We start from the raw sequence: 72,089 nt of genomic DNA on the forward strand, positions 1-72,089 counted from the left end.
CTATGTTTCTATGTTTATTCCATTTCTCCAGAGATTCTGGCTGACCCGCTGAGTTACTGCAGCATTTTGTGTTTATCTTCAGTTCAAACCAGCATCTGCAGTTGCTGCCTATGCATTCATAACGACCAAAGAGCCTGTTTGTGTGCTGCGTGATCTGAAACTCATGCTTTTTGTCATGTATTTAAACAGCAGTCAGGGCAAGTGCCACGTCTGCTTGTTCCTCTTCCTTGTGATACAAAGAGCAAGATTTTAGTCTGCGCGATACCTGTGTCCTACACACTTCTTAACAGGCTAAACGTATGGTTGAAACTCGAGGTGAAATGATAAATCATATCACATCATGCAAGTGCTTCTCACCCATGTTGCTGAATGAACATTGTCATGTTAATCAGCTCCAATGACGGCAAGTTTCCTTTGTTTATGATGATCTTACGGGTACACCTCCCCTTCAGACAGTCCTCTTGTTGGTCCAGCTGGAATCAGAAACAAAATCACCAAGGAATCAAATCAATCAAATCCGGGTGGAATAGAACTTTTCCATGGATTCTGATTGTCTTTTATTGAAAAACAGAGACAGAGGACACAGGTTTAAGGTGAAGGGGAAAAGATTTAATAGGAACCTGAGGGGTAACGTTTTCACACAAAGGGTGGTGGGTGTATGGAACAAGCTGCCAGAGGAGGTAGTTGAGGCTGGGACTGTCCCAACGTTTAAGAAACAGTTAGACAGGTACATGGATAGGACAGGTGTGGAGGGATATGGACCAAATGTAGGCAAGTGGGACTAGTGTAGCTGGGACATTGTTGGGCGGTGTGGGCAAGTTGGGCTGAAGGGCCTGTTTCCACGCTGTGTCACTCTATGATTCTAACTGAAGCCAGCAGGAAAGTATGCATTTGGTGCATACCAAGTTCCACTTGGGTAGAGAAGAAATATCACAGACACCAAGAAATCAAACATGGAATTCAAAAAGAACGTGGAATTTGTGCACAGAGTCTCTTGCCCAGAGTTGGTGAATCGAGAACCAGAGAACATAGCTTTAATGGTCTCTGGAGGAGTATTTTTTTTTACCCAGAGGGTAGTGGGTTCCTGGAATGATAGGAATCTGATGGGTAACGTTTGTACACAAAGGGTGGTGGGTATATGCAATGAGCTGTCAGTGGAGGTAGTTGAGGCAGGGACTTTCATAACATTTTAAGAGACATTTAGACAGGTGCATGGATAGGATAGGTTTAAAAGGTTATGGGACAAGCATGGGCAGATGAGACTAGTGTAGATGGGGCATGTTGGTTGGCGTGAACAAGTTGGGCCGAAGGGCCTGTTGCCATTTTCTATAACTATTTGCTAAAACAGTGAAACAGTGAAATATGCGTCTAAGCAGAAGCTAGAAAAGCTGGATGATTGGTCTACGAGTTTATATTTTTGCATTTCCATGTAGAATCAGGCTGATTATTTACACACTGAAAATGCTTTGAGAAGGTTGTGGTATCAGAATGATGAAGCCATCAGATTCAACTATACTGGGCTTTGGTCTACTGGCAAACTGCTGGTGTAATACAGCAGGTCACGGGCACCTGTGGACCAAAGGTGTGATTGACATTTCAGGTCAAGGCCCTGTATCAGTCCAGGAAGAACACCAACGTTCAGGGAGTATGGAATGTGGGAAGGAACTGCAGATATTGATATAAGCCGCAGATCGACACAAAAAGCTGGAGTAACTCAGCGGGTCAGGCTAAATCTCTGGAGAAAAAAATAGGTGAACGTTTCGGTAAACCAGAGATAGAGATGGTGAAACTCCACCCCATCTAAGATAGACACAAAAAAAGATGGAGTAACTCAGCAGGTCAGGCAGCCTCTCTAGAGAAAAGGAATAGGTGACATTTTGGGTCGAAACTCTTCTTCCGACTGAGAATCAGGGGAAAGGGAAACAAGAGGCACAGACGGTGATGTAGAGAGATATAGAACAAATGAAGTAAATTGCGTTTCACTGTACCTTAATTGGTACACGTGACACTACAAGATCTTTGAAACATTTAAAAACATTTGAATGAAAGATATGCAAAAAAGTGAGGCCAAACACAAATTGGAGAATCAACATCTCATATTTTGCTTGGGCAGCTTACACCCAGAGTATCAATATTGATATCTCTATCTTCAAGTAATCCTGGCATCCCCTCTCTCCATCCCAACCCCAACCAAGTTGTACCAACTTCAAAGTCGTCTCATGGCTGTAACTCATTTTCACCTAGCCCTCAATTAACAATGTTTTCGTTATCATCGTCACTGTTTTGCATATCTTTCATTCATTAGTTCTACATCTCTCTATATCACCGTCTATATCTCTCGTCTCCCTTTCCCCTGACTCTCAGTCTGGTCTCGTCCCGAATACCTCAGTAAATTAGGAGGACAAGAAGATGTCCTCGACAAGATAGATACAAAGTGCTGGAGTAACTCAGCGGGTCAGGCAGCATCTCTGGAGAGAAGGAATGGGTGACGTTTCACAGTGTGCTGGAGTAACTCAGCGGGTCAGGCAGCATCTCTGGAGAGAAGGAATGGGTGACGTTTCACAGTGTGCTGGAGTAACTCAGCGGGACAGGCAGCATCTCTGGAGAGAAGGAATGGGTGACGTTTTAGGTCGAGACCCTTCATGTTGTTTACACAGAAAGCGATTTATATCTGAAGCATGCTGCCAGAGGAGGTGGTGGAGCCACACACAATCACTACATTTAAGGGCCATTTTGACAGACCCTTGAATAGATCAGTTGCAGAAGGAGATAGACTTGTCACAGAGTCACAGAGTCATAAAGACAGAGTCAAGCCCACTGGCCCAACTCTACCATCGCAGCTTGTCCCATCTGTCCATATTTGGCCCATATTCCACCAATATCCTCTTTCCATTCCATGCACCTGTCCAAGTGCCTTTTAAATGTTATAGTACCCTGCTCAACTACCTCTTCTGACAGCTCATTCCATTTACCCACCACCAACTGAGTTAAAAAAGGCTGCCCCTCAGGTTTCCATTAAATCTTTCCCCACTCGCCTTCAACCTATTTTCTCTGTTTATTGATTCCCCTATTCTTGTTAAAAGACTGTCGATTTCCCCCATGATTTTATACACCTCCATAATATTACCCCTTAGCCTCCTGTGTTCATAGGAATAAAGTCCCAACTTGCCTAATCTCTCCCTGTGGCTAAGTGACTCTAGTACTAGCAACATCCTCCTAAATCTTCTCTGCACTCTTACCAGATTAATAACATCCTTCCTGTAACAGTGTGACCAAAACTGAACACAGTACTCCAAATGTGGCCTCACCCACATCTTGTGCAACTGTAACATCATATCCCAACTTCCACACAATAGAAGATAGACACAAAATGCTGGAGTAACTCAGCGGGACAGGCAGCATCTCTGGAGAGAAGGAACGGCTGACGTTTTTGGTCAAGACCCTTCTTCAGACCCGAAACGTCACCTATTCCTTTTCTCCGAAGATGCTCTCTGACCCACTGAGTTACTTCAGTTTTTTGTGTCTATCTCACATTTCTGAAAACATTGGATTGGAGTAAACCCTTGCTTTCCCTCTCTCTAAGTCCCTCCCCCACCCTAGTTCCCCGACTAGTTTCACTGCCCTCCTGGTTGCATTTTGCTGATTGTCTGCCTCGTTGTCACCTTCCCCTCAGCTAACAATGAACCGTTTTACATTTTCCTTGACTAACGTCCCCTTTGATCATGCTTTCACACCTTACCCTTCCATATCTCTATATCGCACACTCCCCTGACTGTCAGTTGGAAGAAGTGTTTCGACCTGAAAGGTCACCCATTCCTTTTCTTCAGAGATGCTGCCTGTCCAGCTGAGTTACTCCAACATTTTGTGCCAATCTTCAATGCTCAATATCCTGACCGATGAAGGCCAATGTACCAAAAAGCCTTCTTTACCAACCTGTCTACCCATGGCCAAATGGATTAGTGCAGATCCCGCAATTAGTAGGTTAACCTCTGATAAGCTTTTGTCGGCACTGGGCCTGTACTCGCTAGAGTTTAGAAGAATGAGGGGGGACCTCAGTGAAACATACAGAATAGTGAAAGGCCTGGTTAGAGTGGATGTGGAGAGGATGTTTCCACTGGTGGGAGAGTCTAGGACCAGAGGTCACAACCTCAGAATCAAAAGACGTTCCTTTAGGAAGGAGATGAGGAGAAATTTCTTTAGTCAGAGGGTGGTGAATCTGTGGAATTCATTGCCACAGAAGGCTGTGGAGGCCAAGTCAGTGGATATTTTTAAGGCAGAGATAGATAGATTCTTGATTAGTACAGATGTCAGGGGTTATGGGGAGAAGGCAGGAGAATGGGGTTAGGAGGGAGAGATAGATTAGCCACGATTGAATGGCGGAGTAGACTTGATGGGCCGAATGGCCTAATTCTACTCCTTTTCCTTATGACCTTGTGAACTTCTGATTTACTTACCATAATGCTGAAGGGGGAAGCATCTTTTAAATCAGACAGCAGCATGTACATGCAATGTCCACGGAACTCAAACTGACTGTCATTGAAAGTGGTGATATACGTGTTCCCGAGGCCAGTTACTAAACAGTGAGCCATGTTTTCACCTGTGGAATGCAGAATTGTTAGATGCGACTGGTGCTGATACCATGATAGTTCTCAATGAGCGACCACGTGTTTCTAGATCAACTCCACCAAGTTCCCCCACTTCACCAAACCACGCACACAACCCCACCAATATGTTTCCTCCCCCCCAGCATACAGCAACAATGGGCGGTGACGCCATTGACTCCCTGCACAAACGGAGCAGAATGTGGAACCTAGCTTTTCCAGAACCAGGGGCCAAAGTCAAAGAATAAAGGGGAGGCCATTTAAAACTGAAATGAGAAAAACGTTTTTCACCTGGAGAGTTGTGAATTTGTGGAATTCTCTGCCACAGAGGGCAGTGGAGGCCAATTCACTGGATGAATTTAAAAGAGAGTTAGATAGAGCTAGTGGAATCAAGGGATATTGGGAGAAGGCAGGCACGGGTTACTGATTGTGGACGATCAGCCATGATCACAATGAATGGCGGTGCTGGCTCGAAGGGCCAAATGGCCTCCTCCTGCACCTATTTTCTATGTTTCTATGTTTCTATGTTTTTTAAACCATTTTTCCCAATTTAGGCTGGTGGCTAATTATGCAGCCACATCATTGAAAATTCAACAAATAGACGTCTTAGCAGACTGCTCTTGGGTATCTGCGATTTGCTGTCTAACTATTTTGCCCCTAGCCACCTAATAAACCTGTTAATAAAAATGAACAAATTTGGGATTCAAAAAACGTGATAACAATTATCGAAGAGGTTAAGAATCAGTAATGGGCAGAGGTGATTCATCATTCCCTCCACAAATATTGCCTGACCTGATGAGTTCCTCCAGCACTTTGTGCTTTGATCAAGAACCAGCATCTGCAGTTTCTTGTGGCGTTAATGGATAACTGCAAGTGGATAATTTGATTTCCCATTGAAGTGACTGCATTATTAGATATATTGAAACAGATTTGATCGTTCAAACATTATTTCTCACTTTGCAAAGGCACCTCTGTGAGGATAATATATACTATGGGTGAATTATTGTCACATATAGACCAGTTAGCCTGGCATCGGTGGTGGGGAAAATGCTGGAGACAATTATTAAAGAGGAAATAACTGTGCATTTGGATAGCAGTAAAAGGATTGGTCCAAGTCAGCATGGATTGCAGATGATACAAAGGTGGGTGGTAGTGTGAACTGTGAGGAAGATGCTATGAGGTTGCAGGGTGACTTGGACAGGTTGTGTGAGTGGGCGGATGCATGGCAGATGCAGTTTAATGTGGATAAGTGTGAGGTTATCCACTTTGGTGGTAAGAATAGGAAGGCAGAGTATTATCTGAATGGTGTCAAGTTAGGAACAGGGGACGTACAACGAGATCTGGGTGTCCTAGTGCATCAGTCACTGAAAGGAAGCATGCAGGTACAGCAGGCAGTGAAGAAAGCCAATGGAATGTTGGCCTTCATAACAAGAGGAGTTGAGTATAGGAGCAAAGAGGTCCTTCTGCAGTTGTACAGGGCCCTAGTGAGACCGCACCTGGAGTACTGTGTGCAGTTTTGGTCTCCAAATTTGAGGAAGGCTATTCTTGCTATTGAGGGCGTGCAGCGTAGGTTTACTAGGTTAATTCCCGGAATGGCAGGACTATCATACGTTGAAAGACTGGAGCGACTAGGCTTGGAGACACTGGAATTTAGAAGGATGAGAGGAGATCTTATCGAAATGTATAAGATTATTAAGGGGTTGGACACGTTAGAGACAGGAAACATGTTCCCAATGTTGGGGGAGTCCAGAACAAGGGGCCACAGTTTAAGAATAAGGGGTAGGCCATTTAGAACTGAGATGAGGAAACACTTTTTCAAGTCAGAGAGTTGTGAATCTGTGGAATTCTCTACCTCAGAAGGCAGTGGAGGCCAATTCTCTGAATGCATTCAAGAGAGAGCTGGATAGAGCTCTTAAGGATAGCGGAGTCAGGGGGTATGTGGAGAAGGCAGGAACGGGGTACTGATTGAGAATGATCAGCCATGATCACATTGAATGGCGGTGCTGGCTCGAAGGGCCGAATGGCCTCCTCCTGCACCTATTGTCGATTGTCTATTGATTTATGAAAGGGAAATCATGCTTGACTAATCTTTGGGAATTTTTTGAGGATGTGACAAGTAAAATGGATGAAGGGGAGCCAGTGGATGTAGTGTATCTAGACTTTCAGAAAGCCTTTGATAAGGTCCCACACGGGAGATTGGTGAGCAAAATTAGAGCACATGGTATTGGGGGTAGAGTGTTGACATGGATAGGGAATTGGGTGGCAGACAGGAAGCAAAGAGTAGGAGTAAACGGGTCCTTTTCAGAATGGCAGGCAGTGGCGAGTGGAGTGCCGCAAGGCTTGGTGTTGGGGACGCAACTATTTACCATATATATTAATGATTTGGATGATGGAGTAACACTAGCAAGTTTGCGGATGATACAATGCTGGGTGGCAGTGTGAATTGCGAAGAGGATGTTAGGAGGTTGCAGGGTGACCTGGACAGGTTGAGTGAGTGGGCAGATGCATGGCAGATGCAGTATAATATAGATAAATGTGAGGTTATCCACTTTGGCGGCAAAAATAAGGAGGCAGATTATTATCTCAATGGTGTCAGATTAGGTAAAGGGGAAGTGCAACGCGACCTTGGTGACCTTGTACACCAGTCACTGATAGTAAGCGTGCAGGTACACTAGGCAATGGCATGTTGGCCTTCATAACGAGAGGATTTGAGTACAGGAACAAAAAAGTCCTTCGGCAGTTGTATAGGGCCCTGGTGAGACCACATCTGGAGTATTGTGTGAAATTTTGGTCTCCTAATTTGAGGAAGGACGTCATTGCTATTGAGGCAGTGCAGCGTAGGTTCACGAGGGTAATCCCCGGGATGGCGGGACTGTCATATGAGGAAAGATTGGAAAGACTGGGCTTGTATTCACTGGAGTTGAGAAGGATGAGAGGGGATCTTATAGAGACGTATAAAATTATACAAGCTAGAAACAGGAAAAATGTTCCCAATGTTGGGGGAGTCCAGAACCAGGGTCCACAGTCAAAGAATAAAAGGGAGGCCATTTGAAACTGAGGTGAGAAAAAACTTTTTCACCCAGAGAGTTGTGAATTTGTGGAACTCTCTGCCACAGAGGGAAGGAGGCCAATTCACTGGATGGATTTAAAAGAGAGTTAGGTAGAGCTCTAGGGGCTAGTGGAATCAAGGGATATGGGGAGAAGGCAGGCACAGGTTACTGATTGTGGATGATCAGCCATGATCACAATAAATGGTGGTGCTGGCTCGAAGGGCCGAATGGCCTCCTCCTGCACCTATTTTCTATGTTTATGTTTCCTCCCACACTCCAAAGATGTACAGGTTTGCAGGTTAATTGTCTTGGTATAAATGTTAAATTGTCCCTAGTGTGTGTAGGATGGCGTTAATGTGCGGGGATCGCTGGTCGGTGCAAACTCGGTGGGCCGAAGGGTCTGTTTCCACACTATATCTCTAAAAACGAAAGTGCAGGTTTAAAAAGGAAGTGCAAGGGCCTCAATAAAGTAGATTGGGAGTTCAGGAGATGTGCAATAGAGCAGGGACCACTGAAATGGTAAATACATGGCAGATTACATTTATTTTAAAGAAATGTGAACTGTTTCATTCTGCAATGTAAAGTTGCAATCTACACCAAATGGCTCTAACCTAAAAGGAAAGATAGGTTCTGAGAGTACAGTCCAAACCTGCAACCTCTACCAACAAGATGGCAGAACTGTACATAGTACTTTTCCCTTCTTTAGTGTTAGTTTTTTTAGTTCTTAGTTTATAGTTTTAGAGATACAGCGCAGAGACAATACCTTCAACGCACAAAGTCCGTGCCGCCCAGCGATCCCCGAACACTGTCCTATACACACCGGGGACAATTTACAACTTTACCAAAGCCAATTCATGGGAGGAAACCGAGGCAACCAGAGAGAACCCACGCGGCCATGGGGAGAACGTACAAACTCGATGCAGACAGCACCCGTAGTCAGCATCGAACCTGGATCCCTGGCGCTGTGAGGCAGCGACTCTGCCACTGTGCCACCGTGCTACCCAAAATGGTTTCTCCATCTCAGGGAATAATCAGAGATTACCTGTGCATGGACTTCCACAGGTAACTTGGATACACTTTCTCTCACACTGTACCCTGTAAGGACTGCGTTAATCCTACCAGTTAATTCGGCTGCATCACCTATCTGCTGCCAGCACTATTTACCACACCATCTTTCCAATATCTCTACAATTTATCTGAGGTCCTCTCTTCGCACACAGAACAGAGGTAGGTCATTTTGATAGACACTTAGTTTATCAGGAAGAAGGGTCTCGACCCAAAACGTCACCCATTCCTTCTCTCCAGAGATGCTGCCTGTCCCGCTGAGTTACTCCAGCATTTTGTGTCTGTCTTTGGTGTAAACCACCATCTGCAGTTCCTTCCTGCACAAGGTTTTAAGGGAGTTGCTGCCTTACAGCGCCAGAGACCCAGCTTTGATCCTGATTACAGGTGCTGTCTGTGTGGAGTCTGCACCTTCTCGCTGTGACCGCATGGGGTGTTCCGGCTTCCTCACACATTCCAAAGAGGTGCAGGTTTGTAGGTTGATTGGCCCTCTCTAAATTGTCCCCAGTGTGTGTAGGATAGTGTTAATGTGCGGGGATCGCTGGGCGGCACGGACTCGGTGGGCCAAAAGGCCTGTTCCCGTGCTGAATCATTAAACTAAGCTAAACTAAACTGTGATCAGAAGTACATTTATGATGGAACATCATCCCAACACCCTTCTTTTGTATGTTCTGCTGATTTAGGGTTGCCAACTATCTCACTCCCAAATAAGGGACAAGGTGATGTGCCCCACATGACCTCACTCAGCCAGCGGCCACGTGCTCCCGCTCCACCAATGGCAGCTGCCCAGGCCGGTAGGCGGGTTGCTACGCAACCTCCATTAGGCGGCGCCCGGGCCTCCGGGCCTACACTGTCCAGGCCTACAGCATCCAGGCCTACACTGTCCGGGCCTACAGCATCCGGGCCTACAGCATCCGGGCCTACAGAATCCGGGCCTACACTGTACGGGCCAGCAGTGTTCGGACCTACACTGTCCGGGCCTGCAGTGTCCGGGCCTGCAGTGTCCGGGCCTGCAGTGTCCGGGCCTGCAGTGTCCGGGCCTGCAGTGTCCGGGCCTGCAGTGTCCGGGCCTGCAGTGTCCGGGCCTGCAGTGTCCGGGCCTGCAGTGTCCGGGCCTGCAGTGTCCGGGCCTGCACTGTCCGGGCCTACACTGTCCGGGCCTACACTGTCCGGGCCTACACTGTCCGGGCCTACACTGTCCGGGCCTACACTGTCCGGGCCTACACTGTCCGGGCCTCCAGCGTCCGGGCCTACACTGTCCGGGCCTACAGCGTCCGGGCCTACAGCGTCCGGGCCTACAGCGTCCGGGCCTACAGCGTCCGGGCCTACAGCGTCCGGGCCTACAGCGTCCGGGCCTACAGCGTCCGGGCCTACAGCGTCCGGGCCTACAGCGTCCGGGCCTACAGCGTCCGGGCCTACAGCGTCCGGGCCTACAGCGTCCGGGCCTAAAGCTAGATAGAGCTCTTAAGGATAGCGGAGTCAGGGGGTATGGGGAGAACGCAGGAACGGGGTACTGATTGTGCATGATCAGCCATGATCACATTGAATGGCGGTGCTGGCTCGAAGGGCCGAATGGCCTCCTCCTGCACCTATTGTCTATTGTCTATTGTCCAAAGCACCCTCCGGGCCTAATAAGGGTAAAAGGCGGTCCCGTATGGGACAAACCAATTTAGCCCAAAATGCAGGATGTCCCGGCCAGTATGGGACAGTTGGCAACCCTCTGCTGATCCTTACGTAACAAAACCACACTTACCTTCAATCTTATTAACTGCTTCACCTGTTGAGTTTGTTTTCTTTATCAGATCCACTTTTTCCATTGTATCCTGTGAACACAATGACACAAAATGTTGGCGATTTATGAGGTTTCACTTTATTTCCCCTCCCAACCTGGTTTGCTCTCCCAGCCCTGCACTACATTGCAAACAGGCTCAGCAACACAGTGCTCACCTGTCCCCAGCCTCCAAGCTGTAGAAGGTGGGTCTCGACCCGAAACACCACCCATTCTTTCCCTCCAGAGATGCTGACCGAGCCACTGAGTTACTCCAGCATTTTGTGTCTATCTTCGAAGTGGGACCTCGCATTTAGCTATTTAATGAGCACAGGGGGCTCCTCAATTTTCAGTTTGCGATGGGTTTCTCGCAACGTAATACCATCACAAACCGAAAATATCGTAAGTCGAAATGCATTAATAATAATAATTATTATGATATATTCCTTTATTTGTCTCTGGTCACGTGGCCGGAAGCGAGTGGCGGCCATTTGTACCATCGCTAAGTCGAAGCATCATAAGTTGAATCATCGTAAGTGGGGAGCATCTGTGTAACATTTGGTCGTGACCTGTGAATCTTTCTCTGACAGTGCGTACCAATACTGTATACTGTATACCAATCCCTCAAAAAAAAACTCGCAATTGGATTGTCAACTTAACACATACTAATTTTATCCTTTTTGGTTATTAGTTTATTAAATTGAAATTAATTGGTCACAAACTTATGATTGATAGAAAAATATTGTTGATGAATACAGCTTCATTTTTAATTGTTACTGGACAAAGTGGACCCATTGGGCCCAAACCTCTCCTGCATTGGTGCAGCACCCTCCCCTCCTCCCCCCCTCCCCCTCTCCCTCCCCCTTCCCCTCCTCTGTCCTTTCCCTTCCCCCTCCCCCTCCACCCCTCCCTCCACCCTCACTCCCCCCCCCTCCCCCCCCCCTCCCCCTCCACCCCCCCTCCACCCTCACTCCCCCCCCTCCCCCTCCACCCCTCCCTCCACCCTCACTCCCCCCTCCCCCTTCTCCTCCCCTCACTCCATCCTCCTCAACCTCCCTTCTCCTCCCCTCTCCCTCCACCTCCCTTCCTCCCTAGGAGATAGATTTAAACTTTAAAATGTGAATATAACCATAAAAATATAAAACACTGATTTCAATGAAACTTCTTCCATTAGCATCAAAGGGACGACGGTGAGTAAGGTGGGCCTAAAATTGTCGCGCTATCGTGTACCGTTTTGGCTGTAGTTCAGGAACAAACAAACGAGTTTTAGTATATAGATGCCGATCAGTCCTCTGAAGAAGGGTCTTGATCCGATATGTCACCCATTTCTTTTACCCAGAGACGCTGGGTTACTCCAGCTTTTTGTGTCTATCTTTGGTTTAAACCAGCATCTGCAGTTCCTTCCAGCATATCAGGATCTTTTTGTTTACATAGAAATCTGTTGTAGTGACCATCCTATAATTCTGAGAATCATAGAATTGGCAAGTGCCTTGATGCCTCTCTGCACAATTCCTGTCTGCCCACATTATGCCCGTATCCCTCTACCCCTTGCCTTTGCCAAATGACAAGCTTGTGTTGATTGCTATCCAGTTAGCAGAAAGGCAGTACATGATTACCATCGAGGCATTTACAGTGTACACATATGTAAGAAAATAACTGCAGATGCTGGTACAAATCGAAGGTATTTATTCACAAAATGCTGGAGTAACTGGGTGACGTTTCGGGTCCCGCCCCCCTGACATCAGTCTCGACCCGAAACATTACCTATTCCTTCTCTCCTGAGATGCTGCCTGACCTGCTGAGTTACTCCAGCATTTTGTGTTACTCCAGCATTTTGTGTACAAAATGTGTACAAATTTTTTTGAAGGGGTGACCAAGGAGGTAGATGGGGGTAGTGCAGTGGATGTGGTATACATGGATTTCAGTAAGGCTTTTGACAAGGTCCCACACAGGAGACTAGTCAAGAAGGTAAGAGCCCATGGGATCCAGGGCACCTTGGCAAAATGGATAAAAAACTGGCTTAGTGACAGAAGGCAGAGGGTGATGGTAGAAGGTTGCTTCTGTGTCTGGAGGCCGGTGTCCAGTGGGGTGCCGCAGGGATCGGTGTTGGGTCCCTTACTGTTTGTAATCTACATAAATGATCTGGATGTCAACGTACAGGGCATGATCAGCAAGTTTGCAGATGACACAAAGGTAGGGGGGTTGGTGAATAGTGAGGAAGGGATCTGCAAGCTGCAGGAAGATATACATGAGATGGTCAGATGGGCGGAGCAGTGGCAGATGGAATTTAATCCTGAAAAGTGCGAGGTGATGCACTTTGGCAGGAATAACTTGGAGAGGGAGTACACCATGAATGGAAGGACCCTAGGGAAGACAGGGGTACAGAGGGACCTTGGAGTACAGGTACACAAGTCCTTGAAGGCAGCAGGACAGGGTGGTCAAAAAGGCATATGGGTTACTGGCCTTCATTAGCAGGGGCATCGAATATAAAAGTAGGGGGGTAATGATGGAATTGTACAGAACACTGGTGAGGCCACAGCTGGAGTATTGTGTACAGTTCTGGTCACCACATTGTAGAAAGATGTGATAGCTTTGGAGAGGGTGCAGAGGAGATTCACCAGGATGCTGCCAGGGATGAAGGGCCTCGGCTATGAGGAGAGACTGAGCAGACTGGGGTTGTTTTCCCTGGAGCAGAGAAGGCTGAGAGGGGACATGATCGAGGTGTACAAGATCATGAGGGGCATAGATAAGGTAGATGGCGGGGAACTTCTTCCACTGGTGGAAGGTTCAACAACGAGGGGACATAGATACAGGGTAAGGGGAGGGAGGTTTCGGGGGGATGTGAGAAAGAACTTTTTCACCCAGAGGGTGGTTGGAGTCTGGAACTCACTGCCTGGGGTGGTAGTGGAGGCGGGAACACTCACAATGTTTAAGAGGCATTTGGATGGGCACTTGAAATGCTACAACATTCACGGCTACGGTCCAAATGCTGGAAAATGGGATTAAAATTAGACTGTGTTTGGTAACGGGCGGAGCGGACACGATGGGCCGAAGGGCCTCTTTCTGTGCTGTAGGACTCTATGACTCTATGACTCTTTGTGATAAGGGAATAACGTCGAGTGCAAGGTAAACCCAGCAGAATCCAATCAAGAATTATCCGAGGGTCACCAATGAGGTAGATAGTAGTTCAGGGCTGCTCTCTGATTGTGGTGGGATGGTTCAGTTGCCTGATAACAGCCGGGAAGAAACTGTCCCTGAATCTGGAGCTGTGCGTTTTCTCACTTCTATACCTTTTGCCTTCTGGGAGAGGGGAGAAGAGGGAGTGGCCAGGGTGAGACTGGTCCTTGATGATGCTGCTGGCCTTGCCGAGGCAGCGTGAGGTGTAGACGGAGTCAAAGGAAGGGAGGTTGGTTTGTGTGATGGTCTGGGCTGTGTCCACAATTCTCTGTAATTTCTTGCTGTGTTGGACAGAGTTGTTCCCAAACCGTGCTGTGATGCATCCCGATACAATGATTTCTACGGCACATCTGTAGAAGTTGGTGAGAGTTGTAGGGGACATGCCAAACTTCCTAATCCTTCTAAGGAAGTAGAGGCGTTGTTGTGCTTTCTTGGTCGTTGCTTCAATATGGGTGGTCCAGGAGAAGTTGCTACTGATATTGACTCCTAGGAATTTGAAGTTTTCAACCATCTCTCCTTCGGCACCATCAGTGCAGACTGGGGTATGTGCACCGTCAGTGCAGACTGGGGTATGTGCACCGTCAGTGCAGACTGGGGTATGTGCACCGTCAGTGCAGACTGGGGTATGTGCAGACTGGGGTATGTGCAGACTGGGGTATTTGCAGACTGGGGTATGTGCAGACTGGGGTATGTGCAGACTGGGGTATGTGCAGACTGGGGTATGTGCAGAGTGGGGTATGTGCACCATCAGTGCAGACTGGGGTATGTGCAGACTGGGGTATGTGCACCATCAGTGCACACTGGGGTATGTGCACCATCAGTGCACACTGGGGTATGTGCAGACTGGGGTATGTGCAGAGTGGGGTATGTGCACCATCAGTGCAGACTGGGGTATGTGCTCCATCAGTGCACACTGGGGTATGTGCACCATCAGTGCAGACTGGGGTATGTGCACTGACCATGCAGACTGGGGTATGTGCAGACTGGGATATGTGCACCATCAGTGCACACTGGGGTATGTGCAGAATGGGGTATGTGCAGACTGGGGTATGTGCAGACTGGGGTATGTGCAGACTGGGGTATGTGCACCATCAGTGCAGACTAGGGTATGTGCAGACTGGGGTATGTGCACTGACCTTGCAGACTGGGGTATGTGCAGACTGGGGTATGTGCAGACTGGGGTATGTGCAGACTGGAGTATGTGCAGACTGGGGTATGTGCACTGACCATGCAGACTGGGGTATGTGCAGACTGGGGTATGTGCACCATCAGTGCAGACTGGGGTATGTGCAGACTGGGGTATGTGCAGACTGGGGTATGTGCAGACTGGGGTATGTGCACGATCAGTGCAGACTGGGGTATGTGCAGACTGGGGTATGTGCAGACTGGGGTATGTGCAGACTGGGGTATGTGCAGACTGGGGTATGTGCAGACTGGGGTATGTGCAAACTGGGGTATGTGCAGACTGGGGTATGTGCAGACTGGGGTATGTGCAGACTGGGGTATGTGCACTGACCATGCAGACTGGGGTATGTGCACTGACCGTGCAGACTGGGGTATGTGCAGACTGGGGTATGTGCAGACTGGGGTATGTGCAGAGTGGGGTATGTGCAGAGTGGGGTATGTGCAGAGTGGGGTATGTGCAGACTGGGGTATGTGCAGACTGGGGTATGTGCAGAGTGGGGTATGTGCAGACTGGGGTATGTGCAGACTGGGGTATGTGCAGACTGGGGTATGTGCAGACTGGGGTATGTGCAGACTGGGGTATGTGCAGAGTGGGGTATGTGCACTGACCGTGCAGAGTGGGGTATGTGCAGAGTGGGGTATGTGCAGAGTGGGGTATGTGCAGACTGGGGTATGTGCAGAGTGGGGTATGTGCAGAGTGGGGTATGTGCAGAGTGGGGTATGTGCAGAGTAGGGTATGTGCAGACTGGGGTATGTGCAGACTGGGGTATGTGCAGAGTGGGGTATGTGCAGACTGGGGTATGTGCAGAGTGGGGTATGTGCACTGACCGTGCAGACTGGGGTATGTGCAGACTGGGGTATGTGCACTGACTGCTTCACTTCCTTTACTCAGATGGGCAAGGGCGGCAGGCACATGGGATTACCTGCACCTGCAGGTTCCCTTTCAAATCACACACCATCAATAGTGTTAGATATAAATCCAGGGACTCCCCAGCCAACAGTGTTGTGAGTGAATCTTCACAAGGACCTTATGTGTCGGCATTATCAACCACTCCCCATCATTAAATGCATAGAAAGTTGAGAGATGAGGAGCCCTGGCTAAAAATGTGAATCGGAAACGTCGAGCATTGACTTCACTAGCCATAAGTAAACTATCATTCCAGACTACTTTATGAGGTAAGAGAACCAGCTGAAGGTAACTCAACAAATTGTTGACAACGAAGACAGAAATGTGTATGACTGAAGAGTGGCACGGTGGCGCAGCGGTAGAGTCGCTGTGTTACTGCGCTTGCTGCGCCAGAGACCTGGGTTCAATCCCGACCACGGGTGCTGTCTGTACGGAGTTTGTACGTTCTCCCCGTGACCTGCGTTATATTTTTCCGAGATCTTCGGTTTCCTCCCACACCCCAAAGACGCACGGGTTTGTAGATTAATTGGTTTGGTATAAACATAAATTGTCCCTAGTGGGTGCAGGGTGTAGTTAATGTGTGGGGATCGCAGGTCAGTGCGTATTCAATGGGCCGAAGGGCCTGTTTCCATGCTGTGTCTCTAAACTAAACAAAACTAAAGTAAAAGAGATTGATTTTATGATTGACAGAGTTAAGGAACCTGCATCTCTCCCTCGATGTTCGTCCTCAATTGTAAACACGTTACCATTCCTCAATCACACTGGGACCAAATCATGGGGACTTCCTCTCCCACCTCCCACAACACATTTGAGGTACACTGAGGTGATCTACAGTGCCTCAAGAAAGGGGCTCGTCACCATCTGCTCAAGGGCAATGAAAACGTCCACCATGCCTGCATCCTAAAAATGATTCTTTTAAAGTAACACAGAAACATAGAAAATAGGTGCGGGAGTAGGCCATTCGGCCCTTCAAGCCAGCACCACCATTCAATGTGATCATCCAAAATCAGTACCCCGTTCCTACTTTTGCCCCATATCCCTTGATTCCGTTAGCCCTAAAAGCTCTATCTAATTCTCTTTTGAAAACATCCAGTGAATTGGCCTCCACTGCCTTCCGTGGCAGAGAATACCACAGATTCACAAATCTCAGAGTGAAAAGGTTTTTTCTCATGTCAGTCCTAAATGGCCTACCCCTTTTTTTTTAAAACGGGCGGCACGGTGGCGCAGCAGTAGAGTTGCTACCTTACAGCGAATGCAGCGCCAGAGAATCAGGTTCGATCCTGACTACGGGCACCGTCTGTACGGAGTTTGTGCGTTCTCCCCGTGACCTGCGTGGGTTTTCTGAGATCTTCGGTTTCCTCCCACACTCCAAAGACGTACAGGTTTGTAGGTTAATTGGCTGGGTAAAATGTAAAAATTGTCCCTAGTGTGTGTAGGTTAGTGTTAATGTGCGGGGATCGCTGGGCGGCACGGACTCAGTGGGCTGAAGGGCTTGTTTCCGCACTGTATCTCTAAATCTAAAAAAATTTGAAACTGTGACCCCTGGTTCTGGACTCCCCCAACATCGGGACCATTTTTTCTGCATCTAGCCTATCCAATCCATTGCAAATTTTATATGTTTCGATCAGATCCGCTCTCATCCTTAACTCCAGTGAATACAAGTCCAGTCAACCCATTCTTTCATCATATGTCAGTCCCACCCTCCCGGGAATTACCCTGGTGAATCTACGCTGCACTCCCTCAATAGCAAAATGTCCTTCCTCAAATTAGGAGACCAAAACTGCACACAATACTCCAGGTGCAGTTTCACAAGGGCCCTGTACAACTGCAGTAGGACATGCTTGCTCCGAAACTCAATTCCTCTTGCAATGAAGGCCAACATTCCATTGGTTTTCTTCACTGCCTGCTGTACCTGCATGCTTCCTTTCAGTGACTGAACAAGGACACCCAGGTCTCATTGCACCTCCACTTTTCATAATCTGGCACCATTCAGATAATAATCTGCCTTCTTGTTCTTGCCACCAAAGTGGATAACCTCACATTAATCCACATTATACTGCATCTGCCATGTATCTGCCTTTACATCACTGTAAAATCTAGATTCCAGAGCACAAAAGGAAGGCACGGGCTTAAAGTCATAGTCATGGAGTCTGATACAGTGTGGAAACAGGCCCTTTAGCCCAACTTGACAACACCGGCCAACATGTCCCAGCTATACTAGTCCTACCTGCCTGCGTTTGGCCCATATCCCTCGAAACCTGTCCTATCCATGTACCTGTCCAACTGTTTCTTAAATGATGGGATAATCCCAGCCTCATCTGGCAGCTTGTTCCATACACCCACCACCCTTTGTGCGAAAAAGTAACACCTTAAATTCCTATTAAATCTTTTCCCATGTCCTATGGTCCTCAATTCCACTACTCTGGGCAAGAGACTCTGTGTATCTACCCGATCTATTCCTCTCAAAATTTTGTACACCTTAATAAGATCTTGTACACCGACGCTCCAAGGAATAGCCCCAGGCTACTCAACCCTCTGCCTATAGCTCAGACCCTTGAGTCCTGGCAACATCCTCGTTAATCTTCTCTGTACCCTTTCCAACTTGACAACATCTTTCCTATAACATGGTGCCAAAACTGAACACAATATTCTAAATGCGGTCTCACTAATGTCTTATACAACTGCAACATGACCTCCCAACTTCTATACTCAATACTTTGACTGAAGAAGGCCAATGTGCCAAAGCCTTTTTGACCACCTTATCTACCCACAGCATTCAAGGAACTATGTACCTGCACTGCTAGATCCCTCTGCTCTACAACACTCCCCAGAGACCTACCTTTTGCTGTGTAGGTCCTGTCCATGTTTGACTTCAAAAAATGTAACACCTCACATTTCTCTGTATTGAATTCCATCAACCATTGCTCCGCCCACCTGAGACAGATCCTGCTGCGATGTTTCACAACTATCTTCACTATCTGCAATACCACCCACTTTTGTATCATCTGCAAACTTGCTAATCTTGCCCTGTACGTTCTCATCCAAATCATTGATGTAGATGACAAACGGTAATGGGCCCAGCACCCAACCCTGAGGTCCACCACTGGTCACAGGCATCCAGTCCAAGAAGCAAAATTCCACCATCACCCTCTGCTTCCTTCCATGGAGCCAATTTTCTATCCAATTGTTCATTTTAGAAAAGGACTTCCAAAGTGGGAAAGTAAAGAAGAATTGGGATTCAGAGGAGACCTATCTCAACCAGACAATCGTGACTATTGGGAATGCACTGCCAGGGACAATGGTAGCAGCAGAGTGGCTGACAGCATTGAAGAAGTGTATGGATGTGCACCTGGATTGCAGAGGCATAAAGGCTACAGGCCAATAATGAAAGATGGGATTAATATGGATGGCCAATGGACGATATGTAGACATGGTCCGAATGGCCTGTTTCCATGTTCTTTGACTCTATGACTTCAATGAAATGTGACAGCATACCTTAATCAAATACCAGAATGGTGTTCAACATGAAGGTAGACACAAAAAGCTGGAGTAACTCGGCGGGTCAGGCAGCATCTCTGGAGAAAAGGCATTGGTGACATTTCGGGTCGAGACCCTTCTTCAGACTGAGAGTCAGAGGAACGGGAAACGAGAGATACAGACGGTGATGTAGAGAGATATAGAACCAATGAAGGAAAGTAACAAAAAAGTAACGACGATAAAGAAACAGGCCATTGTTAGCCGTTTGCTAGGTGAGAACGAGAAGCTGGTGCAACTTGGGTGGGGGTGGGGAGGGATGGCGAGAGAGGGAATGTAAGAGTTACTTAAAGTGAGATAAATCAATATTCATACCACTGGGCTGTAAGCTGCCCATGCTAAATATGAGATGCTGTTCCTCCAATTTGCATTTAGCCTCTCACTGGCAATGGAGGAGGCCTAGGACAGAAAGGTCAGTGTGGGAATGGGAAGGGGAATTAAAGTGCTTGGCAACCGGGAGATCAGGTAGGTCCAGGCAGGCTGAGCACATCATGGTTGACGGCCAGATTGAAAGCAGCACACAGATAAATATCTTAATTTGCATATGTTCTTATATCACACCAAAGGAAATTTCTGATTGAAACCTTTTTACAACGTTAAAAGTTAACAAATAAAATTCTTAATTATTAATTATTAATTTACCTCTTCTGCTTGTTCCTGTAATTTGAGGCTACTCCTAAAAAAAATCAAACAGTTAATTAATCAGGCTGCAACAATTAAGTCACTGAACTATCTTCTTGAAATGTATAGGAAGGAACTGCAGGTGCCGGTTTAAACTAACCACCAATAGAGGAGTGGTGGACCCTCTGACATTTCCACCACTTCCAACGGGATCCTACCACTAGTCACATCTTCCCATCTCCACCCATTTCCGCCTTCCGCAGAGACCATTCCCTCCGCATCTCCCTGGTCAACTCGTCCCTTCCTACCCAAACCACCCCCTCCTCAGGTACCTTCTCCTGCAACCGCAGGAGATGCAACACCTGTCCCTATACCTCTGTCTAGGGACCCCGACAGTTCATTCAGGTTAGGCAGAGGTTCACTTGCACCTCCTCCAACCTCATCTACTGTATCCGTTGTTCAAGATGTGGATTGATACTTATGCATTGGCGAGACCAAACGTAGACTCGGCCATCGTTTTGTTGAACACCTTCGCTCAGTCCGCCTGGTCCTACCTGATCTCCCGGTTGGCAAACATTTTAATTCCCCCTCCCATTCCCACACTGACCTTTCTGTCCTGGGCCTCCTCCATTGTCAGAGTGAGGCCAAATGCAAATTGGAGAAACAGCACCTCATATTTTGCTTGGGCAACATTACAACCCAAGGGTATGAATATTGATATCTCTAACTTCAGGTAACCCTTGCATCCTCTCTCTCCATTCCCTCCCCCACCCAAGTCGCACCAGCTTCAAAGTCGTCTTGTTGAGTCTCATTGTCTGTAACCCGTTTTCACCTAGCCCACAGCTAACAACGGCCTGTTGCCTTTATCATCGTTACTTTTTTGCATATCGTTCATTCATTTGTTCTATATCTCTCTGCGTCACCGTCTATATCTCTCGTTTCTCTTTCCCCTGACTCTCAGTCTGAAGAAGGGTCTCGTCCCGAAACATCACCTATTCCTTTTCTCCAGAGATGCTGTCTGACCCGCCGATTTACTCCAGCTTTTTGTGTCTATCTTCATGCTGAAAACTGTTTTGGTTCCATCTTCTTGAAGTAGTGTGTGGGCTGAAACCTCCCCACTGATCACTGGCATAGTTTAGGGAAGGAATTCTCAGATGCTCGCATTTACTTTCAACCGCATACTTGTATAGGTTCCCAAAACAGAATTATAGGTAGACACAAAATGCTGGAGTAACTCAGTGGATCAGGCAGCATCTCGGGAGGGATGGAATGGGTGACATTTCGGGTCAAGACCCTTCCTCAGAGTGATTAGTCTGAAGAAGGGACTCGACCCGAAACGTCACCCATTCCTTCTCTCCCGAGATGCTGCCTGACCCGCTGAGTTACTCCAGCATTTTGTGTCTACCTTCGATTTAAACCAGCATCTGCAGTTTTTTTTCCTACGAAACAAAATGATCTTACCCACTAGTCATGTTTGTATTCAGATCTTCGGTGTCATTTTTTGGGAAACCTTGAAAATATAAGCAATTTATCAAATAAATTATATAATTTTTTTAAATAAAATGTCTCATTGCAGCAAGTCAGTTCGTTGATTCAGTTGATCATAACGAAGTATCAATGCCTTTAGTTGATCATAACGAAGTATCAATGCCTTTGTTATGTTGGATGAAAACAATGATCCCTTTCGTTCTCCCACACCATCAGCTACACACATGGTCCCTTCATTTTCCACAGTGGGTTTTGGATACTGATGGACCATGTTGTATAGAAACATAAAAACATAGAAAATAGGTGCAGGAGGAGGCCATTTGGCCCTTTGAACCAGCACCGCCATTCATTGTGATCATGGCTGATCATCCACAATCAGTAACCCGTGCCTGCCTTCTCCCCATATCCCATGATTCCACTAGGGAATCTCTGTTTATTCTGCTAACAGAGAGAAAGGGGAAACTCCAAGGTTACTAACAAAGTGCACCAGTGACACAGCAATGAGGTTACTGGATGGCCATCTCAATGTTCAAATGATGGATTTAATAAAATGTTATCAATAATAATGATAAAATGAGTCTGCAGCCTTCTATTGCCCTGGTTTTTTATTTCATTCTTCACATGTTTAAACTATAATGTTTTATTCTTAATGTTTTAATGTTTAATGTTTTATTCTTAACTGTTTACTGTATGTCGTGTTGTTACTTGCGAGCAAAGCACCAAGGCAAATTCCTTGTATGTGTAAATACTTGGCAAATAAAATTTATTCAATTCAATTCAATTAAAAAATGTTCCACAAGGTAGAAAATCTACCATCACTAATCTATTTGTGGTGTGTGTGTGACATCTCTCTGGATGAAAGAGTTCCTTCTCACCTCAGTTTTAAATGGCCTCCCCTTTATTCTAAGACTGTGGCCCCTGGTTCTGGACTCCCCCAACATTGGGAACATTTTTCCTGCCTCTAGCTTGTCCAGTCCTTTTATAATTTTATATGTCTCTATAAGATCCCCTCTCATTCTTCTAAACTCCAGTGATACAAGCCTGGTCTTTTCAAACTTTCCTCATATGACAGTCCCGCCATCCCAGGGATCAATATCGTGAACCTACGCTGCACTGCCTCAATTACAAGGATGTCCTTCCTCAAATTAGAAGACCAAAACTGTACACAATACTCCAGATGTGGTCTTACCAGGGCCCCATACAACTGCAGAAGAACCTCTTTACTCCTGTACTGAAATCCTCTCGTTATGAAGATACTGTAGAAAGTTCCCTGACTGGAGGCATCAAGGCCTGTTACGGCAATTCCAACGCACAGGAACACCAGAGGGTGGTGGTCTCAGCCCGGTCCATCACGGGCACAGCCCTCCCCACCATCAGCAGCATTTACATCGGGCGCTACTGCAAGAAGGCGGCATCTCTCATCGAGGATCCCCACCATCCGGGCCGTGCCCTTGTCTCACTGTTACCGTCAGGCAGGAGGTGCTGAAACCTGAAGCCCCACACCACCTGGCTCAGGAACAGCTACTTTCGTACAACCATCAACCACACTTCACCCGTCTCCCAATCATCCCCCTCCCCCTCCACCTATCACTCGCCAGCTTTGTACCACCCCATCTCCCTTTTTCCATTTTCTCCCCCTGCTGTATCAGTCTGAAAAATGATTCTGACTTGAAATGTCGCCTCTCCACCCTCCTCCGCAGATGCTGCCTGACCCGCTGAGTTCCTCCAGCACTTTGTGATTTGTTCAAGATTCCAGCATCTGCAGTCTCTTGTGTCAACATTCCATCACTTCCTGTGCAGGAAGAAACCGCAGATATTGGTTCAAACCGAATACAGACACAAAAAGCTGGAGTTAACTCAGCGGGTCAGGCAGCATCTCTGGAGACCTGAAACATCCCCTTTCCTATTCCTAAACAAACCTATTCCTTCTCTCCAGAGATGCTGTCTGACCCGTTGAGTTACTCCAGCTTTTTGTGACATTGTTTCACAGATCTGCACAGACATATTCCTGCCTGGATAATAATAATAATAATAATGCATTACATTTATATAGCGCTTTTCAAACACTCAAAGACGCCTTACAGGGATTACTAGAACATAGAGAGGAAAATAAATAGATAAATAAGTAAACGAACAGAAAAGGAGACAGAAGGTGAGGTGACGGTCAGTGGTTGAAGGCAGTGCTGAACAGGTGAGACTTCAGTGATGTTTTGAATGTGGTGAGTGAGGAGGAGTCTCTGACGGTTTGGGGTAGTGAGTTCCATAGGGTGGGAGCAGCGATGGAGAAAGCCCTGTCCCCCCCAGGATCTGAGTTTGATCCGGATGGGGGGGGGGACAGGAGGTTGGCAGCAGCAGAGCGGAGGGTGCAGGTGGGAGTGTGTCTGTGGAGGAGGTCAGTCAGGTAGGATGGGGCCAGGTTATGGAGGGCTTTGTAGGTCATGGAGGATTTTGTACTGGATTCTCTGGGGGATGGGGAGCCAGTGGAGCTTGTAAACGACGGGGGTGATATGGTCACGGATCGGGGAGTGGGTGAGTAGACGGGCAGCGGAGTTTTGAATGTATTGAAGTTTACTGATGATTTTTGAGGGTGAGCCATAGAGGAGGCTGTTGCAGTAGTCCAGACAGGAGGTGATGAAGGCGTGGATGAGGGTTTCTGCTGCTGTGGAGGAGAGGGATGGACGGAGACGGGCGATGTTTTTGAGGTGGAAGAAGGCTGTCTTGGTGATGTGTTTGATGTGCTTGTCGAAGGAGAGGGTTTGATCAAAGATGATTCCAAGATTCCGGATGTGAGGGGAGGTGGATACTGGGAGACCATCAATATTGAGGATGAAGCTTTGGGTGGATTTGGTGAGCGTTTTTGGACCAATGATGATGATTTCGGATTTGTTGCAGTTGAGTTTGCGGAAATTTGATTGAAGCCAAGATAATGGAACATCACCATCCACTTCTTGAACTATCATGCAATTGGCCTTTTTGAATTATGTTTTCGAATTAATATCTCACCCTCTTGCAGTCTCAGACACAGAGAAACATAGAAACATAGAAAATACATGCAGGAGGAGGCCATTTGGCCCTTCGAGCCAGCACCGCCATTCATTGTGACCATGGCTGATCATCCACAATCAGTAACCCGTGCCTGCCTTCTCCCCATATCCCTTGATTCCACCAGCCCGTAGAGCTCTATCTAACTTTCTTTTAAATTCATCCAGTGGTTGGCCTCCACTGCCCTCTGTGGCAGAGAATTCCACAAATTCACAACTCTCTGGGTGAAAAAGTTCCTTCTCACCTCAGTTTTAAATGGCCTCCCCTTTATTCTTAGACTGTGTGGCCCCTGGTTCTGGACTCCCCCAACATTGGGAACATTTTTCCTGCATCTAGCTTGTCCAGCCCTTTTATAATTTTATACGTCTCTATAAGATCCCCTCTCATCCTTCTAAACTCCAGTGAATACAAGCCTAGTCTTTCCAATCTTTCCTCATATGACAGTCCCGCCATCCCGGGGATTAACCTCATGAACCTACGCTGAACTGCCTCAATAGTAAGAACGTCCTTCCTCAAATTAGGAAACCAAAACTGCACACAATACACAATACTCCAGATGTGGTCTTACCAGGGCCCTATACAACTGCAGAAGAACCTCTTTGTTCCTATACTGAAATCCTCTCGTTATGAAGGGCAACATTCCATTAGCTTTCTTCACTGCCTGCTGTACCTGCATGCTTACTTTCAGTGACTTGCCATTAATAAGTTTACAATTTAGTTTACAGTTTAGTTTATTGCCAAGTTAATTTAATTTTGTTTAGTTTAGAGATACAGCATGGAAACACAGCCTTTGGCCCACCGGGTCTGCACCGACAACCGATCCCCACATATTAACACCATCCTACACAGACCGGGGACCAGTTTTACATTTAACAAGCCAATTAACATACATACCTGAAAGTCTTTGGAGTGTGGGAGGAAACGGAAGATCTCGGAGAAAACCTACGCAGGTCACGGGGAGAGCGTACAAACTCCTTACAGACAGCACCCGTAGTCAGGATCGAACCCGGGTCTTGAGCGCTGCATTCGCTGTAAGGCAGCAATTCTACCGCTGCGCCACCAAAAACAAAGGCTTTTGCTGCGTGCTAACCATTCAGCAGAAAGAATAGGAATAGGAATACTTTATTGTCACATGTGACTGGGCACAGTGAGATTCCTTGCTTGCAAACACAATAGAAACATATAAAATAGGTACAGGAGGAGGCCATTCGGCCCTTTGAGCCAACACCGCCATTCATTGTGATCATGGCTGATCGTCCCCAATCAATAACCCGTGCCTGCCTTCTCCTCATATCCCTCAATTCCACTAGCCCCTAGAGCTCTATCTAACTCTCTCTTAAATCCATCTGGTGATTTGGCTTCCACTGCCCTCTGTGGCAGAGAATTCCACAAATTCACAACTCTCTGGGTGAAAAAGTTTTTTCTCACCTCAGTTTTAAATGGCCTCCTCTTTATTCTAAGACTGTGGCCCCTGGTTCTGGACTCCCCCAACATTGGGAACATTTTTCCTGCATATCATATCATATCATATCATATCATATATAAACAGCGCGGAAACAGGCCCTTTCGGCCCACCAAGTCCGCGCCGCCCAGCAATCCCCGCACATCAACACTATCCTACACCCACTAGGGACAACCCTCCACATTTACCCAGTCAATTAACCCACAAACACTTTGGAGTGTGGGAGGAAACCGAAGATCTCGGAGAAAACCCACGCAGGTCACGGGGAGAACGCACAAACTCCCTACAGTGCAGCACCCGCAGTCAGGATCGAACCTGAGTCTCCGGCGCTGCATTCGCTGTAAAGCAGCAACTCTACCGCTGCGCTACCGTGCCGCCCATTTCAGAGAATGTTAGCTCATTAGTAAACAAAGTATTTAGACAAATGGTGCAAGAAAACAACTTGGCGAATTTAATAAAGAGCTCATTCCTTACACCTGCAAGATCAGAAAATATTGTCCCTTGTTGAACGCCAAGAGCTGCCCCCTCAGAAAAGGAAGCACAGAAACATAGAGCAGAATTTTCATTGAGTGAGTGAATTTGTGACTGGTACTTTACAATGCTTGTTGGAGATCCTGGGAGAGGAATTAAAAAACAGACAATGGACTGACACGGTCCCATTGAAACCCAGACAAATTAGTGCAGGGAGGATGTTTTGCACCTAAGCAATTGAAAATTCTCATTTCAGCGAGTTACTCAACCAAACCAGGTTCCTTACATGAGTGAGAGGATCGCAGAATTTCCATTCAGTGAATGGTAAACACCACAATGCATCTAGCTTGTCCAGTCCTTTTATAATTTTATATGTGTTGTGATGTCTTGAGAGGCCGGGAGCTTTTCTCTTGAAGGTTGGGAGGTGTGGGTGCCGGAAATGAAGACAGAAACGTTCTTGTTTTCAAACTTAAATTCCATATATTTAGTCTTTTCCAAAAACAGGTAAACTTAATTGTTTGCAGACAGGTACACAAAACCAAAACAGGTAGTTACATCAAAACTGTAGCTTGCTGCCTTCTTACACAAGTATAACTCAAACACTGCTTCTCTGCTCCAGTCGTTGTCTCTCTCTTTAAATATACTGCCTCCCTTCCCTTTTAGCTCTCTCACTGAGGCAATCAGCTCATCTGGTTCAGCTGGGCAGCAATCAGTGTCAGCAGCAATCAGTATCAGCAGCAATCAGTGTCAGCAGGGCAGGCAGCCCTGCTGACTATGGGTTTTGTAGTCTTTTGCTGGCAGCCATGATGGTTTGTAGTCCTTGTTGCATCCACCGGGAGGAAATGTATCTCCCCTCTATGACTCTACCTCTCATGATATCACAGTGTGTATAAGATGCCCTCTCATCCTTCTAAACTCCAGTGAATACAAGTCTAGTCTTTTCAATCTTTCCTCATATGACAGTCCCGCCATCCCAGGGATCAATCTCGTGAACCTACGCTGCACTGCCTCAATTACAGGGATGTCCTTCCTCAAATTAGGAGACCAAAACTGTACACAATACACCAGATGTTGTCTTACCAGGGCCCTTTACAACTGCAGAAGAACCTCTTTACTCCTATACTGAAATCCTCTCATTATGAAGGCTTTCTTCACTGCCTGCTGTACCTGCATGCCAACTTTCAGTGACTGGTGTACAAGGACACCCAGGTCTCGCTGCACCTCCCCCTTACCTAACCTAACTCCATTGAGATAATAATTTGCCTCCTTGTTTCTGCCGCCAAAGTGGATAACCTCACATTTATCTATATTATACTGCATCTGCCACGCACCTGCCCACTCACTCAACCTGTCCAGGTCACCCTGCAACCTCCTAACATCCTCTTCACAGTTTACACTGACACCCAGCTTTGAGTGGCAAATTGGAGAGATTGTTTACGTCTTCCTTAGTGAATACAGAACCAAAGTACTCGTTTAACTGTTCTGCCATTTTCTTGCTTCCCAGTATAAATTCACTGTCTCTGATTGTAAGGTACAGCAACAGGTACATTTGCCTTCACTAATCTTATCCTTTTTAGTCGATAAATAGTTGGGTGTTGAAAACCTGCCAAGCAGAAATGGTCATGTGGAGTTCAGCTTATAATCAAGTTTAGTTTAGTTTAGTTTAGATTAGAGATACAGCGCGGAAACTGGCCCTTCGGCCCACCAAGTCTGCGCCGACCAGCGATCCCCGCACACGAACACTATTCTACACACACTAGGGACAATTTTTACATTCACCAAGCCAGTTAACCTACAAACCTGAACGCCTTTGGAGTGTGGGAGGAAACCGATGATCTCGGAGAAAACCCATGCAGGTCATGGGGAGAACGTATAAACTCCGTACAGACAGCACCCGTAGTCGGGATGGAACCAGGGGAGTCCAGAACCAGGGGCCACAGTCTTAGAATAAAGGGGAGGCCATTTAAAATTGAGGTGAGCAAGAACGTTTTCACCCAGAGAGTTGTGAATTTGTGGAATTCTCTGCCACAGAGGGCAGTGGAGGGCAAATCACTGGATGATTTAAGAGAGAGTTAAATCGAGCTCTAGGGGCTAGTGGAATCAAGGGATATGGGGAGAAGGCAGGCACGGGTTACTGATTGTGGATGATCAGCCATGATCACAATGAATGGCGGTGCAAGCTCGAAGGGCCAAATGGCCTCCTCCTTCACCTATTTTCTATGACTATGACTCTAAATACCAGGGGACTGAGGATCTGGTGGGAGGGAGGAACTGAAGGGAATCCACATGAGTCAGGAAATAGTGTTACTGTTGGGTCTGAAGGCAGATAAATCCTCAGGGCCTGATGGTCTGCATCCCAGAGTACTCAAGGAGTTGGCCCTTGAAATCATGGATGCATTGGTGATCATTTTCCAATGTTCTCTTGACTCTGGAAGCCAATCTAACCCCACTTTTTAAGAAAGGAGGGAGAGAGAAAACGGAGAATTATAGACTAGTTAGCCTTACATCGGTAGTGGGGAAGATGCTTGAGTTGATTATTTAACATGTAATAGCAGTACATTTGGAAAGCAGTGACAGGATCGGTCAAAGTCAGCATGGATTTATGAAGGGTTAATCATGCTTGACTGATCTTCTGGATTTTTTTGAGGATGTAACAAGTAGAATGGATAAGGGAGAGCCAGTGCATGTGGTGTATCTGGACTTTCAAAACGCCTTTGACAAGGTCCCACACAAGAGATTAGTGGGCAAAATTAGAGCACATGGTGTTGGGGGTAGGGTATTGACATGGATAGAGAACTGGTTGGCAGACAGGAAGCAAAGAGTACGAATTAACAGATCCTTTTCAGAATGGCAGGCAGTGACTAGTGGGGTGCCGCAAGGCTCGGACCCCAGTTAATTATAATATATATATTAGCGATTTAGATGAGGGATTACTGTAAATGGAACATTTTCAAGTTTTCGGATGACACAAAGCTGGGCGGCAGTGTGAGCTGTGATGAGGATGCTATGAGGCTGCAGGGTGACTTGGATAGGTTGGGTGAGTGGGCAGATCCATGGCAGATGTAGTATAATGTGGATAAATGAGGTTATCCACTTTGGTGGCAGATTATTATCTAAATGTGTCAGATTAGGAAAAGGGGACGTACAACAATAGACAATAGACAATAGACAATAGGTGCAGGAGGAGGCCATTCAGCCCTTCGAGCCAGCACCGCCATTCAATGTGATCATGGCTGATCACTCTCAATCAGTACCCCGTTCCTGCCTTCTCCCCATACCCCCTCACTCTGCTATCCTTAAGAGCTCTATCCAGCTCTCTCTTGAAAGCATCCAACGAACTGGCCTCCACTGCCTTCTGAGGCAGAGAATTCCACACCTTCACCACTCTCTGACTGAAAAAGTTCTTCCTCATCTCCGTTCTAAATGGCCTACCCCATTAAACTGTGGCCCCTTGTTCTGGACTCCCCCAACATTGGGAACATGTTTCCTGCCTCTAATGTGTCCAATCCCCTAATTATCTTATATGTTTCAATAAGATCCCCCCTCATCCTTCTAAATTCCAGTGTATACAAGCCCAATCGCTCCAGCCTTTCAACATACGACAGTCCCGCCATTCCGGGAATTAACCTAGTGAACCTACGCTGCACGCCCTCCATAGCAAGAATATCCTTCCTCAAATTTGGAGACCAAAACTGCACACAGTACTCCAGGTGCGGTCTCACCAGGGCCCGGTACAACTGTAGAAGGACCTCTTTGCTCCTATACTCAACTCCTCTTGTTACGAAGGCCAACATTCCATTGGCTTTCTTCACTGCCTGCTGTACCTGCATGCTTCCTTTCATTGACTGATGCACTAGGACACCCAGATCTCGTTGAACTCCCCCTCCTCCTAACTTGACACCATTCAGATAATAATCTGCCTTTCTATTCTTACTTCCAACGTGAATAACCTCACACTTATCTACATTAAACTGCATCTGCCATGTATCCGCCCACTCACACAACCTGTCCAAGTCACCCTGCAGCCTTATTGCATCTTCCTCACAATTCACACTACCCCCCAGCTTAGTATCATCTGCAAATTTGCTAATGGTACTTTTAATCCCTTCGTCTAAGTCATTAATGTATATCGTAAATAGCTGGGGTCCCAGCACCGAACCTTGCAGTACCCCACTGGTCACTGCCTGCCATTCCGAAAGGGACCCATTTATCCCCACTCTTTGCTTTCTGTCTGTCAACCAATTTTCTATCCATGTCAGTACCCTACCCCCAATACCATGTGCCCTAATTTTGCCCACTAATCTCCTATGTGGGACCTTGTCGAAGGCTTTCTGAAAGTCGAGGTACACCACATCCACTGACTCTCCCCTGTCAATTTTCCTAGTTACATCCTCAAAAAATTCCAGTAGATTTGTCAAGCATGATTTCCCCTTCGTAAATCCATGCTGACTCGGAATGATCCCGTTACTGCTATCCAAATACTCAGCAATTTCGTCTTTTATAATTGACTCCAGCATCTTCCCCACCACTGATGTCAGACTAACTGGTCTATAATTACCCGTTTTCTCTCTCCCTCCTTTCTTAAAAAGTGGGATAACATTTGCTATCCTCCAATCCACAGGAACTGATCCTGAATCTATAGAACATTGAAAAATGATCTCCAATGCTTCCACTATTTCTAGAGCCACCTCCTTAAGTACCCTGGGATGCAGACCATCAGGCCCTGAGGATTTATCAGCCTTCAGTCCCATCAGTCTACCCAAAACCATTTCCTGCCTAATGTGGATTTCCTTCAGTTCCTCCATCACCCTAGGTTCTCCGGCCCCTAGAACATTTGGGAGATTGTGTGTATCTTCCTCAAGATCTGGGTGTCCTTGTTCGTCAGTCACTGGAAGTAAGCATGCAGGTACAGCAGGCAGTGAAGAAAGCTAATGGCATGTTGGCCTTCATAACGAGAGGATATGAGTTTCTGAGCAAGGTGTCCTACTGCAATTACACAGTTGTATTGTGTGCAATTTTGGTCTCCTAATTTGAGGTAGGACATTATTGCTATTGAGGGAGTGCTGTGTAGGTTCACCAGGTTAATTCTTGGGATGGTGGGACAGACATATGATAAAAGAATGGGTCGACTGGGCTTGTATTCACTGAAATTTAGAAGAATGAGAGGGGATCTGATAGAAACATGACATTCTTAAAGGATTGGACAGGCTAGATGCAGGAAAAGTGTATTTGATGTTGGGGGAGTCCAGAATCAGGGATCACAGTTTAAGAATAAGGGGTAGGCCATTTAGGACTAAGATGAGGAAAAACTTCTTCACCCAGAGAGTTGTGAATTTGTGGAATTCTCTGCCACAGAAGGCAGTGGAGGCCAATCCACTGGATGTTTTCAAGAGAGAGTTAGATTTAGCTCTTAGGGCTAACGGAATCAAGGGATATGGGGAAAAAGAAGGAACGGGGTACTGATTTTAGATGATCAGCCATGATCATATTGAATGGCGTTACTGACTCGAAGGACTGAATGGCCTACTCCTGCACCTATTTTTCAGTGTTCCTGTTTCTAGGTCTGTTTGTCCGGCGTTTGATGCACCTATACCGCCTACCAGAGGGCAGGAGGTTGAACAGGAACTGTCCAGGATGGGAGGGGTCTTTGATTATATTCCTGGCTCTGCAGAGGCACCGAGAGCTGGAGATGTCTTCCAGGGAAGGCAGAGAGAGGGCAGCCGGTGATTTTCTGGGCAGTTTTGATGACTCTCTGCAGAGCTCTCCTGTCTGCTGCTGAGCAGCCTGCAGACCACACTGTGATGCAATATGCCAGCACACTCTCGATGGTGGAGCGGTAGAAGGTCACCAGCAGCTTCTCCTCGAGACTGTTCTTCCGTAGCACCCTCAGGAAGTCCAATCACTACTGCGTCTTTTTTACCACCGCTGAAATGTTGGCAGACCAGGAGAGGTCCTCCACGATGTGCGTTCCCAGGAATTTGAAGGTGGAAACTCTCTCGACTGTCCCCGTTGATGTAGAGCGGGGCAGGGTCTGCTCTCTGTGCCTTCTGTAGTCGATGACCATTTGCTTTGTTTTGCTGGTATTGAGTGCCAGGTTGTATGCAGAACACCACTCTGACAGCTTCAGGACCTCATCTCTGTACACTGCCTCGTCTCCTCCTGATATCAGTCCGACCACAGTGTGTCATCCGCAAATTTAATAGTGGAGTTTGTGGAGTGGATGGGAGTGCAGTCATAAGTGTACAGAGCATACAGGAGTGGACTCAGCACACAGCCCTGTGGAGAGCCAGTGCTGAATGTGAGGGTGGAGGAGCAGTGGGGGCCCATTTTGACTTTGTGGGCAGTTAGTGAGAAATCTTTGCCCGTGCCGATAGAAGCAGTCACTTGCAATGACCTTGGCCGCTGCAGTGGAACTGACAGACCGGGCTCGTAAGAGACAATGGGGTCTTATTACTGCGGGGAGCCGACTTGGAAACAATGCTTTTCCTCTGGACTGTGTTTATTTAATGAAAGACACCGTTTTTTTCCTGCAGGTCAGTTTTCAAAGTAACTTTTAAGTCACTCTCCAGTTTCTGATCGAAATCACATTACGACCAATCCAGCCCCCTGCAACACCAATAGTCCTCACCAATCCATCACTCATGTTCTATCTGCTTCATGGTGGGAAACGTGCTAGAGCAGAGCTACCTGTAGTGCAAACGCCTTCCCCAACACACAGATATCTAGAAGAGGAGATAGCTTCAGCGTCAGGAGTTACAGGATGCAAGGAAGATTATTATTCACTCTAATGGGCAGTTTGAATGTGGAAAACAGCGAGAGAGTGGTGGAGGCAGACACTCTCACGATATTTAACAAGACCCTAGACAAGCATTCAATTGCCAAGGTAGAGCTGGTTACAGTTCGGGTTGCCAACTGTCCCGTATTAGCCCATATAGCTACATTTGTTTGTTCCGTACGGGACCGCCCTTGTCCCATATTAGGCCCGGGGGGGGGGGGTTCTGTAGGCCCAGACACTGTAGGCCTGGACACTGTAGGCCCAGACACTGTAGGCCCGGACACTGTAGGCCTGGGGGGTTCTGTAGGCCTGGACACTGTAGGCCCGGACACTGTAGGCCCGGACTCTGTAGGCCCGACACTGTAGGCCCGGACACTGTAGGCCCGGACAATGTAGGCCCGGACACTGGAGGCCCGGACACTGTAGGCCCGGACACTGTAGGCCCAGACACTGTAGGCCCGGACACTGTAGGCCCGGGGGGTTCTGTAGGCCCGGACACTGTAGGCCCAGACACTGTAGGCCCAGACACTGTAGGCCAAGACACTGTAGGCCGTGGACCGCTGTGGGCCCGGACAGTGTAGGCTAATGGAGTGTGTTCGGCCGGACGGTGTTTGCGTACAACCCGCCTCTCGGCCCGGGCGGCCGCCATTGATGGAGCGGGTGAGGGCACGTGGGGCTCAGGCGGGAGACATCACCTTTGTCCCTTATTTGGGAGTTAGAAAGTTGGCAACCCTAGTTACAGTACAAGTGTTGGTGTATGGAATTAGCAGAGATGGGCACTTGGTTGCCAGGGTGGACAAAGTGGGCTTTATGACTCTATAATTTCAAAGCACTATCTTCTCACTCTGAGGAGCAGCAGTATATTTGAAAAAGCAATAATACATTTCAACAAGGTGCTGGTTAGGCCTTTATAACTATTGACAAAGAGAAATTATGTTCATCTGTCAGAAGTAAAATAGCGCCCTCATCACAGAAAATACATTTGGGATACTGCTATCAAGAAGGGTCACGACCCGAAACGTCACCCATTCCTTCTCTCCAGAGATACTGCCTGACCCGCTGAGTTACTCCAGCATTTTGTGTCTATTTTAGGATACTGCTACAGTCAAAAATACTAAAACATGAAAGAGCAAATGCAAGCTAGTCTAAAAATTGAGAGTTGTGAATCTGTGGAATTCTCTGCCACAGAGGGCAGTGGAGGACAAATTCACTGGATGTTTTCAGGGGAGAGTTAGATTTAGCTCTTACGGCTAAAAGATTATTATTTGTTGCAGGCTAGGCACAGAGTGCTGGAGTAACTCAGCGGGTCAGGCAGCATCTCTGGAGAACATGGATAGGTGATGTTTCACAGAGTGCTGGAGTAACTCAGCGGGTCAAGCAGCATCTCAGGAGAACATGGATAGGTGACGTTTCACAGAGTGCTGGAGTAACTCAGCAGGTCCGGTGGCAACTCTGGAGAAAAGGAAAGGGTGACGTTTCACAGAGTGCTGGAGTATCTCAGCGGGTCAGGCAGCATCTGTGGAGAACATGGATAGGTGACGTTTCACAGAGTACTGGAGTAACTCAGCGGGTCAGGCAGCATCTGTGGAGAACATGGATAGTTGACGTTTCACAGAGTGTTGGAGTAACTCAGCGGGTCAGGCAGCATCTCTGGAGAACATGGATAGGTGACGTTTCACAGAGTGCTGGAGTAACTCAGCGGGTTAGGCAGCATCTCTGGAGAACATGGATAGGTGTTTCACAGAGTACTGGAGTAACTCAGCGGGTCAGGCAGCATCTCTGGAGAACATGGATAGGTGACGTTTCACAGAGTACTGGAGTAACTCAGCGGGTCAGGCAGCATCTCTGGAAAAAAGGAATGGGTGACGTTTCGGGTCGAGACCCTTCTTCGGACCATTTCCTTTTCTCCAGAGATGCTGCCTGTCCCGCTGAGTTCAAACCAGCATCTGCAGTTCCTTACTACACAAGAGCAAATGTGGACAGACATCAAATTGTAAAGAGAACTCACTCAATTCTGGTCAGAAAATCATTTAAAAATGATGAGTTAGAGACACAAGAGTCTGCAGATGCTGGAATCTCACCCATTCCTTCTCTCCAGCTGCTAGTCCCGCTGAGTTACTCCAGCATTATGTCTGGCCTGCAACAAACAATGTGCTGGAGGAACTCAGTGAGCCGAGCAGCACTGTGAAGGGATAGTAATAGTCCATGTTGCAGGTCGAAACTCTGTCAGGACTGGCGGCTTTTCACTGTACCTCGGTACACGTGACAATAAGCTCACCTCAGTGGAGAGGGAGGGGAGAGAGCGTATTCAAGTGAATCCCTGGCAGAGTGCAAGGGATGAAGGAGAAAACTTAAGAAGTTAAATCCGGAGGGCAAAAAAGTGGGTATGAGATATATTTGGCGGTGAAGATTAAGGAGAATGCAAACAGATTCCATAAGTATATTAAGGGAAAACGAGTAACTAGGGAGAGCAAGGGCCCTTCAAAAACCAAAGCGGACATCTATGTGTGGAGTTGCAGAAGATAGGCAAGGACCTCTATGAAGATTTCTCCTCTGTTTCTATCGTGGAGAAAGACATGAAGACTATGGAACTCAAGAAAGGTCAAGCCAATGTCAGGGGGATAGTCCGTATTACAGTAGAGAAGGTGCTGTGGGAAGGTCATAAGGTCATAAGTGATAGGAGTAGAATCAGGCCATTCGGCCCATCAACTTTACTTCGCCATTCATTCATGGCTAATCTATCTCTCCCTCCTAACCCCATTCTCCTGCCTTCTCCCCATAACCTCTGACACCCGTACTAATCAAGAATCTATCTACCTCTGCCTTAAAAATATTCATTGACTTGGCCTCCACAGCCTTCGGTGGCAAAGAATTCCACAGTTTCTCCACCCTCTGACTAAAGAACATTTTCCTCATCTCCTTCTTAAAAGAACTTCCGAGACTCTCCCACCAGTGGAAACATCCTCTCCACATCCACTCCTCCAGGCCTTTTACTATTGGGTAAGTTTCAATGAGGTCCGCCATCAACCTTCTAAACTCCAGCGAGTACAGGCCCAGTGCCGACACATGCTCCTCGTATGTTAACCTTGAGAAGCTCGCGAATAAATTTCAGGAGCCTGAGCTGAGATACGAATCATCAATTAGATACCCGTGAGGTATTGGAAGGCTGGAGGGTGGCTAATGTTGTGCTGTTATCTGTGAGGGGCAGTACAGAAAAACTTGGGACTCTAGGGAAGGGGAATCAAAGTCTCAAGGGCATTTGGTGAGCAGGGAAAGATTTAAAAGTGACCTGAGAAGCAAATAGGGTGCATACATTTGAGGATGCATCTCTTCACAAAGAAGGTGGCACGTATGTGGAATGAACTGTCAGAGAAAGTGACACAGAGTGCTGGAGTAACTCAGCGGGTCAGGCAACGTCGCTGGAGAACATGGATGGGTGATGTTTCAGGTCAGGGCTTGTCCATACACTCCAGGCATGCTGCCTGACCCGCTGAATTATTCCAGCACTCTGAAACGTCACCTATCCATGTTCTCCACAGATGCTGCCTGACCCGCTGAGTTACTCCAGCACTCTGTGAAACGTCACCTATCCATGTTCTCCACAGATGCTGCCTGACCCGCTGAGTTACTCCAGCACTCTGTGTCATTTTTGTAAACCAGCATTTGCAGTTCCAAGTGCAAGAGAACGTGCTGAGGCATGTGCAATAACAACATTTAATTGGTTTGCAGGTTAATTGGCTTGGTATAATTGTCAGTTGTCCCTAGTCTGTGTAGGGTGGCGTTAGTGTGGGGGATCTCTGGTCAGTGTGAACTCGGTGAGACGAAGGGCCTGTTTTCCCGGTATATCTCTAAACAGCGATCCCCGCTCAGTAACATTAGGGACAATTTACAATTATACCAAGCCAATTAACCTACAAACCTGTACATCTTTGGAGTGTGGGAGGAAACCAAAGATCTCGGAGAAAACCCACGTGGTCACGGGGAAAAGCTACAAACTCTGTGCAGACAGCACCCGTCACCAGACACCTGCAAACTCCGTGCAGCAAACCCGGGTCTCCGGCGCTGTAAGCGCTGTAAGGCAGCAACTCTGCCGCTGCACCACCGTGCTGCCCCATTGGAATTCTTCCAATATTCCCTGCACAGGCTTTCAAAGTGCGAGAAGCAGCCCAGATATTCTGCATGAAATGAATTGTACTCTACGGGATAGGGAACTATAACTAAGGTCCCAAGTTTACAATTACAACATGTAAAAGCCACCTAGACAGGTATGTATAGGAAGGAACTGCAGATGCTGGTTTAAACCGATGATAGACACAAAAATCCGGAGTAACTCAGCGGGTCAGGCAGCATCCCTGGAGAACATGGATAGGTGATGTTTCACAGAGTGCTGGAGTAACTCAGCGGGTCAGGCAGCATCTGTGGCGAACATGGATAGGTGACATTTCACAGAGTGCTGGAGTAACTCAGCGGGTCAGGCAGCATCTCTGGAGAAAGGGAATAGGTGACCTTTCTGGTCAACACCCTTCATCAGATTGATGTCAGGGGAAAGGGAAATGAGAGATATGGACCCTGATGTGGAGAGATATCGAACAAACTAGACCAAGTGGACCCGTTGGGCCCAAACCTTTCCTGCATTGGTACAGCACCCTCTCCTCCCCACCTCCCCCTTCCCTCTCCCCTCCTCCCCTCCCAACCTCCCTCCTCCCCTCCCCTGCCCCCCTCCCCTCACCCTGCCCCCTTTCCCTCCACCCCCACTCTATCCACCTCAACCCCCCTTATCCTCCCTCCCCCCTCCCTCCCTCGGAGATAGATTTAAACTTTAAAATGTGAATAACTTAAAAAATATAACACCGATTTCAATGAAACTTCTTCCATTAGCACCAAAGGGATGACGGTGAGTAAGGTGGGCCTAAAATTGTCGCACCATCATGTACCGTTTTGGCTGTAGTTCAGGAACAAACAAACAAACAAGAGTTTTAGTATATAGATGAATGCAAAGATATGCAAAGATATGCATAAAAATGTATTTGGGCAAGAAAGCTTTCAAGGGATATGGGCCTCACGGAAACAAATGGAAATAGCTCAGATAGGTAGCGTAGTCAGCATGGATGAGCTGAGCCTGTTTCTGTGCTGTGTAACGTTAGAACTTTAAGATAACAATATCGAAACTGTGTGATCCCAAGTTAGCAATTACTTAACTGAGGTAATCATCAGTTCATCAGTCTGAAGAGGGGTCTCGACCCGAAATGTCACCCATTCTTTCTCTCCTGAGATGCTGCCTGACCTGCTGAGTTACTCCAGCATTTTGTGAATAAATAGTTCAATTAATTAAATAGATATATGCACCTCAATATTGTAACCCATTAGCTGAAGAAGGGTCTCAACCTGAAACGTCACCCATTCTTTCTCTCCTGAGATGCTGCCTGTCCCACTGAGTTACTCCAGCTTTTTGTGTCTACCTTCGGTGTAACGTGCATCTGCAGTTCCTTCCTACACATTTTAATACACACATTTGTATTCTTTATAGACAATAGACAATAGACAATAGGTGCAGGAGGAGGCCATTTGGTCCTTCGATCCAGCACCACCATTCAATGTGATCATGGCTGATCATTTACAATCAGTACCCCGTTCCTGCCTTCTCCCCATACCCCTTGACTCTGCAATCTTTAAGAGCTTTGCAGACAATTGAAGCTGTGCTTCCTACCCTACCCTCGTGTCTGTTACATATCATCTGGAATCATCGAACAGCAAGGCTTAGATACTGTTGACCATTGAACAAATCCATTGAGATGGCTGGTATATACCCATATAACCAAGGTCCCGTTTCCCAGGTGCTTTCAGCTAATTACTTGTTCGTTTGCCGGTTACCATTAACTCAGCATCCCAAGCTATGAAGAATCTAAATCAGCCACTTCTCAGCTATTACCAACTGTACATTTAGCACTAAGCAGTATTACAGTTTAACTGTAATTCCTGCACATTATTTTGTGCTCACTTTCCAAATAGAAGAAAATATTAATTTGCATTAACTTTTTCCAAATTAACAACTTGTATTAATTTGCATTAACTTTTGCATTACTTTGCTTTTCATGCACAGTCTTTTTGATCAGTCTGAAGAAGGGTCTCAACCCGAAACGTCACCCATTCCTTCTCTCCTGAGATGCTGCCTGACCTGCTGAGTTACTCCAGCATTGTGTGTCTACCTTCAATTTGAACCAGCATGGCAGTTATTTTCCTATACATGGAAAGCAAATGAATGCAAGAGCACAATCAGAAAAACAAGTCCATGGTGAGGCAAAAGGTGATCGATCGCAGGTGTTCCGCTATGCAGTCGCGTAAGCAAGTCCTACATCCCTAAAAGCATCCCAGCCGGCAAAGAATCAACGCTCAATTCTTAAACACATAATTCTCTCGTACAAACTGTAACCACAAAACATGTATTATTTTGTCCAGTTAATGACGTTAAAAAAAATCAACTCTAAACAATAAAACGCACCTGCTGCGGTCGATTTTTGTGTTAAGGTGAAGAGAGTTAGGGTGAGAAAACTGATCACAGGCATTCCGGAAGAAAGCCTTAGCCTGGTGAAGTGCGGGATTGTTTTGCAAGATTCCATCCCATTCCTCCCTCATCCAAATCTTCTGTGTCATCTGCTCCCAACCTTTATGCAAACCTGATATCCGTGTGACACAACAGGTGAATGGGGCGTGTTTCAGCGGCAGTAAGTAAATGTCTAACTTGGAGCAAGGCTCAGGATGACAGGTCTCTAAACAGCATATTTAACATTTCACATTAACATAAGCTCCCTGCACTAGTGCCTACAAGCCTTTACCTAGAGTGGCTCTGCACAGGCACTTTATATAGCACCTCCTACAATGTTCCAAAGCACTTTACAGCCAATGGAGTTCTCTTTGAAATGAATTGACGAGTTTCAGGGCATTCAGGCCGAATTGGGAGCGGTGAAATTCTGTGGAAAGCCTGATAACCACCCATATTTCAGGAATGCCGGATCAGGGATACATATTGCCCAGCTCATTCAGTGTGGAAAAAAAATCCGGAAATACTCAGCAGATCAAACAACATCGCCACAATGAGAAAGATTGAGTGTTTCAAGTTGAAGACTGTTCATCAGAATTATCTGTGCGGAATGCAAAAGTTGCGCTTTTAATTTCACAAAGTGCTGACCCCTTCACCCGATCTCACCCTCTGAGCAAGTGTGAATGTTTCCAAGTAGCGTTCTGGAGAATTTCCGAAGCTGCCTTGCCAAAATTCTTATTTTTTATACTTTTCAGTGGAAAACCTTGATGCTTCTTCAGAAATAGCTCCACGGCATGACAGGAATGCAGTGAGTTGACACTTCACTCCAATCCACAGCACATTCATGCTTAGTTGGTATAAAATGAATGTTCGCAACCAGCATCCTGCAAACTCAAACTCTGCTACTGCTTCTGCAGTTGTATAGGGCCCTGCAGCTCCTAGACTGTGGAACAGCATCCCTCTCCCCATCAGAACTGCCCCCTCCATCGACTCCTTTAAGTCCAGGCTCAAAACCTATTTCTACTCCCTAGCGTTTGAGGCCCATTGAGGAGGCGCTGTGAACTGTTTTGTATGTGCTGTTATGTTTGTGTGCTACTGTATGTAATCAGATGTACAGCACTTTGGTCAACGTGGGTTGTTTTTAAATGTGCTATATAAATAAAATTGACTTGACTTGACTTGACTTGGTAAGACCACATCTGGAGTATTGTGTACAGTTTTGGTCTCCTAATTTGAGGAAGGACATCCTTGAAATTGAGGCAGTGCAGCGTAGGTTCACGAGGTTAATCCCTGGGATGGCGGGACTCTTCAAAAAGATTAGGCTTATATTCACTAGAGTTTAGAAGGATGAGAGGGGATCTTATAGAAACATATAAAATTATAAAAGGACTAGACAAGCTAGATACAGGAAAAATGTTCCAGAACCAGGGGCCACAGTCTTATAATAAAGGGGAAGCCATTTAAAACTGAGGTGAGAAAAAACTTTTTCACCCAGAGAGTTGTGAATTTATGGAATTCTCTGCCACAGAGGACAGTGGAGGCCAAATCACTGGATGGGTTTAAGAGAGAGTTAGATAGAGCTCTAGGGGCTAGTGGAATCAAGGGATATGGGGCGAAGGCAGGTATTGATTGGGGACGATTTGCTATGATCACAATGAATGGTGGTGCTGACTCGAAGGGCCGAATGGCCTCCTCCTGCACCTATTTTCTATGTTTCTATAGTCACTGCATTCGGCCGCCAGCCAAGTATCGTGAGCAATTTTGGGCCCCGTATCTAGGGTTGCCAACTGTCCCGTATTAGCTGGGACATCCCGTATATAGGACTAAATTGGTTTGTCCCGTACAGGGCCGCCCTTGTCCCGTATTAGGCCCGGGGGGTGCTGTAGGCCCGGACACTGTAGGCCCGGACACTGTAGACCCGGACACTAGGCCCAGACACTGTAGGCCCGGACACTGTAGGCCCAGACACTGTAGTCCCTGGGGCCGCTTTAGGCCTGGACAGTGAAGGCCTGGAGGCCCGGGCACCGCCTGACGGAAGTTGCATAGCAACCCGCCTACTGGCCTGGGCAGCCACCATTCGTGAAGCAGGAGCACGCAGCCGCCAGCTGGGTGAGGTCACGTGAGGCGCGGGGAGGTGACGTCACCTTTCGTCCTTTATGTGGAGTGAGAAAGTTGGCAACCCTACCCGTATCTGAGGAAGGATGCACTGGTGTTGTAGAGGGTCCAGAGGACATTTACGAGAATGATCCCAGGAGTGAGTGGATTAGCGTATGATGAGCGTTTGACAGCACTGGGCCTGTACTCACTGGAGTTTAGATGAGAGGGGACCTCATTGAAACTTACCGAATAGTGAAAGGTCTGGAGTGGATCCACAGAGTGGATGTGGAGAGGATGTTTTCATTAGTCTAGGACCGGAGGTCATAGCCTCAGAATTAGAGGATGTTCCTTTCGACAGGAGATGAGGAGGTATTTCTTTGTCAGAGGGTGGTGGATCTGGAACTCATTGCTACAGAACATTGCTACAGGGGAGGCCGTCAGTGGATATTTTTAAGGCAGCGAGTCTGAAGAAGGGCTCAACCTGAAACACTACCCATTCCTTCTTTCAAGAGATGCTGCCTGACCCACTGAGTTACTCCAGCATTTTGTGTCTATCTTCGGTGTAAACTAGCATCTGCAGTTCCATCTGTCCCACTGTGCATTTGTAGGTGCAAGTCAAGTGAAGCTCAGTTCTCCCATGTGCTCAATAGTCACTGAGGAAACACCTTGTGGAGGTCATTTACCGCTATCCTCCTAATCTCGACATTACATAATACATTTCACAAACTAAAATCCGCCATGCTAGGCTTCCAAATGATTTCTTCCAGTGGGATCCTCGACTTCATAAGTTCATCCAATAGGAGCAGAATTAATTTGGCCCATCAAGTCTACTCTGCTATTCAATCATGGCTGATCTATCTCTCCCTCTCTACCCCTTTCTCCTCCCTATAACCCCTGACACCCGTACTAATCAAGAATCTATCTATCTCTGCCTTAAAATTATCCACTGACTTGGCCTCCACAACCTTCTGTGGCAATGAATTCCACAGATTCACCGCTCTCTGACGAAAGACATTTTTCCTCATCTCCTTCCTAAAGGGATTCTGAGGTGATGACCTCTGGTCCTAGACTTTCCCACTTCCTGATCAACAGGCCACAGTCAATGAGAATAGGTGACAAATCTACGATCATCCTCAACGCTGGTGCCCCTCAAGGATGCGTTCTCAGCCCCCTTCTTTACTGCTTGTACACCCACGACTGTGCAGCCAAATACAAATTCAGCCCAATCCACAAATTCACAGACACCACCATTGCGAGCCAGATGTCAAATAATGATAAGATGGAGCAGAATCATAGAGTCATACAGTCCACTTGCCCACACCGGCCAACAATGTCCCAGCTACACTAGTCCCACTTGCCCACACCGGCCAACAATGTCCCAGCTACACTAGTCCCACCTGCCTGCGTTTGGTCCATAACCCTCCAAACCTGTCCTATCCATGTACCTGTCCAACTGTTTCTTAAACGATGGGATAGTCCCAGCCTCAATAACCTCCTCTGGCAGCTTGTTCCATACACCCACCACCCTCTGTGTGAAAAGAGTGAGTGTGAGCACAGGAAGGAGATTGAGAACCTCGTGTCCTGGTGTGGAGACAACAACCTTTCTCTCAACGTCAACAAGACACAGGAGATAGTGATGGACTTCAGGAAGTGAAGCGGTCGGTACACACACCCCAGTTTGCACATGGTGCTGAAGTAGGGATGGTCAAAAGCTTCAAGTTCCTAGGAGTAAATATCACCAACAACTTGTCCTGGACCACCCATACTGAAGCAATGGCCAAGAAAGCTCACCGATGCCACTACTTCCTGAGAAGGCTTAGGAGGTTCGGCATGTCCCCAGCAACTCTCACCAACTTATAGAGATACGCCGAAGAAAGCATTTTATCAGGATGCATCACATCTTGGTTTGGGAACAGCTCCATCCAAGACAGCAAGAAATTGCAGAGAATCGCAGACGTAGCCCAGACCATCACACAAACCAACCTCCCTCCCATTGACTCCATTTACACCTCACGCTGCCTCGGCAAGGCCAGCAGCCCAGACCATCACACAAACCAACCTCCCTCCCATGGACTCTATCTACACCTCACGCTGCCTCGGCAAGGCCAGCAGCATAATCAAGGATGGGTCACTCCCTCTTCCCATCAGGCAAGAGGTATAGAAGTGTGAAAACGCACACCTCCAGATTCACAAAAAGCTGGAGTAACTCAGGTCAGGCAGCATCTCAGGAGAGAAGGAATGGGTGACATTTTGGGTTGAGACTCTTCTTCAGACTGACATCTGCAGTTATTTTCGTACCTCCAGATTCACAGACAGTTTCTTCCCTGCTGTTATCAGACAACTGAATTATCATGTCACCAAATAGGGAGCGGTCCTAACCTCCCATCCACCTGATTAGAGACCCTCGGATGAAGTTATTTGGACTTTACGTTGCACTAAACGTTATTCCCTTCATCCTCTCTCCATACACTGTGGATGGCTTGACTGTAAACACGCAACAAAAGGGCTTTTCACTGTACCCGGGTACAGGTGACAGTAATGGTCTCCTCCTGCACCTATTGTCTATTGTCTATCGTCTATTATATGGTTATATAAACTATAAAGAAAGGGTAAATCGTTCTCCCAGGGTGAAAATGTCAAAGATTAGAGGGCATAGCTTTAAGGTGAGAGGGGCAAAGGTTCAGGAAAATGTGCAGGACATGTTTCGTTTAAGATTTAATGGCAAGTGCCTGGGCCACACTGCCAGGGGATGCAGAAACAATAATGGAGTTTCAGAGGCTTTTAAATATCTCCCTGAACAGATGGAATTGAGGGATATAGATCGTGTGCAGGCACAGGAGATTGGTTTAACCTGTTGTCATGTGTGACACAGATATTCATAATCATCATAATCATATTCATATTTTATTAGCCAAACGTAAAGTTTTGCAACATACGAGCAATGTCCTTTGCCGTACAGTCATACCAATAAAAAGCAACAGGACACACAAAATACATTTTAACATGAACATCCACCACAGTGACTCCTCCACATTCCTCACTGTGATGGAAGGTGAAAGAAAGTTCAATCTCTCCCCTTTTTGTCCTCCAGCGGTCGGAGGCCTTGAACCTTCCGTTGACGGGGCGATCCTGACTCCCTTAGCCGGCTGCGGTCGGGCCCTCCGTGTCGGGGCGATCAAGCTCCTGCATCGGGGGAGATCTCAGCTCCCCGCGACGGGCAATCTACCTCGGGTCGGGGATAGTCGAACCTCATGCGGCTGGAGCTTCCCGACATCAGTCTCTACCCGAGACTGCGAGCTCCTCGATGGTGAAATCCGCAGGCCGGAGCGTCGATCCCAGGCAAGGGTTCGCAGGCTCCGATGGTAAGTCCACGCCGCACGGTGGTGCCCCAGAAAACAATCACATCTCCGGCAACATTGTGGGCCAAAGATCTTGTTCCTGTGCTGCACTGTTCAATGTGCAGGAAGAAACTGCAGATGCTGGTTTATGCCAAAGATAGACAATAGACAATAGACAATAGGTGCAGGAGGAGGCCATTCGGCCCTTCGAGCCAGCACCGCCATTCAATGTGATCATGGCTGATCATTCTCAATCGGTACCTCGTTCCTGCCCCATACCCCCTGACTCCGCTATCATTAAGAGTTCCATCTAGCTCTCTGTTGAAAGCATCCAGAGAATTGGCCTCCACTGCCTTCTGAGGCAGAGAATTCCACAGATTTACAACTCTCTGACTGAAAAAGTTTTTCCTCATCTCCATTCTAAATGGCCTGCCCTTTATTCTTAAACTGTGGCCCCTTGTTCTGGACTCCCCCAACATTGGGAACATGTTTCCTGCCTCTAGCGTGTCCAATCCCTTAATAATAATCTTATATGTTTCAATAAGATCCCCTCTCATCCTTCTAAATTTCGGTGTATACAAGCCTAGTCGCTCCAGTCTTTCAACATACGACAGTCCCGCCATTCCGGAAATTAACCTAGTGAACCTACGCTGCACGCCCTCAATAGCAAGAATATCCTTCCTCAAATTTGGAGACCAAAACTGCACACAGTACTCTAGGTGCGGTCTCACTAGGGCCCTGTACAACTGCAGAAGGACCTCTTTGCTCCTATACTCAACTCCTCTTGTTATGAAGGCCTACATTCCATTGGCTTTCTTCACTGCCTGCTGTACCTGCATGCTTCCTTTCAGTGACTGTTGCACTAGGACACCCAGATCTCGTTGTACGTCCCCTTTTCCTAACTTGACACGGTTCAGATAATAATCTGCCTTCCTGTTCTTACCACCAAAGTGGATAACCTCACATTTATCCACATTAAACTGCATCTGCCATGCATCTGCCCACTCACACAACCTGTCCAGGTCACCCTGCATCCTCATAGCATCTTCCTCACAGTTCACACAGCCACCCAGCTTTGTGTCATCCGCAAATTTGCTAATGTTACTTTTAATCCCTTCATCTAAGTCATTAATGTATATTGTAAATAGCTGCGGTCCCAGCACCGAGCCTTGCGGTACCCCACTAGTCACTGCCTGCCATTCTGAAAGGGACCCATTAATCCCTTCTCTTTGTTTTCTGTCTGTCAACCAATTTTCTATCCATGTCAGCACCCTACCCACAATACCATGTGCTCTAATCTTGCCCACTAATCTCCTATGTGGGACCTTATTAAAGGCTTTCTGAAAGTCCAGGTACACTACATCCACTGGCTCTCCCCCAGGTACACTGCATCCACTGGCTCTCCCCCAGATACACTACATCCACTGGCTCTCCCCAGGTACACTGCATCCACTGGCTCTCCCCCAGGTACACTGCATCCACTGGCTCTCCCCCGGGTACACCACGTCCACTGGCTCTCCCCCAGGTACACTGCATCCACTGGCTCTCCCCCGGGTACACCACGTCCACTGGCTCTCCCCCAGGTACACTACATCCACTGGCTCTCCCCCAGGTACACTGCATCCACTGGCTCTCCCCCAGGTACACTACCTCCACTGGCTCTCCCCCAGGTACACTACATCCACTGGCTCTCCCCCAGGTACACTACATCCACTGTAGACACAAAATGCTGGAATAACTCAGCAGGACAGGCAGCATCTCTGGAGAGAAGGAATGGTCTGAAGACTGGTCTTGACCCAAAAACTCACCTATCTTTTTCTAAATATACTTTGGTTTTATGTTAGGCCAAAGATATCTCAAAGACAACAAACTCATCTGTTCACTCAGTAAAAACCTCGCTGACAAGGGAGGTGCCATTGTAGTCTGTCAGGCTGACCTCTACCATGCTGAGGCCAGGTGCCAGCTCTCAGACATCTCCTCAGCCGAAGCAGTTATGTGCTTAACCTCAAACTTATGATACCCCACCAACAAAGCTCCCAGGCTTTAGCCCACCGACTGCACTTCTGGAGCAATGAAGAATAACAGGTGGCGTTGTGGTAGAGTTGCTGCCTTATAGTGCTTGCAGCACTAGAAACCCGGCTTTCATCCCGACTATGGGTGCTGTCGGTACACAGTTTGTACGTTCTCCCTGTGTCCTGCGTGGGTTTTCTCCGAGATCATCGGTTTCTTCTGTACACTGCAAGGGCCAGGAAGCGAGCGGGCAAGATCATCTCTGACCCCTCTCACCCTGGCCACAAATTCTGGACGGCGACTCCGGACTGTCAAAGCAGCCACAGCCAGACATAAAAACAGCTTTTTTTCCACGAGCAGTAGCTCCACTCAATAACCAAAGTTTGTAGTCTCTTTTTTCCTCTGGTTTATTTTCACCCACATGTTTGGACCATAATGGTGTATCATTATTGTTTTGATGTGGTTATGCTTTATCCTTAATTGTTAACTGTATTGTTGTCATTTGTGAGCGGAGCACCAAAGCACATTCCTTGTATATCATATCATATCATATATATACAGCGCAGAAACAGGCCTTTTCGGCCCACCAAGTCCGCGCCGCCCAGCGATCCCCGCACACTAACACTATCCTACACCCACTAGGGACAATTTTTACATTTACCCAGTCAATTAACCTACATACCTGTACGTCTTTGGAGTGTGGGAGGAAACCGAAGATCTCGGAGAAAACCCACGCAGGTCACGGGGAGAACGTACAAACTCCTTACAGTGCAGCACCCGTAGTCAGGATCGAACCTGAGTCTCCAGCGCTGCATTCGCTGTAAAGCAGCAACTCTACCGCTGCGCTACCGTGCTGCCCATACGTATGCACATACTTGGCCTATAAACCCATTCACTCATTCATTCATTCATTCATTCATTCATTCATTCATTCATTCTTCCCACACTCCAAAGGTGTATGGGTTTGTAAGTAAATTGGCTTGGTATATGCGTAAATTGTCCCTATTGTGTGTAAGATAGTGTTAGTGTGCGGGGATCGCTGGTCGGTGCGGACTCGGTGGGCCGAAGGGCCTGTTTCCACGCTGTATCTGTAAACTAAACTAATAATGCTCTAGAATGATGTTCAGCTCTGTTCAGGCTGTTCCAGTGCAATAAGAACACTAGTGCTCAATCCAGCCAAGATTCCTACCCACTGCATGAATCAAGAGAAGTGAAGATCAATATTAAGGAGAGGATCAGGCATGTTTAGTTTAGTTTAGGTTTAGAGATAGAGCGCAGAAACAAGCCCTTCAGCCAACCGAGTCCTTGCCGACTAGCAGTCCCCACACACTAACACTATCCCACACACACTCGGGACAATTTACATTTATACCAAGCCAATTAACCTACAAACCTGCACGTCTTTGGAGTGTGGGACGAAACCTAAGATCTTGGGGAAAACCCACGCAGGTCACGGGGAGAACGTACAAACTCCGTGCAGACAGCACCCGTGGTCAGGATGGAACCCGGGTCTCTGGCGCTTTGAGGTAGCAACTCTACCGCTGCGCCAACGTGCTGATTGTTTCTGAATGTTGAGCATGCCATGCAGCTTGCTCCTGACATACTCCTCCACAAACTTGTGAAAGGCTCTCAAAGATCAAGAAAGAGCAAGAAATACCAGCCGTGTGGGTGAAGCCCACATTAAGATTCATGGAGTCACGCAGCACAGAAACAGGCTCCTTGACCCAACTCATCATGCCAACTAGATTGCTCCATCTAAACTAATCCCAGTTACCCACCTTTGTCCCAAATTCCTCTGAACCACTCCCATCCATGAACCTGTCCAAATGATGTTTTAAATGCTGTTATAGCACCTGTCTCGACCACTTCCTCTGGCAACCTGTTCTATACCAACTACCCTTTCATTTAGTTTAGGGATACAGTGTGGAAATAGGCACTGCTGGCCATCAAGTCCACACCGACCAGCGATCCCCGCACACTAACACTACCTTACACACACTAGAGATAATTTTACATTTATACCAAGCCAATTAACCTACAAACCTGTACGTCTTTGGAGTGTGGGAGGAAACCGAAGGTCTCGGAGAAAACCCACGCAGGTCACGGAGAGAACGTACAACGTGCAGACAGCACCCGTAGTCGGGATGGAACCCGGGTCTCCGGCGCTGCAAGCGCTGTAAGGCAGCAACTCTAACGCTGCGCCACCGTGCATTTTTGTAATTGTAAATCTTCTCTGCATTCTTTCCAGCTTCCTTTCACAAAATCGTGACCAGGGACTCGCACGCCAGGGACGGAGGAACCGCGCCACGGACCGGGAACCCACCCGCCCGGAATGCCCGGCTCACCCGGCGCCGATCGAGGACCCACGGGAACCGGAGGGCCGGTGAGCTGAGCGGCTGCGGGAGGGAGGGAGGGAGGGAGGGAGGGAGTGCTCGGCCTGGGCGGGGGAGTGGGCCGCTGGAGGCCCTGCAGCAGCCTGGGGCTCGGTTAGACCGGGCGCCGCTCCATGAGGCCGATCGCGTGGACCGCACGCGGCCTACAGCAGTGGAGCAGCGGCGGAGGATGTCACGGCAACACTTGGCCAGGCCCACCCTACAATGTCGCCATGACAACGGGCCTTCACGGTCAGGTCAAGAACCCTGCGCCTACAACAACTGGGACTTGAAAATGGTGCCAAACTGGCGACTCTGTACTGTCTCAGTGAACCACTGCTATACACTTGTACTGTGGCTGAGACGCCTATCTAAGATGTATCTCAGTTCTTATATATAGTGATACTTCTACTGAACTGCATACAAAAATGAATTTCACTGTACCTCGGTACTAAAGTACCATACCGTACCCTTGCCTACAGATTACACAATTGGGACTTTATATAAAAGACTTAAAGATTTGCCACACAATTCCAATTTGTGGTCAAGTGAAAGTTTCTCACGAAGGTAGTCACAAAATGCTGGAGTAACTCAGCGGGACAGGCAGCATCTCAGGAGAGAAGGAATGGGTGACGTTTTGGGTCGAGACCCTTCTTCAGAAAGTTTCTCACGCTGTTTCCACGGAATGGGATTTGACCATTTTATGTACAAAACTGTTTTCTATCCAAAAGGCATCAATTCATAAGGTCATGTCATAAGTGATAGAAGCAGAATTAGGCCATTCGGCCTATCAAGTCTACTCCGCCATTCAACCATGGCTGATGTATCTCTCCTTCCTAACCCCATTCTCCTGCCTTCTCCCCAGAACCCCTAACGCCCATACTAATCAAGAATCTATCTATCTCTGCCTTAAAAATATCCACTGACTTCTCCTCCACAGCCTTCTGTGGCAATGAAACTCCACAGATTCACCATCCTCTGACTAAAGAAATTCCTCCTCATCCTAAAGGAACGTCCTTTGATTCTGAGGTTATGGCCTCTAGTCCTAGACTCTCCCACTAGTGGAAACATCCTCTCCACATCCACTCTATCCAGGTCTTTCACTATTTGGTAAGTTTCAATGAGGTCCCCCATTCATGCTTCTAAACTCCAGCGAGTACAGGCCCAGTGCCGACAAACGCTCCAACAAACGCACAATACTTTCAACTTCTCAATAAGTAACTGAAACTCAGTAGTCTGACTGTTGGCATGAAGCTAATCTTAATCTTCTAGTTGTAATCCTTTAAAGCACTGGATTCAGACAGACTGTTAGTTGGTGGAGGTTAATAAGGCATGTCGGTGTGTACAATTAAATGCCTATTCTGAAGTTAGTGTATCATGACATCCACCACAAACATAATTAACCATTGCGAAGAAGTTCTCCCAGTGTTCCATGTACATTTTGGCTTTTGGTTAACCATTCAGAACCTCTGAACAGACTGTGTACAGATGACAAACTCACCACACCCAGTTTCCATCGTTTTATTGAAATACTGCAGATGTTGGAATCTTGAACAAGACCAAACCCACAACTCAGCAGTCAGGCAGCATCTGTGGTTGGAGATGGTCAATCCTTATCGGTCCGAAGAAGGATCTCAACCCGAAACGTCGCCCGTTAATTTCCTTCCACAGATGCTGACCCAAGTTCCTCCAGCAGTATGTTTTTCTCCATTGTTTTTGTTTCTGCAAATGTCCAACACGATGATCAGGCAAAACAACAAATATTTTTGTCTCAGAATGTGCAGGAAGGAACTGCAGCTGCTGGTTTACACCGGCGATGGACACAAAATGCTGGAGTAACTCAGCGGGACGGGCAGCATCTCTGGAGAGAAGGAATGGGTGACGTTTCGAGTCGAGATCCTTCTTCAGGCTCTTTCAGAAATATTTTTGTCTGGTGTGCACTTAGCTCCATTAGGCTTGCTGCTCCCAGCCACAAGGACACAGTCAGCTGAGTTTGCACATAACCGTCCTTTTCTATATTCAAGGCTAAATGCTGTCCCATACCTTGGAGAGTCTGAGAACCATCCTAAGGCTGCACAGTGGCGCAGCGGTAGAGTTGCTGCCTTACAGTGAATGCAGCACCGGAGACCCGGGTTCCATCCTGACTACAGGTGCTGTCTGTGCGGAGTTTGTACGTTCTCCCCGTGACCTGCGTGGGTTTTCTCCAAGATACTTTACAGACATTTCTAAACACCTGTTTTCACTTTTTTATTATGGGGTACTGTGTGTAGATTAATGATAAAAATTAATCCATTTTAAAATAAGGCTGTAACGTAACAAAATGTGGAAAAAGTGAAGGGGTCTGAATACTTTCTGAATACTTTCTGTAAATGTAAAATTGTCCCTAGTGTGTGTAGGATAGTATTAGTGCTTCCCCATTTCCTAACTTGACACCAATCAGATAATAATCTGCCTTCCTATTCTTACCACCAATGTGGATAACCTCACACTTATCCACATTAAACTGCATCTGCCATGCATCTGCCCACTCACACAACCTGTCCAAGTCACCCTGCAACCTCATAGCATCTTCCTCATTGTTCACACTGCCACCCAGTTTTGTGTCATCCGCAAATTTGCTCATGAGAGTCAGGGGAGAAGGCGTCTCGAGATATGGAAGGGAAAGGTGTGAAAACGACAGATGAAAGGGAAATATGATCGAGGAAAATGTAGAATGGTTCATTGTTAGCTGAGGGGAAGGTGATAACCAGGCACACAAACAGTAAACATTAATCAAGAAGACAGTGAAACTAGTTGGAGAACTAGGATGGGGGAGGGACAGAAAGAGAGAGAAGGAAAGGGTTGCTTGAAGTTCGAGAAATCAATGGGTTGCAAGCTGCCCAATGAGGAGTTGAGTATAGGAGCAAGGCGTTCGCACTGCAGTTGTACAGGGCCCTGGTGAGACCACACCTGGAGTACTGTGTGCAGTTGTACAGGGCCCTGGTGAGACCACACCTGGAGTACTGTGTGCAGTTTGTACAGGGCCCTGGTGAGACCACACCTGGAGTACTGTGTGCAGTTGTACAGGGCCCTGGTGAGACCACACCTGGAGTACTGTGTGCAGTTGTACAGGGCCCTGGTGAGACCACACCTGGAGTACTGTGTGCAGTTGTGCAGGGCCCTGGTGAGACCACACCTGGAGTACTGTGTGCAGTTGTACAGGGCCCTGGTGAGACCACACCTGGAGTCTGTGTGCAGTTGTACAGGGCCCTGGTGAGTCCACACCTGGAGTACTGTGTGCAGTTGTACAGGGCCCTGGTGAGACCACACCTGGAGTCTGTGTGCAGTTGTACAGGGCCCTAGTGAGACCACACCTGGAGTACTGTGTGCAGTTTTGGTCTCCTAATTTGAGAAAGGACATTCTTGCTATTGAGGGAGTGCAGCGTAGGTTCACCAGGTTAATTCCCGGAATGGCGGGACTGTCGTATGACATTTAGAATGGAGATGAGGAAAAACTTTTTCACACAGAGAGTTGTAAATCTGTGGAATTCTCTACCTCAGAAGGCAGTGGATGCCAATTCACTGGATGCATTCAAAAGAGAGTTCTCAAGATGGAGCTCTTAGGGCTAGCAGAATCAAGGGGTATGGGGAGAAGGCAGGAACGTGGTACTGATTGTGAATGATCAGCCATGATCACGGTGAATGGCGGTGTTGGCTCGATGGGCCGGATGGCCTACTCCGGCACCTATTGTCTATGTATCTATGTTTCTATATGAGGTTTCAGTTCCTCCAATCTGGGCTGGGCCTCACTCTGACAATGGAGGAGGCCCAGGACGGAATGATCAGTATGGGAATGGGAGGGGGACTTCAAGTGGGAGGTGACGTAGGCCAAGGCAGACTGAGCGGAGGTGTTCAGCGAAACGATCGCAGAGCCTGCACTTGGTCTCGCCATGTGGGTTTCCTCTGGGTGCTCTGGTTTTCTCCCACATCCCAAAGACGTGCGGGATTATATACAATAGACAATAGGTGCAGGAGTCGGCCATTCGGCCCTTCGAGCCAGCACCACCATTCACTGTGATCATGGCTGATCATCCACAATCAGTACCTCGTTCGTGCCTTCTCCCCAGATCCCTTGACTCCGCTATCTTTAAGAGCTCTAACTCTCTCTTGAAAGCATCCAGAGAATTGGCCTCCAATGTCTTCTGAGGCAGAGAATTCCACAGATTCACAACTCTATGAGTGAAAAAGTTTTTCCTCATCTCCATTCTAAATGTCCTACCCCTTATTCTTAAACTGTGGCTCCTGGTTCGGGACTCCCCCAACATCGGGAACATGTTTCCTGCCTCTAGCGTGTCCAATCCCTTAATAATCTTATATGTTTCAATAAGATCTCCTCTCATCCATCTAAATTCCAGTGTATTCAAGTCCAGTCGCTCCAGTCTTTCAATGTACGACAGTCCCGCCATTCCGGGAATTAACCTAGTGAACCTAAGCTGCACTCCCTCAACAGCAAGAATGTCCTTCCTCAAGTATAGAGACCAAAACTGCACACATTGCACATATTGTAGGCTGATAGATCCAAAAATCTGGAGTAACAGCGGGTCAGGCCAGCATCTCTGGAGAAAAGGAACGGGTGATGTTTTCCAGTCGAGACCCTGCTTCAGACGGTTTGTAGTTTAATTGGCTGCTGTGAATTGCCCTTAGTGTGTCGGGAGTGGGTGGTAAGGCAAAGAAAGCCCTCATGCAACAGCAATGATAAAATGAGAATGTTTGCCAACAATCACTGAGAAGCCTTCTCCATGCATGAGTTACTAGAGCGTACGACTGCAGTGGAAAAAAACATCCAGATTACAGTTCAAGTCGTGAGGAAAATTGGCAAGGGAAGAAAGACTCTACACAATGTTATTTTCTAAGCACAAGCAGATCCAATGTATCACACAATTAAGCACAAGATACAGCAACACAATGGTCACATCTACGGTCCCAGATCTAGGAGTTATTGAATGATCAAATAGCTCACCAGGAGGCCATTTGACCTTCTAAGTTTAGCATTCATTCTTGAGCAATCAGTCGGTCAGTCTCCTCAAACCCTGCATATATTGTGATTTTTTCTCCCACAGTTGCCTATCCAGTTCCTTTTTATTAAAGTTCATAATTTGCAGGAGCAGAATTAGGCCATTCGGCCCATCAAGTCAACTCGGCCATTCAATCATGGCGGATGTATCTCACTCTCTCAACCCCATTCTCAGGCCTTCTCCCCAGCACCACTGGCACACATACCAATAAGGAAACACCTTACTAATCAGGAACCTTGATCAGGAAGGGATATTCTTTAGGATTTGGACTTCTGCTGTCATCCCTGGAAACTGAGTGTTAAAATGATTGAAACATTGGGTTTACAATTGACAAATGGGAAGTGATGGATTTTGAGAGAAATAAGGATACAATTAGTAAATGCCTAAATAGGGAGAGAAAAAAGAGATCAAGTGTTTTATAAATTGGGCAGCATGGTGGCAAAGCAGTAGAGCTACTGCCTTACAGCGCCGGAGAACCGGGTTCCATCCTGACCACGGGTGCCGTCTGTACGAAGTTTGTACGTTCTCCCCATGACCCGCGTGGGTTTTCTCCGGGATCTTCGGTTTCCTCCTGCACTCCAAAGATGTATAGGTTTGTAGGTTAATTGGCTTGGAGTAAATCTAGTGTGTGTTTAGGGTGGTGTTAGTGTGTGCGGGTCAGTGCGGACTCGATGGACCGGAGGGCCTGTTTCCGCACTCTTTCTCTAAACTAAACATATTAAGGTTATTGACGTAGCAAATTAGATTAATGTCATTTAATTTCCACACCACTGATGTAATTTTGGATCGAATTAGCCAGCTTGTTTTGAACCCGATGTGGCATAATCCTCTGGATCAACCTACCAGTTTGCCAAACGCTTTACAGAAATCCATGGACAGCACATCGACAACATTGCCATCATATTTCTTACTTACCACTTCAACAAACGCAAATCAAATGTGCGAGACATGATCACTCCTGCACAAAACCATGCTGACTCCTCCTAATCTGTAGATGGACTCAAAATGCTGGAGTAACTCAGGCAGCATCTCTGGTGAGAAGGAATGTGTGGCGTCTACCTTTCCAGACGTACATACAATGGAATCTCTCCATTAACTTCCCCACCACTGGATTAACGGAACGAGCTGCCAGAGGAACTAGTGAGGCAGATACTATAACAATGTTTAAAAGAAACGCGGACAGGTACATGGATACGTAAAGTTTAGAGGGATATGGACCAAATCATATTCATAATCATAATCAAAATCATAATCATAATCATACTTTGTTAGCCAAGTATGTTTTGCAACATATGAGGAATTTCATTTGCCATACAGTCATGCCAATAAAAAGCAACAGAACACACAAAATACATTTTAACATGAACATCCACCAGAGTGACTCCTCCACATTCCTCACTGTAATGGAAGGCGAAAAAATGTTCAAACTCTCCCTTGTTTGTCCTCTCGTGGTCGGGGGCCTCTAACCTTCCGTTGACATGACTACCGTAGCCGGCGGCAAGCCTTCCTCGTCGGGGCGATCAAGCTCCTGCATCAGGGGGAGTCTCAGCTCCCCGCACCGGGCGATCTGCCCCGGGTCGGGGCTAGTTGAACGTCATGCGGCTTTTGGAGCTTCCCGACGTCAATCTCAACCTGAGACTGTGAGCTCCTCGATGTTAAAATCCAGGCAAGGGATCGTACGCTCTGATGGTAAGTCCACATCTCACGGTGAGGCTCAAAGTCAGTCAAACGGGAACAGCTTAGTTGGGGCATCTTGATCAGCATGAATGAGTTGGTCTGAAGGGTCTCGATGTTAAAGTCTGCAGGTCATGGTTGAAACGTCGATACCAGGCAAGGGATCGTACGCTCTGATGGTAAGTCCACATCTCATGGTGAGGCTCAAAGTCAGTCAAACATGGGCAAATGGGAACAGCTTAGTTGGGGCATCTTGATCAGCATGAACGAGTTGGTCTGAAGGGTCTGTTTCCGTGCTGTGTGACTTTCACTCTCAGTCTAGGGAAAGCTTTTCCACAAATTCCATAATTTTAGACATTGTCCTTTAATGTTTTTTGTCACAAGTGTCTCTAAACAATAATAAAATTCCATAAACCATCCCTTACAGAATTAGACCGGAAACCTTAAAATCAACCATCAACTGATTCAGCACGGTGGCGCAACGGTAGAGTTGCTGCCTTTCAGCGCTAACGGCACCAGAGACCCAGGTTTGATCCCGACTACGGGTGCTGTCCTTACAGAGTTTGCACATTCTCCCCGTGACCTGCGTGGGTTTTTACAAGAGCTTCAGTTACCACCCACACTCCATAGACGTACAGGTTTGCAGGTTAATTGGCTTGGAATAAATGTAAAAAATTGTCCCTAGTGTGTGTAGGATGGTGTTAATGTGCGGGGAGCGCTGGTCTGTGCGGACTCGGTGGGCCGAAGGGCCTGTTTCAATCATGGCTGATCTATCTCTCCCTCCTAACCCCATTCTCCCATCTTCTCCCCATAACCTCTGACACCTGCACTAACCAAGAATCTATTTCTGCCTTAAAAATATCCATTGACTTGGCTTCCACAGACTTCTGTGGCAAAGAATTCCACAGATTCACCACCCTCTGACTAAAGAAATTCCTCGTTAACTTCCTAAGTAAACGTTCTATAATTCTGAGGCTGTGCCCTCTGGTCCTAGACTCTCCCACTAGTGGAAACATCCTCTCCACATCCACTCTATCCAGGCCTTTCATTATTTTGTCAGTTTCAATGAGGTCCCCCTCATCCTTCTAAACTGCAGTGAGTACAGGCCCAGTGCAAACGACAAACGCTACTGGCAGGCAATGCTCTTGCTAGCCTGGCAGTTCACACATCTATTGCCACAAATGGATGCAGATGGAACACCCATAGTGCCGTGGAGGCAATGGAGACATTTGTGTCACGTAATTCAAGCCAAACTAGAAACATGATGAAGGGAGGCTGGTTCAAATTTGCAAAAATAAAAAGTATAATATCATAAGAAAATAAACAAATTTTGGATGATCAGCCATGATCACAATGAATGGCGGTGCTGGCTCAAAGGGCCGAATGGCCTCCTCCTGCACCTATTTTCTATGTTTCTATCTTTCTATCCCATGATATCTCTCACGGCAGATACAAAATGGTGGAATAACTCAACGGGAAAAGAAGCATCTCGGGAGAGAAGGAATGGGAGTCGAGACCCTTCTTCAGACTGATGTCAGGGGAGGGAGCGAGACAAAGATAGAATGTAGTCGGAGACAAGAAGACTAGTGGGTGAACGGAAGGGGGCGGCATAGAGAGGGAAAACAGGGACTATCTGAAGTTGGAGAAGTCAATGTTGGGGTGTAAATTGCCCAAGTGAAATATGAGGTGCTGTTCCTCCAATTTGCGCTGGGCCTCACTCTGACAATGGAAGAGGCCCAGGACAGAAAGGTCAGATTGGGAATGGGAGGGGGAGTTGAAGTGCTGAGCCACCGGGAGATCAGGTTGGTTAAGACAGACTGAGCGGAGGTGTTAAGCAAAACGATCGGCGAGCCTGCGCTTGGTCTCGCCAATGTAGAGAAGTTGAGACATGTCTCTCACAGTGTACAGCACAATAAATGTGGTTGTCGGAGCCTGATTACCACTTCCAGACCATGTAGAGCAAAGACCGCAGCAACAGGGGAAAGCCTCCTGTACACTCTCCTCACCGATTGTGCTCCAAGGAACAAGATGGCAATTATATACAAATTTATTGTTGAGATCTGAGAGGAAAAGTGGTAATGATGTCAAAAGAGACGTAATTGTGATCACACAGAGCTGAACACAGATCAACAGAGGAAACTGAAAATGAGCAAAAATAGCCCAAATGACATACCTGCTCTGTACAAAGTGTTCCTAAACTCTTTGGAATACTCTCTGTACTTTTGCAAAAAAATGTTAAATATTAACCAGGACACCAATTTTCTTTTATGTGCTTGCTATTTGCTTGCGACCACCAAAGGAAGGATAATGACACCTTCATGTTTAATTGGCAATCTGCATTGTTCATTTAATTCACTGTATCCACAAGGAGCATTTGAAAAGATAAAAGAAACGGTGCTTAAAAGCGGAAATAAATGCAGGACCTGCCAAGGCCGCGTTCCACTTCTTTGAACACTCTGAGCGTGGGAAAGGGACTATTACAAAGATGAGTTTCATTCACATTAACAGCATTGCAACAGAAACTGATGGAATATTCATGCTTTATTGGACCATTGATGGCAATGTCACATAGAGTCAGAGTCGTAGAGTGACACAGGTTGGAAAAAGGCCCTTTATATATATATATATATATACAGCCGGAAACAGGCCTTTTCGGCCCACCAAGTCCGTGCCGCCCAGTGATCCCCGCACATTAACACTATCCTACACCCACTAGGGACAATTTTTACATTTACCCAGCCAATTAACCTACATACCTGTATGTCTTTGGAGTGTGGGAGGAAACCGAAGATCTCGGAGAAAACCCACGCAGGTCACGGGGAGAACGTACAAACTCCTTACAGTGCAGCACCCGTAGTCAGGATCGAACCTGAGTCTCCGGCGCTGCATTCGCTGTAAAGCAGCAACTCTACCGCTGCGCTACCGTGCCGCCCGGTGCTGTTAATGTGAATGAAACTCATCTTTGTAATAGTCCCTTTCCCACGCTCAGAGTGTTCAAAGAAGTGGAACGCGGCCTTGGCGGGTCCTGCATTTATTTCCAATTTTAAGCACCGTTTCTTTTATCTTTTCAAATGCTCCTTGTGGATACAGTGAATGCTCCTTTGGCCCAACTCTCCCAGCAGGGTGAACAGCAGCAGCATCAATGAGGGTGAGGTTTGTATGATGGTGGTGCAGCAATGATCTAGTGCACATCCCATCATGCACGGTGGATGTACTGTATGGAATGAGCTGCCAGAAGAGGGCATTGACATAGGTACAATAACAACATTTAAAAGAGACAAATGTTTTTAGTGTACATGAATAGGAAAGATTTAGAGGAATACCAGACCAAGTGGACCCGCTGGGCCCAAACCCCTCCTGCATTGATGCAGCAGCCCCTCCTCCCCCACTCCCACCTCCCCTCCCACCTCCACATTCCCTCTCTCCTCCCCCCTCCCCTTTCCCTGCATCGGGAACATTTTTCCTGCATCTACACTGTCCAATCCATTAAGAGTTTTAGATGTTTCTATAAGATTCCCTCTCACCCTTCTAAATTCTAGCGAATATATGCCCGGTCGATGCATTGTAGGCTGATGGTTAGAACTGGGCAGTGTTCAAGACTCTGCTGGTTGCTAGGATGAAACTGCTTTTGGACTGGATTGGACACGCTAGAGGCAGGAAACCTGTTCCTGATGTTGGGGGAGTCCAGAACCAGGGGCCACAGTTTAAGAATAAGGGGTAGGCCATTTAGAACGGAGATGAGGAAATACTTTTTCAGTCAGAGAGTTGTAAATCTGTGGAATTCTCTGCCTCAGAAGGCAGTGGAGGACAATTCTCTGGATGCTTTCAAGAGAGAGTTAGATAGAGCTCTTAAGGATAGCGGAGTCAGGGGATATGGGGAGAGGGCAGGAACGGGGTACTGATTGTAAATGATCAGCCATGATCACAGCAAATGGCGGTGCTGTCTTGAAGGGCCGGGTGGCCTCCTCCTGCACCTATTGTTTATTGGAGGTTACCATTCTCAGGCTCCTGTACCTTGTTCCAGATGGTAATAGTGAGATGAGAGCATGATTAACCCCATCATCATAAACCCCATGCGTAGGAAGGAACTACTCATGCTGGTTTAAATCAAAGGTAGACACAAAAGGCTGGAGTAAATCAGCGGGCCAGGCAGCATCTCTGGAGAGAAGGGTCTCGACCCGAAACATCGCCCATTCCTTCTCTGCAGAGAAGCTGCCTGTCCCGCTGAGTTACTGCAGCTTTTTGTGTCTATCTACAACCCCATCATCTTTAACCCCATCAAGGTATTGAGTATCTATCTTTATTTATGGAGACTCACACTCAAATTTCACATTCCCTTCCCTCTCCAACTGCAAAATCCATTTGCTTTGTGAATACTGCTGAAAAATACAGTTTACTGTCACGTGTACCGAGGTACAGTGAAAAGCTTTTGCTGCGTGCTAACCAGTCAGCGGAAAGACAATACATGATTACAATCGAGCCGTCCACAGTGTAGAGAGACACGATAAGGGAATAACAGGAACAATTTAGCATCTCATATCCTAAACAGGGGGGAGGGGAAGACAATGGGAGAGGGGAGACCATCGTGAGGAACGATGGGAGAACAAAGGTTGACCCGGTGTGGGGTGAAGGGGGGAACCCTTTTTAATAGAGTCCTCTGCCCAGTGGTAAGTCTGCGTTCGTTTGTTTGTTTGTTTGTTCATTTGTTCCGGTAAAGGCGCTGTGCACATGGCAGCCAGTCGCTTGCCTTTTTCTTTTTTTCACTGTTAAATTTAATTTTCAATTCAAGTTTTCGTGTACTTTGTTGTGTGCTGTGACTGTCTGCAGACCAATTTCCCTCTGGGGATGAATAAAGTTGTATCGTATCGTCTCGTATCATATCATGTATATCTTCCGTAGCCTGCGTGAAAGCAAAACTTTAAAACATACTGCAAAGATCGGCTGACAATCGACACTTTAATTAAGAGCGTCAAATACAGTGGTCACTGGGAACAATCTAGCAGATTGCTCACTTGACAAAGATTCATCTACGTTAGTTTAGTTTAGAGATACAGCGCGGAAACAGGCCCTTTCGGCCCACCGGGTCCGCGCCGACCAGCGATCCCCGCACATTAACACTATCCTACACCCACTAGGGACAATGTTTGCATTTACCAAGCCAATTAACCTACAAACCTGTACGTCTTTGGAGTGTGGGAGGAAACCGAAGATCTCAGAGAAAACCCATGTAGGTCACGGGGAGAGCGTACAAACTCCGTACAGGCAGCATCCGTAGTCGGGATGGAACCCGGGTCTCCAGCGCTACATTCGCTGTAAGGCAGCAACTCTACCGCATGTTATGACACATGAAGAGGACTTTGAGCAATGAAGGGTGCAAAGAATCACTTGGATTCATGTGATTCCTGAGTTCCTTTGCACTGAACAGACATTATAAATTCCTGCTGTAATATTTGAAAGTTCTCTGCCACACTTATAAAGTAATGGAAGGGAATACCTCCCTCTGCTGCATGCCACAGATAAAGCAGCTAATATAAAAAAGTAGAAACAATCAGACTGAAGAAGGGTCCTGACCCAAAACGTCACCAATCCATGTTCTCCAGAGATGCTACCTGACTCGCTGAGTTACTCCAGCACTCTGTGAAACGTCACCTATCCATGTTCTCCACAGATGCTGCCTGACTCGCTGAGTTACTCCAGCACTCTGTGAAACGTCACCTATTCATGTTCTCCACAGATGCTGCCTGACCCGCTAGTTACTCCAGCACTTTGTGTCTTTTTTTGTAACCTGGCATCTGCACTTCCTTGAGTCTCAACTTACCCGTGTGAAAGCTGCCACTTTTATATGACAGCACTGAAAGGAATTAACTTTAGAGCTTCAGCATTTAACTCCACAAAGACTTTATGGATCTGTTGAACCTAGGCTGTCATGTGCAAGCCTAGTACTGCCAACGATGGCAAATCTCGTTCGTTTTTAATTCCCAGTGGTCTTTTGTCAGGAAAGGGTAGCTGTTCTGTCCTACCGTTCAAGACACAAGCCACACATTTGCAAGTGGAACTCTGAAACGAATTCAAATTGATCTTTAAGAATCAGATAGTCCTTGTTGTGCACGTCACCAACCCTCCTTCATTACCATCACTTCTGAACAAACTTAGTAACCCTGTGCCCTTTGTCGGTTTCAAAAAGGTTGCCCATATAGGAAAAGGCCTTTCAGTGATAAGACCATAAGCTGGATCACGGGGCTCAGAACATACTCCACAGAACAGCATAACACTGGAGCAGACAAAATGTGTAGGAAGGAACTGCAGATGCTGGTTTACACTGAAGATAGACACAAAATGATAGAACTGCAGATGCTGGTTTACACTGAAGATAGACACAAAATCAAGGAAGCAAGGGATATGGGGAGTAAGCAGGAACGGGGGGGTAGTACTGATTTTGCATGATCACCCATGATCATATTGATGGCTCGAAGGGCCGAGTGGCCTACTCCTGCACCTATTTTCTACTGTGTTTCCATGTTTCTATGTAAAATGCTGGAGTAACTCAGCGGGACAGGTGGCATCTCTGTGGAGAGAAGGAATGGGTGCCGTTTCAGGTCGAGACCCTTCTTCAGACTCAATGGGTGACGTTTTGGGTCGAGACCCTTCTTCAGATCCTGAAGAAGGTCTGAAGAAGGGTCTCGACACGAAGCGTCACCCATTCCTTCTCTCCAAAGATGCTGCCTGTCCCACTGAGTTACTCCAGAATTTTACGTCGGGCACAGGAGCAGGCTCTTCGGCCCACAATGTCCCTGCTGACCATGATGCCAAATTAAACTGACGCCATCTTTCTGTAAATGATCGACATCCCTCCATCCCTGCACATGAATGTACCTGCTTAAAGGCCAATGACAATAAATGACCTGGGTGCTCGGCAAATCAGACAGCATCTGTAGAGGAAGAAATGAATGAATGTTTAAGGTTGATGAACTTTTATTGGAACTGAGCAGTAAAAGTCATGGGTTTTTGCCTGAGTCAAGGAAGAACCCTACGAAATTAGATGAAACAAAAGACAAGAAAGCTGCTCTGGTATAAGAAGATAAAAAGGAACAGATGTCTGCACTGGTGAGTGAGCTGTGGCTTTGAGTAGGATGGAGGTGAGTTTAGTTTAGTTTAGAGATACTGGCCCTTCGGCCCACCGAGTCGGCGCCGACCAGCGATCCCCGCACACTAACATAACCCTACACACACTAGGGACAATTTACACTTATACCAAGTATATAAACCAAATCCAATTAGCCTACAAACCTGTACGTCTTTGGAGTGTGGGAAGAATCCGAAGATCTCGGAGAAAACTCACGCAGGTCACTGGGAGAACAGACAGCACCCGTGGTCGGTATGAAACCCGGGTCTCTGACGCTGTAAGTGCTGGAAGGCAGCAACTCTACCGCTGCGCCACCGTGCCGCCCAAAGTTTCTTGTTCTTAAATAAGCCAAGTGGGGAGTGTTCCATTGTGCCTCATCTCGTTCAGTTAATTTAGTTTAGTTTAGTTTGAGTTCAGTTTAGTTTATTGTCACATGTACCGAGGTACACCTCTTGTTGCACGCTATCCAGCCAGCGGAAAGACAATACATGATTACAGTAGAGCCATTTACAGTGAACAGATACATGATAAGGGAACAATTTAAAAAAATTAAGTATGTTTATGTTTATTTTTGTTAGTTTATGAAAAGTTTGTGCTTATGTATGTTTTTGTTAGTTTATGAAAAGTTTATATGTGTTCTTTGCCTTATGAACTTTACGTTTATGAAAGAGAAAGAAAGAGATTAATAAAGATACCAGACCAAGTGGACCCGTTGGGCCCAAACCTCTCTTGCATTGGTGCAGCACCCTCTCCTCTCCCCACCTCCCCCTCCCTCTCCCCCCTCCCCTCCCTCCCCTCCCCTTCCACCCTCCCCACCCCCTTCCCCTCCCCTCCCTCCCCCCTCCTTCCACCCTCCCCACCCCCTTCCCCTCCCCTCCCCCCCCTTCCACCCTCCCCACCCCCTTCCCCTCCCCCCCACTCCATCCCCCTCAACACCCCTTATCCTCCCTCTCCCTCCCCCTCCTCCCCCTCCCCCTCCCCCTCCCCCTCCCCCTCCTAAAATGTGCCAACCAGAACTGATACACATCTACTTAAGGGTGGAAGGGACTTGACTAAAACATATGATCAGGGTGTGACTTCATAAGACATATGTGCAGAGCAATTAATCCTTGAGGGATTATCTAGATGAGTATGCCCTCATTAGCCTCACTTAAGGCACGGTTATTGGACAGTTTGCAAGTTGAGTAACTCTTCCAGCTGATGGTAGCAAATAACGATTTGACAGAAGAGAGACACAAAAAGCTGGAATAACTCAGCGGGTCAGGCAGCATCTTTGGAGAGGAGGAATGGGCAACGTTTCGGGTAGAGACCCTTCTTCAGACTGAGAGTCATGGGAGAGGGAGTCTCGAGATATGGAAGGTGTGAAAACGACAGATCAAAGCAGACAATGGTAAGGAAATGTAGAACGGCTCATTGTGGCTGAGGGGAAGGTGACAACGAGGCAGACAGTCAGTAAAATTAACCAGGACAGTGAAACTAGTCAAACTAGTGTGGGGAGGGACAGAGAGAGGGAAAGCAAGGATTACTTGAAGTTAGAGAAATTAAATGATCCCGCTGTGTTGTAAACTGCCCAAACAAAATATGAGCTTCTGTTCCTCTAAATGGGCCTCACTCTTTGCTCAAATCCCTGATAAATTCTCTTATCTCTAAATAGATGAAGCAAAGTTGTTTGTTTTGGGCTTCTTCATGATTTATTAACTTAGAATGACCCTGTAAAGCCAATTGTTGTAGTTTGCAGATACATTTTACCATGTCTTTCTGATACATATGATGATGATAGGTGGAACTAATGCTGGAAAAGCCACATCTGGAGTATTGTGTGCAGGTTTGATCTCCTAATTTGAGGAAGGACGTCCTTGCTATTGAGGCAGTGCAGCGTAGGTTCATGAGGTTAATCCCCGGGATGGCGGGACTGTCACATGAGGAAAGATTGGAAAGACTGGGCTTGTACTCGCTGGAGTTTAGAAGGATAAGAGGGAATCTTATCGAGACATATAAAATTATGAAAGGACTGGACAAGCTAGATGCAGGAAAAATGTTCCCAGTGTTGGGGGAGTCCGGAACCAGGGGACACAATCTAAGGAGAAAGGGGAGGCCATTTAAAACTGAGGTGAGAAAAAACTTTTTCACCCAGAGAGTTGTGAATTTGTGGAATTCTCTGCCACAGAAGGCAGTGGAGGCCAATTCACTGGATGGATTTAAATGAGAGTTAGATAGACCTCCAGGGGCTAGCGGAATCAAGGTATATGGGGAGAAGGCAGGCACAGGTTACTGATTGTGGATGATCAGCCATGATCACAATGAATGGTGGTGCTGGCTCGATGGGCCAAATGGCCTCCTCCTGCACCTATTTTTCATGTTTCTTTGAATTAGGGGACAAATGTCATGTGAAGAGTGGTTATGTAAACTGGAGCAGTGAAATGTGTTGTGCTGCACTTCAGTGAATTAACATCAATAAAAACACAATAAATCATCAGTTATCCTAAGGAAACCAGATAATGATACAAAATAAGGTGCTGCTAATTTAAAAGTGAGGGCCGCAGAAATGTCTTTTGTCAGAGGGTGATGAATCTGTGGAATTCTCCACGTGGTGGAGGCCAGATCATGTGTAAGGTGGAGATGGATAAATATTTGGCAGATCGAGGAATCAAAGGTTATGAGGGCTTGGCACGTCAAGAGGAGATGAGGCCAGCAGAGATCAGTCACAGATGGACACAAAATGCTGGAGTAACTCAACGGGTCAGGCAGCATCTCCGGAGAGAAGGAATGGGTGACGTTTCACAGAGTGCTGGAGTAACTCAGCAGGTCAGGCAGCATCTCCGGAGAGAAGGAATGGGTGACATTTCGGGTCGTGACACTTCTTCAGACGGATGATGTTTCGGGTCGAGACCCTTCCTCAGACTGAGCAGTGTCTCGACCCTGAAACGTCACCCATTCCTTCTTTCCAGAGATGCTGCCTGTCCCGCTGATTTACTCCAGCATAGAGTCATGGAGTCATCGATTGATGCAGTGTGGAAACAGGCCCTTCGGCCCAACTCACCCACACCGGCCATCAATGTCCCAGCTACCCTCGTCCCACTTGCCGGTGCTTGGTCCATAACCCTCCAAACCTGTCCTATCTATGTACCTGTCCAACTGTTTCTTAAACGATGGGATAGTCCCAGTCTCAACTACCTCCTCTGGCAGCTTGTTCCATACACCCACCACTTACACCCATACACACACCAGCATTTTGTGTCTATCTTCGGTGTAAACCAGCATCCGCAGTTCCTTCCTGCAGATTAACCATGATGGAGCACCCTAGAGGGGCCGAATGGCCTACTCCTGCTCCTGTATTCTTAGAAGGGAATGAAGGGATGTCTATTCCTCTCAGTTTATTGTGTCAGAAATCATTCTCCTACATTGCTGTAAAATAGTTACACAAGATATTTTCGCATTATCTCTCTTATCTCTTTGTTTACAATGGAACGGCCTTGTTGAACTGAATGTTCTTAAACACATCGGTTAATGGTAATTATTTCCAAAAGCTACATTTTGACCTTCGTAACTATTTTATTGCCTTTTCCAATTGACAGCTGAACATTGCACCAAAGCACAGTTCACTGAACTGCTCAGAACTCCCAGGTAATTGTCCTGGGGAAATCATTTTTTACATATCTGTTCGTTCAAATTCTTGTAACTTGAAGTCTGTTATCTGAGCCCAGCATAGAAAGAAGAAAGACACAAAAAGCTGGAGTAGTTCCGCGGGTCAGGCAGCATCTCTGGAGAAAAGGAATAGGTGATGTTTCGGGGCGAGACCCTTCAGACTGAGAGCCAGGGGAAAGGGAAACGTGAGATATAGACGGTGATGTAGAGAGATATAGAACTAATGAATGAAAGATATGCAAAACAGTAACGATGCTAAAGGGAACAGGCCGTTGTTAGCTGTGGGCTAGGTGAAAACGAGTTACAGACAATGAGACTCAACAAGACGACTTTGCAGCTGGTGGGGGAGGGATGGAGAGAGGGGATGCAAAGGTTACTTGAAGTTAGAGAAGTCAATGTTCATACCGCTGGCGTGTAAGCTACCCAAGCGAAATATGAGGTGCTGTTCCTCCTATTTGCATGTGGCCTCACTCTGACAATGGAGGAGGCCCATTACAGAAAGGTCATTGTGGGAATGGGAAGGGGAATTACAGTAAAATGTTTGGCAACGTGGGCTGAGACGATAGCCCAGTCTACATTTGGTCTGGCCGATGTATAGATAGATTCTGTAGCATAGATAGGTTCTGCTGCAGTGCTAATCCCGAACTCTGGCTGTAAAACTATAGATTTCAAGGCCCTTTTGGTACTGCAATCTTGGTGCCAGTAGATCACCAGACCATTGTCTAGTTAGACCCTTGGAGGTTGCCATAGGTTCAGACAGCAGGGAAACAAGCTCTTCAACCCAGCTAGTCAATGAAGACACCATCCAATGTAGTACCTTGCTCAAATGCCTCTAGTCCTTTCTTATCCATGCATCTGTCCAAATGTCTTTTAAATATTGACCCTAGATCCGAAATGCTGGAGTAACTCAGTGGGACAGCCAGCATCCCTGGAGAGAAGGAATGGGTGATGTTTCGAGTCAAGGCCCTTCTTCAGACTGTGAGTCAGGGGAGAGGGAGACACAGAGATATGGAAGGGTAAGGCTTGACAATGAGAGATCAAAGGGAGATTGTTAACGTACCTATTTCAATTACTTCTGGCAACTCATTCCATATAGCCCGCTCTGTGAAAATGTTTCCTCTCGGGTTCCTATTACTTTCTTCCCCTCTCACCTTAAACCTATCAATGCCCTCTCGTTCTTGATTCCCCTACTCTGGGAAAAAGACTGTACATTCACATGACGTGGATAGATACATGGATAGGACAGGTTTGGAGGGATATGGACCAACACAGAAAGGTGGGCCTAGTGTAGCTGGGACATGTTGGCCCTTGTGGGCAAATTGGGCTGAAGGGCCTGTTTCTACACTGTATCACTCTATGACTATGACATTGTACATCTATATACTATAATCCCTCAGACTCCTGCAATTCCTAGGAATAAAGTCCCAGCCTGTTCAACCTGTCCCGAAAGCTCAGGTACATACCTGGCAAAGTCAGCAGGGTGACCAAAACTGAACACAATACTCCAAATGCAGCCTCACCAACATCTTGCGCAACGTTAACGAGATGTAGAAAGCCCCTCCCCTCCCCTCCCTCCCAGCCCACCCTCCCTGTGCCCCACCTAGACATCCATTTATTCCTCCCCTTCTCCCAGCCCTCCCTCCTCACCTTTGACGTCCTTTTACCTGCCACACATTGTCTTGCGTCCCCCCTTGTCCAGCTTTCTTCTCCCCCCCCCCAACAGTCTGAACAAGTCTCAACCCGAAACGTCACCTAACCATGTTCTCCGGAGATGCTGCCTGACCCGCTGAATTACTCCAGCACTCTGTGAAACGTCACCTATCCATGTTCTCCACAGATAGACAATAGACAATAGGTGCAGGAAGAGACCATTCGGCCCTTCGAGCCAGCACTGCCATTCACCATGATCATCCACAATCAGTACCCCGTTCCTGCCTTCGCCCCATATCCCTTAACTCTGCTATCATTAAGAGCTCTATCTAACTTTCTCTTGATGCTGCCTGACCCGCTGAGTTACTCCAGCACTCTGTGAAAAGTCACCTATCCATGTTCTCCAGAGATGCTGCCTGACCCACTGAGTTACTGCAGCACTCTTTTGCTCTGTCATAACAGTCAAGGCTGAATGAAATAGGTGGTGATGAATCTGTGTGCTGGAGTGTGATGGAAACCTGGTTGAATGGTGGCTCAACAATAACGTCTTCACTGATCGTTGAGCTAGAGGAAGGGGTGTCGGGAGACCGTGCACCAGTGTTCATTAGGCCATTCGGTCCATCGAGTCTGATCCTCCATTTGATCATGGCATTTCCACTGATTCTCCTTTGTCTATCATGCTTTTAGTTTAGTTTCGTTTTTGATATACAGCGCGGAAACAGGCCCCTCGGCCCACCGGGTCCACACCGACCAGCGATCCCCGCACATTAACACTATTCTACACCCACGAGGGACAATTTTTACATTTACCAAGCCAATTAACCTACAAACCTGTACGTCTTTGGAGTGTGGGAGGAAACCGAAGATCTCGGAGAAAACCCACGCAGGTCACGGGGGGAACGTACAAACTCCGTACAGACAGCACCCGTAGTCGGGATGGAACCCGGGTCTCCGGTGCTGCATTCGCTGTAAGGCAGCAACTCTACCACTGCACCACTGTGACCACCCCATGCTTGTTACCCCCAAAGAATTTCAGCAGATCTACCCTTCACAAAACCATCCGGACTTCGGCTTATTTTATCATGTGTTTCCAAGTACTCAAAAACCTCATACTTAATAATGGCCTTAAAATGTTACCAGCTTTTTTTTGCCTTGCTCCTTTCTTAAACAGTGGAGATATACTTGTGATTTTCCAGTCCTCCGGAACCATTCCTGGCTCCAAAGATTCTTGAAAGGTCACTGTTAATGCCTCCGCAATCTCTACAGCTACTGAACCCTGAGGTGCAGTCCATCCGATCCACCTTCAGACCTTTCAGCTTCCCAAGCACCTTTTCTTTACTCAAGTCAAACTCTGTACAATAGGTAGAGCAAAGGGTGCAGAATATAGTTCTCAGCATTGTAGTGCATCAGTTCCACAGACAAAGTCCACTGTCCACAATGGGGTACAGGTGAATTGGACAGTACCCTGGCTTATGGAAGGGCCGTTCAGAAGCCTGATAACAGAGGGGAAGAAGCTGTCCCTGAGTCTGGTGGTGCGCGCTTTCAAGCTTCTGTACCTTCTGCCAGACGGGAGCAGAGAGAAAAAGGAATGACCGGGGTGGGACAAGTCTTGTAATGTCGGCTGCTTTCCCGAGGCTGTGTGAAGTGTAGATGGAGTTATGGTGGGGAGTCTGCTCTGAGGGGTGCAGGAGTCTAAAGCAGGGTCTCCACCCAAAATGTCACCCATCTCTTCTCTCCAGAGAAGCTGCCTGTGTTACTCCGACAGGTGAAGATGGCACGGTCCGGTCCAGTCCAGTCGCCGTCGTGGTAGCTCTGCGGGAACTGTGCGTTTTAAATTGGTATGATTATTTTTAAATTATCTGCTAGCACTAGCAGTAAACTACCAGAGCACTATTAAACAGTATACTCACCGATTCAACGTGGCCGATAGAGATCATCAAAGTAGCGCACCGCGGCAGCAGCAGTGGGAGCGCGGGTCCGTGGGAAAGTCGAAAAAAACACCGAGGGAAGCGAGGGGGGATTCAGAACAGGCTGAGAGCCCAAGCCTTACGTCCACCTCTGCCCAGCATACTTCTGGCCAACGTCCAGTCCCTGGAGAACAAGCTGGGCAAGGATCAGATTCCAGAGGGACATAAGGAACTGCAACATCCTTTGTCTGACCGAGACATGGCTGACCCCGCTGGTGCCGGACCAGGTGATCTGCCCATCCGAGTCCTTCAGTGTTTTCCGGGCGGACAGAACGGAAGAATCCGGGAAATCCAAGGGGGGAGGAGTCTGCTTCTTGACCAATAATAACTGGTGTAATCCTGGAAATATTAAGACGCTTTCTCGTTCCTGCTCGCCGGACCTGGAACATCTAACTATCTTATGCCGACCATTCTACCTTCCCCGGGAGTTCAGCTCGGTGATCATCACAGCCGTCTATATCCCACCGCATGCGGACACCGACGTGGCACTGTCCACCCTACATGATGTGTTGTGTCGACACCAAAACAAGAACCCTGATGCGGCTGTGCTGGTGGCTGGAGATTTCAATAGGGGAAATCTCAAAAAGGTCATGCCCAACTTCTACCAACACATCACGTGTGTCACCAGGGGGGAAAGAACTTTGGACCACTGCTACACGCCGTTCAGGAAAGGCTACAAGGCCGTTTCTCTCCCTCCTTTTGGAAAATCTGACCATGCTGCCATTTTCCTGCTGCCGGAGTATAAACAACGGATAGTACGGGAAGCGACAGTGACAAGGGACGTAAAGTGGTGGTCTGACCATTCAGAGGCCATGCTGCAAGATGCACTGAGCGAAGTCGACTGGAACATGTTCCTAGCAAGTTCCAGAGACGTCAATGAGCTTGCGGAAGCGGTTACGAACTTCATTGCCACAATAGCCGATACCATCATCCCCACGGTAAGGATCAGTATCTTCCCTAACCAAAAACCCTGGGTGGAAAGGTCTATTGGCGTGGCCTTGAATGCTCGCACCGCTGCTTACAACTCCGGCCTGGCATCCGGTAACATGGACGACTACAAGGGAGAGTCCTACCGACTGCGAAGGGCAGTGAAGGATGCAAAAAGGAGATACCGGGACAAGATGGAGTCACAGATGGAGCAGCAGGACACCAGGCGCCTTTGGCAGGGGCTACGGACTATAACTAGCTACCGGTCCAGCACACCCTCAACCGGAAGTGCCGGCTCCTCCTTAGCTGATGACCTGAACTCTTTTTATGCACGGTTTGAGACGGGTAACACCACCAGCTCGCCGTCTACAAACAGCACCGAGGGGGCGCTGGCTAGCGAGGCTGGAGGGGGATCCACCGCCGGGGATGTGCACACATTCTCGGTGTCCGAACATGAGGTGAGGTGGGCTCTGACGCGTGTGAACACGAGGAAAGCTGGAGGCCCAGATGGTATATCTGGGCGAGTGCTAAAGTCTTGTGCTACTCAGCTT

Source organism: Rhinoraja longicauda, chromosome 3 (assembly GCF_053455715.1).
Source record: "Rhinoraja longicauda isolate Sanriku21f chromosome 3, sRhiLon1.1, whole genome shotgun sequence".
NCBI lineage: Eukaryota > Metazoa > Chordata > Chondrichthyes > Rajiformes > Arhynchobatidae > Rhinoraja > Rhinoraja longicauda.